The 72089-nt window shown below is 47.7% G+C and overlaps 1 protein-coding gene across 3 annotated transcripts; it reads left to right on the forward strand.

Annotated features, from left to right (window-relative positions):
- Nucleotides 1-6071: 6071 nt before the first annotated feature.
- Nucleotides 6072-30702, forward strand: LOC146009376 (C-type lectin domain family 2 member A-like). 3 transcript variants are annotated; one of them, XM_083149690.1, is made up of 7 exons: nt 6072-6306; nt 12043-12080; nt 22794-22877; nt 23007-23066; nt 24446-24618; nt 27177-27286; nt 30463-30702. In XM_083149690.1, the coding sequence occupies exons 2-7, from the start codon at nt 12062-12064 to the stop codon at nt 30659-30661; spliced, it is 645 nt and encodes a 214-aa protein (XP_083005816.1). In that variant the 5' UTR covers nt 6072-6306; nt 12043-12061; the 3' UTR covers nt 30662-30702. The 3 variants fall into 3 exon arrangements, with proteins under 3 accessions (XP_083005816.1, XP_083005814.1, XP_083005815.1); XM_083149688.1 differs by lacking the exon at nt 6072-6306 and adding an exon at nt 7178-7443; XM_083149689.1 differs by lacking the exons at nt 6072-6306; nt 22794-22877 and adding an exon at nt 7178-7443.
- The last annotated feature ends 41387 nt before the right edge of the window (nt 30703-72089 follow it).

The raw sequence follows: 72089 nt of genomic DNA on the forward strand, positions 1-72089 counted from the left end.
CTTCATCTGCCTCCTGCACAGGCCAGTCCACCTCAGAGAAATCCCCCTCTTGCAGCTCCTCCTCTGTGTGCCTGGCACTCTGTTCCTCCTGTGAGGACACCTGGCTTGTGCCTGCTTCCTCCTCATCCTCCATAGCCACCTGCTCAGCTTTCACCATGTGGCCTCTCCCTGGCGCAGCTCTTGCTGGGAGCATGCTGGCTCTCCCTGTCCTGCCTCTGGCAGTGCTGCCTCTCACTCCCCTACCTCTCCCAGTGGTTGGGGTATTTGGGCCCAAGCTGGCTGTCCCTCTGCCTCCTCTGCACCTAACAAATCCTCCTCCTCTCCTCTCCATCTCAAACGCCTTACTCCCTTTCAAAGGGTAAAATGGCGTCTGCGCCCCTTTATATAGGGGGTGTGATGCGTATTGCAAGGGACTAAGGTGGGCCAATAGGTTAGCATGTTGTATGGGCTGTTCAGGTGTATTGGTGTAAATCGCATTCCGGTTGGCCGCAAATACGCACATGACCTAACCCGGAAATCGCACTTTTATGGCGTATTACATCGACTCAATTCGCACCTTATCACCGTCTATCGCCATCTATCGCACTTTTCTGGCGGCTTTGCGCCAGTCATTCAATACGCGATTTCTGGGAAAAAATGCGATATAAAAAAATGGCGATGCACGGCGATTTGAGTTAAAATTGCATTTTCACAAAAACGGTCAACACAATAAATCTCGCCCTGTGTGTCCCCTGCGGGTCAGTTAATAAGAATTTATGGATCAAGTTAACAGTCAAGCATCAGTACCAATAAAATGATGACTCAACAAGGATTATCCTGTGGCTTCAGATGTTCTGCTTGTGACCTACAAGCTCCCATTCAGAAAAATTGATGAAGAATTGATCCCCAAAAAGAATAAGGACTGGAAGAGAATGTCTTATACGGAAGAATTGTATATGTATAATTTTTTAAAAATTACTGACTTTGGACATATCTTCCTTCCATATCATACATTGGAGGACTTTGACTTTGGTTGCAGATGTATTCTTGTGAACTATTCAAGGACTTTACTGCACGAGTTAGAAGGACACTTCCCTATATAATTTAGTGTAAGTTATCTGAAAGCGCTAGGGGGAAATTGAACATTTTTGTTGCTAGGCAGAGGAAGGATGGAGCTCCCGGCCTCCCGCTGCCGCAGACGGACACTTGGGGGACAGGACTGAGCTCTTTATGCTGGGAGCTCACTGCCGCATCACTATACATAAAAAAACGGAAACAGCTGCATGTGTGCGAGCGGCAGCGGGCCCCATTGCTCCTCGGGCCCCGGTGCACTGCACCGGCAGCAGTTCCGCCACTGATTGGTGGAAATTGGGTCAAAATGGGATTTCTTGCACAGTTTTTTGTGGGTAACATAACAGCTTGAGAAGTTTGAATCTGTGGCGATTTGCTAAAATGTTCTTTTAATTTTAAGCTTCTATTGAGCTTGAAGGTGTCTATCTTCTAATTATCAACCCCATGTGCGGGGATAAAGGAAAGACCGTGACTTAAGACTTTGTGTTCTGTCGGTGTTAGTGGTGTGGAAGATAAATTGTAGATCAGTTCTTCTTGTAACGAGACGATTTGGGACCATTTTTGTCTCCTCGACTGTCCCCCCCCTGCCTTGTATGCTTACGGATTAATGCTAAAGGAGCCCAGGGCATCTGATTGCTGGTACCACTAGCCGGCCAGGGAGGAGGCATTGTTGACAGATTTTTTTTGGGGGGGGGCTCTGCAAGTTTGTGCTGTTGAGGCAGAGCTGGCCCTATACAGGCTTGAATGCCCCTATGGATTGCAGATGCCCTAGACATTTGCTTTGTTTGCCTAGGCTGGCTCTGCTCAGCGACCATCTTTGCCCACATACTTTCCTGCTGGTATACGCTCATCTCTATCTATGGCCGCCAGCCCCTAGTAGTGCTCTGAGTACTCCCTCGCTACTCTACATACGCCTAAGCTGTAGTGTGTCACTTGTACTCTACTGAAATTTTAGGTTCTGTCTCCCTGTACTGTTCTATTGTATGCCCTCTGTACGGCGCTGCAAAACACCTGTGGCGCCTTATGACTAAAATGTAATATAGGATACTTATATTGCAAGTGACTGTATACAGGTCAGAAATTGGCAGACATCTGTGACTTCTGACTTCTCCCCTTGGTTCCTTGTAGCCGACCTGCCACTATCTGGCTACTAGGGGGAGTGCCTCAGCCACACAATGCTGAAGGCGCAGCCGCTAGAGATTGGCAAATGGGTCAATAAATAGAGCTGGGATCAAGTGATCAATCCGTGAAAAGATCCGGTTCTTTTAGACGGATCGGCTCACTTTGTAAAACAAATTATGTTTAGTTATTATCAAATTACCCCTTTTTTCAATCATTTATTGCAATAAACAGTAAAATCAACATTTTTTTTAAACAGTGAGCTGAACAAATAAGAACATACATGACCGAGTAAAACACTGATCGATGGCTGGGTGCAGAATCTCCATCGATGGCGTCTGCACCGATGGCCGTCCCTAGCAGCAGCAGCAGCAGCCTTGTTATTCTTTCTGTCACTTGCAGTCGCAGCACTGTACTCAGTCTCCATAGTAGGTGGCAGTGCTGCATACCTCCCAACTGTCACGATTCCGTCGGGACAGTCCCGATTTTCGGGTCCTGTCCCGACGTCCCACCCGCGGCAGGCATTGTCCCGCTGCGGGGGGTGGCAGTTGGGAGACCCCCCAATCTAGTAGAATAGACGCTGTGCGCATGCGCACAGCGTCTATTCTCGTATGAAAATGAGGTCGCGGCTAATTAGCATAAGCCGCGCCCTCATTTGCATACGCCCCGCCCCCTTTTCGGGCGCTCGCGCGGCTTCGCCGCGCGAGTGTCCCTATTTCATCCGGACACAAGTTGGGAGGTATGGTGCTGAGCTCAGGCAAATGCATTGTAATGAAAAACGAAACTGAAAGAATGACGGGTCACCTTCTTGGGATCGGCGGCTCACTCACTTTTTATGGGATCCGACCAAAAGATCCGCTTAGTTCGCGAACGACCCATCTCTCAGCATTGGCAGGCAGATACTAGGGATGGACATCGGAAGCCAACCATCAAATGATGGCAGGGCTTCCACCATTGAAACTTTCGATGCGATGGTAACTAACCATCGCATCAAAAGTATTGCCATTTGTAACGTGATAATTGTGTTTGGTGGCAGGGCCCAGGCTCTGAGCAACATATTACTTTATTACTGGACATTGTGTGTATAATATACATATATAATATTCACACAATGCCCAGTGATGAAGTAGTATATTAATTTTGTACATGTTATTAAAACGTTAACAGCAAGTAATAAAAATGTAATAACATTAGATAAATTGTAAACTAACTCGCTTTAGGTTTCACTATTTTTTCAGACAGGAAAATGTCTATTTATTAAGGCAAGTGTAACTACACACAAATAAGGGAGATGATGGTACAGTGGTCATCACATAATTTTTATGGTGGAGGTAAATATTGCAATGAGCAGGGCTGGCTCTACCATTAGGCAGCTGCCTAGGGTGCCAGGATCTGTGGGGGCACCACTAATAATGCTACACACTAGGCGATTCTAGCTTCAATCCCCGGCTATATGGTCACTCAGTGACCATATTGCCGGTGATACCTAGCGACCTGCGCTGTGTGTGTGCTCCCACCGCAGCCCAGCGGCGGTCGCTGGTCACAGGAACTTACTAGAATCGCTGGTCACCAGTAAAATACTGGTAACCAGCAATTTGGTCGCTGAGCGACCAATCGCTACCGTCCAGGTCACGTAATGTGTATGGGGCTTAAGTCTGCCTATCACAAAATGAAGGATGTCTATGAGGAAGACATTGTTGTATTTAATATGTAGGTGACGGCTGTGGAACTTGGAAGACACCACTTCTACACTTTCACTTGAGGGTCTGGAAACTGAAGTGGCTATTAGTGGCAGTGTGGGGTTAGGGGGCAGTAGGTGCAAGTTTTGCTTAGGGTGCCCAGAAGTCTGGCCACCCTGGCAATGAGAATAATCCTTTTTTTAATTAATCACACACACTATTTACTAAAAATATCTACAGGGACACTGCTTTCTATAAAGCAGTATTTTTATCAAAATACTTCCAAAGGTTACTTTTTGGAGGAGCCATTATAAACATTGAGGTGATTTGGTCCGATTTTGGCCAATTGCGACCAATCGACCCGTTAAATCGGACCAAATTGCCTCTCCCTGACATGCCGTCGGGTCCAATGCGCGGTACATTGTGCATCGGACCTGACCAGGTGGTTGGACCGGCAGGCAGTATGGTCCGACCACCCATTCCTCCAGACGGCGAGGCGGGACGAAAGCAGGGACGCATGCAATCCATCACAACGGATCGCATGTGTCCCTGCTGCCAGGAAGGTCTCAGCAGCTTGCAGGCTGTCAGGTGTCCGTACACTGCTGCGAGGCATCGCAGCAGTGTATGGGCACCTTTAGCTTGGTTGATTCCACTGGTACCCCAGGACTGTGTATATTGTTCATCACTAGAGACCAGATTATATGCGGAGCGTTCACCCTCACTTCCTGACTTTTTTTTTCTTTATGTGAGGAAACGCCGCTGATAGGCTGACAGAATCGCCCATCAGAGGAATGGATTGAGCGGCCTGTCAGCGCGGCGGGGGGTGGGATGTGGGTGGAAGAGCTGATACGCCGCAGTGTGTACTGTAGGCTCTTCCAGCTACATCCCACACCCGCCGCGCTGACAGGCTGTCCACCTCTGCTGACACGCGGGGAATCACTGCGCGCCACACGGGTGCTGGAGGCCCCGAACAGTGGTGCTTCTGGACAGAACACTGACCTCAACCAACGGTGAGTGTAACTTACAGCACAGTTTCTGCTGGGGCATTACAGTATGTGCGGTTTTGCTGGGGGCATTATGTGCACTTCTGCTGGGGGCATTATGTGCACTTCTGCTGGGGGCATTATCTGTGTTATACTGCTGGGGGCATTATCTGTGTTATACTGCTGGGGGCATTATCTGTGTTATACTGCTGGGGGCATTATGTGTGTTATACTGCTGGGGGCATTATGTGTGTTATACTGCTGGGGGCACTATGTGTGTTATACTGCTGGGGGCATTATGTGTGTTATACTGCTGGGGGCATTATGTGTGTTATACTGCTAAGGGCATTATGTGTGTTATACTGCTGGGGGCATTATGTGGGGTATACTGCTGGGGGCATTATGTGGGGTATACTGCTGGGGGCATTATGTGGGGTATACTGCTGGGGGCATTATGTGGGGTATACTGCTGGGGGTCATTTACTACTTACTAATTGTATGCTGATTTAAATAAAAAACTATAAAATTTCACTTTATTTTGTATTTTTTATTTAGCATATTTTGACGCTTTTCATGCATATTTTAAGTATTTTTCATGCATATTTGCATGCATATTTCGAGCTTTTTATGTTGCATATAATCCTGTCTCTATTCATCACTACCTGCAGCAGGTAGGATCTCAATAACGACCGACCGACCCGCGGGACCGCGCATCGGATCGGTATCGGTCCACAGCAGGTCAGAAAAGGGCCCAATCAGCACACAATCTACATCCAATTGATCGGAATTGGATCGAGATTGTGGGGATCGGGCCCTAGTCGTCCTGGTGTGTACCCAGCATAAGTGTGTGTCTGTCTGTGACATTTGCTGCTGTTTGTGTGACTGGTGCTGCAGGGTGAGGTTTGTGCTCTGGTTGGCTCTCTGAGTCAGTGAGAGCCAATCAGAGCTAGCAGTGGGCCCTGTTGCCTAGCAGCAACCATAGAGAGGGAGCAGAGAGAAATTCAGACAGCCTCCTACGAACCTACCGTAGGAATTCAGACACAGCAGCCAGGGGAGGCATAGCTTTTGGGAACTACAAAAAATAAGCCACCATCGGTACACCATCGAATGATTAGCATTCGATGGTGGCAAACATCGGAAGGTCACCATTAAATGGCAAAACCACTAACATCAAAAGAAAATATCGATGTTTCGTAAACATCGACCATCGATGTCCATCCCTAGCCAGATACTAGATACAGCCGCAGGGTCATGTGTGGTGCGACGTCGTTGCTCGTCTTGCCGTCAGACTCCGCCCACATCCAGCTTGTGCATTCACCTCCTCCACCCTCTCCCTGGATTCCTTGTTGACTTGTACCGGGCAGTGCCATACACGTGATGATGGCTGTCCTGGATTCTGGCGCCCTGCTGCGGATACGGCGGATCCTGCTGCGGCTGCTGGGCTGCCCGGGGACGTGACAGCGCTGAGATGGGAGGTAAGAGGCCGGTTACTGCCGTGTCACCGTTGTGTAGTCGTGCTGCTGGCTGGGAGCAGAATACAGGAACGCGCGGCGCTCCCCCGCCAAATACCACCGCCGCCGCCCCACTCCACTACCACAAAGGGGGAAATGTTCGCAAACAACTTTGATCTCAATACATACATATACCAACTACCATATGCCAATTACCATATATACCAATTACCATATACCAATTATGCATCCATATGTATACGTATAGAGCGAGATACTGCTACAAGAGGGGTCACGGTGGATCTTTATTCACTTTAGCAGTGTTATGGGGCTTAGCTGCCCTCCTGCTGCTTCTGGGCTGACTGCCCGGAAAATGTCCAGGCCTAGTACGTAGTATCACTCACTCGGGGATGTTCGGGCAGACTCGGGAGCGCTCGGAAGTTCGGCCGCCAGAGCCTGCCCACTGTCCGCTCAGTGTGAATGGCGGCACGGGAACTCCGGCGTACGATCGCCGGGAGAGGGGGGAGTTGGAATGAATACATCATTGGAGCACTTAAAATTATTTTGGGAAATGAAACTAGGGATAGAATTGCAGTAGTCGGTTTGTAGGATTTATGTCTAGTGAGTAAATGAAAGCTTGAGATAGAAATAAAAGTGTTTTTGCGCATTTATCACTTATGAGTAAGTGGGGGGTTGGATATGTGACAGATAACTGCCCAATATCCTGTGTCTTCATTGCTTTTTATCTTAGTTATTATTCTGTATATAATATTATATATGTGTGTTATGTATTTCATGTGTACACAGCGGTAGTGACTCCGCCCACAGATCTAGGGGTTGCTCCCGATACAGTATAAATAGGAAGCACGAAGTAGTAACAGGCTGCATTCATTCAGTGATACGCACCGGGGAATAGAGCACTCCGGAAGCTAATGTAGCTGTCACTGTGCCGGGGCCCAGGCAATTGCCGCTGTCGCCATTGATAGCTCGTCTCGCTGTCCCGCACGCTCCCGTCACTAGCTGTGCGGGGGGCACGGGAAACATGCAGCACCCGCGTGTGGACCTCATCACGTCTCTGGTGTCCGGGACTCGGGAGGAGACTGCACAGTACCCGGCATACACTGTAAGGCTGGAGAGGACTGCCACCTACTTCTGGGATGTGTAGGTATATTTTATATAGATAAATTTAGGGGTCAGGCCCCACCTAGGCACAACATCTTTGGCTGCCCCCCCCCCCCCCCCCCATATGTATGTATGTGTGCACCCACATATATATATATATATATATATATATATATATATATATATATATATATATATATATATATATATATATATATATATTGTGTTCCCTCTAGAAATTAGGGCGGGCAGGGCGCTGCAGCGCAAGGGGGGCAGACCGGGCCAGCCGACGTCACAGTTGTGGGCGGTCACGAAAAGGGGCGTGCCCGGGCCGCGACATCGCGAAAAGGGGCGGGCCCGCCTGGCGCCGTCACTAAAGGAGGCGGGGCCGGCACCGCCAAAGTTACCGTGCTGCCGGGGAAGCGCTGGGAATCGCCGTCTAAGGCGGCGCTGCGCTACCCCGTGCACACAGCCAGAGCAGGCACCATGCTGTTTTAGTGGGGCGCTGCTAGCAGGGCAGAGCGCATTTTGCCCTGTAAAAATCGGGCAGGGCGCAGCGCCCCGCTAAAACAGCCATATATATATATATCTATCTATCCAAACAGATAAAGAGCGCACTCACCAGACTTAGTACCGGATAAAACTTCAAATTTTTATTTGATCCATTAAAATATGCAAGGCAGGGTCGACGTTTCGGGTCACCACATGACCCTTTTTCAAGACACACAGACGCCTGGATACCTGGAGCAGTATTGCTCCAGGTATCCAGGCGTCTGTGTGTCTTGAAAAAGGGTCATGTGGTGACCCGAAACGTCGACCCTGCCTTGCATATTTTAATGGATCAAATAAAAATTTGAAGTTTTATCCGGTACTAAGTCTGGTGAGTGCGCTCTTTATCTGTTTGGATATCTATGGCCTTTATGGAACATGGTCTGAGTTACATGGACACCCCAGCAGTTGCTTAAGAATATTGCGAGTGCTGTTTTTCTTCATTATTTATATATATATATATATATATATATATATATATATATATATACCATAATAAATAAAAACACCAGTACTCAGTCACCAGCAACATATGTACTAATTGAATGAAGAGCTCCTTTTCGTGCTGACATAATGACATGTGGGCTACAGTGCATCTTTTAAACTTTATTGTTATATATTGTGTGTATTACCACTTATATTAAAAATTTAAATTAGAAGCTAAGTTTTAAGTACCAATATTACATAAACTTTTTCCACATATCTCGGTAGTTCATGGTTTTTTTTGGTTACATATAAATATATGTAAACTACTTCTCAAGAGTGCCCCAAAAAAGAGTCTTTTTCTCCGTGTTATTTAACATATGTACTAAACCAGCATCTAATGCTAGTGTTGGAAACACACAATAATTGGCTAGGGGGAACACAGACACATACTTTTAGTTTAACATGACGATTTGTTTGCACTTACCATTTAATAGAAGGGTTGCAAACAGTTAAAGCACTACAGACACATTCTGATCCGTGGCCATGCAGCAGCAGCACTATGACTTTAGGCTCGTAACCTGAGTGCACTGCAGTGCAGGGAGAATAGTTCCTTGCTCTTGCATGGAACAGAAAGTAAACTTGTGTGGACGCTGGGTTCCGGAACTTCATGCTGTCAGTCAGTGAGTGAGCAGGGTATAGTGTTCCCGCTAGGCTGTTTTAGCGGGGCGCTGCGCCCTGCCCAATTTCTAAAGGGCAAAATGCGCCCTGCCCCTCCAGCAGCGCCCCGCTAAAAGAGCCTGCTGCCTGACTAATGTTGTGCCCGGGGAAGCTCCAGGCACCGCAATCTCGGCGGCGCTAGGCTTCCCCGGCAGCTCGCGGACTTCGGCGGGGCCAGATCCGCCCCCTTGTACGACGGAGGAAGCCCGGGCACGCCCGCTTTGGTGACGCTGCGGCCTGGGCACGCCCGCTTTGGTGACGCGGCGGCCCGGGCACGCCTACAACGATGCCGTCGGCGGGCCCGGTCCGCCCCCATCCCATACAGCGGCGCCCTGCCCCCAAAAATTCCTAGGGGGAACACTAAAGGCAGGCATACTGCCTGCATGCTCTGCTCGGAGGGAGGGAGGGACGGGCGGTCAGGGACTATAGCATTAGGCTGCAGTGCCGGTGCTGCTTGCCAGAGTGGGATAGGTACAGCGGCAGCCGACAGCAGCGCTGCCGTGCACACAGACACAGCTGTGGGGATGGAGAAGCTAGAGAGTTCCTCCCTGCACTGAGGAGCGACAGCGAGCTGCCGCTCTGTAAATTTTGTAAAAGAGTCAATGTCAGACTGACAAACTGGGTGACAGCAGGTGCCTTGCTGCTGCCGCCCATGGTAGGAGCCGCCCCTAGGCCCGTGCCAACAGAATATGCTGCCGCTATATAAATCACTGGAAATAAATGAATAAATTGTGAACGTCTCTGCCTGATTGACAGACTGAGGCGTTTGCATGGCAAGACGGAAGGTCGACGGTCCATTTCTAATGCTTGTGTTGATCTAATGATCCTGTCGACCTAACCCCATGTCGAGCTTGGATAGTGTAGTGGCGGATATGTAGAGGGGGTCAATAATGTAGTGAGGATTATAGAGGGGTCAGTGATGTAGTGAGGATTATAGAGGGGTCAGTGCTGTAGGTTATAGAGGGGTCAGTGATGTAGTGGCGGGTACAGAGGGGTCAGTGATGTAGTGGTGGGTACAGAGGGGTCAGTGATGTAGTGGGGGGTATAGAGGGGTCAGTGATGTAGTGGGGGGTATAGAGGGGTCAGTGACGTAGTGGGGGGTATAGAGGGGTCAGTGATGTAGTGGTGGGTATAGAGGGGTCAGTGATGTAGTGGTGGGTATAGAGGGGTCAGTGATGTAGTGGTGGGTATAGAGGGGTCAGTGATGTAGTGGGGGGTATAGAGGGGTCAGTGATGTAGTGGGGGGTATAGAGGGGTCAGTGATGTAGTGGCGGGTACAGAGGGGTCAGTGATGTATTGGCGGGTATAGAGGGGTCAGTGATGTAGTGGTGGGTATAGAGGGGTCAGTGATGTAGTGGTGGGTATAGAGGGGTCAGTGATGTAGTGGTGGGTACAGAGGGGTCAGTGATGTAGTGGTGGGTACAGAGGGGTCAGTGATGTAGTGGTGGGTACAGAGGGGTCAGTGATGTAGTGGTGGGTACAGAGGGGTCAGTGATGTAGTGGTGGGTACAGAGGGGTCAGTGATGTAGTGGTGGGTATAGAGGGGTCAGTGATGTAGTGGTGGGTATAGAGGGGTCAGTGATGTAGTGGTGGGTATAGAGGGGTCAGTGATGTAGTGGTGGGTATAGAGGGGTCAGTGATGTAGTGGTGGGTATAGAGGGGTCAGTGATGTAGTGGTGGGTATAGAGGGGTCAGTGATGTAGTGGTGGGTATAGAGGGGTCAGTGATGTAGTGGTGGGTATAGAGGGGTCAGTGGTGTAGTGGTGGGTATAGAGGGGTCAGTGGTGTAGTGAGGATTATAGAGGGGTCAGTGATGTAGTGAGGATTATAGAGGGGTCAGTGATGTAGTGGTGGGTACAGAGGGGTCAGTGATGTAGTGGTGGGTACAGAGGGGTCAGTGATGTAGTGGTGGGTACAGAGGGGTCAGTGATGTAGTGGTGGGTACAGAGGGGTCAGTGATGTAGTGGTGGGTACAGAGGGGTCAGTGATGTAGTGGTGGGTATAGAGGGGTCAGTGATGTAGTGGTGGGTATAGAGGGGTCAGTGGTGTAGTGAGGATTATAGAGGGATCAGTGATGTAGTGGTGGGTATAGAGGGGTCAGTGATGTAGTGGTGGGTACAGAGGGGTCAGTGATGTAGTGGTGGGTACAGAGGGGTCAGTGATGTAGTGGTGGGTACAGAGGGGTCGGTGATGTAGTTTGTTTAATCACTGTTTGCAATTGCAAAGCGCAACGGAATATGCTGCGCTATATAAGAAACTGTTCATAGTAATAATGTGTTTCGGAGGGGAGATCGAGTTGTTGGTGAATGCCCTGATTACTTATACTTCTACACGTGAACAAAGTCCCAGCACCAAAGGCATTAACGTTTATCCTTGCTGTACTGGCCTGCAGCCGTGGTCTGTCATGCTTACCAGTATGGTTGTTCAGTCGGGTTTGATACGAAATCCCGGCGTTCAAAATCCCGATGCCGGAATACCGACCGCCGAAATCCCGACCGGGGGGGGGCTTGGATCGCCCCCCCCCTTGCTGGCTCGGCACACTAATTTATTATCCCTCTATGGGTGTCGTGGACACCCATAGAGGGAGAAAGTGTCGGGATTCCGACCGCCGGGGTTATATCTGCATCCCGTTCAGTCAGTCCCTTGCTGCTGCAGAGAGCACTAGGAGTGGCAATCAATGGTTGTCATTGATGGCAATAGTGTAAGCAACCACCCTTTTATTTGTGACCAATCATATCCTGGGACATCAGTCATAAACCACTGATGATTTTATATCCTTGATTGTCATCTTTAGAGAGCACATACATTCTTTAGAAAGCACATACTTTCTTCTCACAGATCAGTGGTAGAACAGGTCACACGACATTCCTGGATAATGAGCTGTGAGCCTCTGATGCAGCAGGAAGAATCTGTATTTGCTTAGAAGTCCTCTTTCTTTCTTTACAGGTTATTCCGAATCCTTAACATGATGAAGCCACCACCAGGTAATAATAGGATGAAAATCTAATTACATAGTAGCCATATACAGTAAAATAATATAATGTATACTAATATAGTGTTCATTCTAGCACCCGCTATCTTTGAAAACCCATGCAGTTCCTGTTCCCTGCCTGGGGTGTCGCTGTCTGCTGTGGTGTTTCTAGCACAGGTCTGGTTTGCATATTAGTGATGATATACAGACCACACTGTGCTAGAAGCACTACAGCAGACAGCGACACCCCATGCAGGGAAGAGGAACTGCATGGGTTTTTGAAATATGGCAGGTGCCAGAATGAACATTTATATCTATCTATCTATATCATATATATCATTGGTAGTTGTTCCCCAGTGGGTGTGTGGTGCCATGCACCTGGTTTATTTAAGTAAGACTTTGTTTGTAGGCTGTGAGCCTGAAGACAATGCGGTTGCATTGAAACATTGCCGTTTGCCATTAAACACTTTGATACTAATGATTAAGTGCTACGTAACTTGGACTTTATCTACTTTATATAGCAAGCGGGCACCCTCATAAGTTTCATTAGCAAAGTGGCGTTGCTGGACCTACAACTTACATTTAATATATATTTGTTTTTTATCCAAACTGTTTCATGTCTTCCTTTGTGCCTTGTACTTGAATGAATCTTTTATGAACTTGACAGCTACTGTACATGATACTAATTACTGACAGTGACATTATTATTAATAACATCCACAGGTTTTACTGGTCTTTCCTTGGGTTTACAGGGTTCAGTGGAAGCGGGGTCTAAGTGTAATAATTTGCAAAAGATAGACTAAAGAAAGCAACTGTGGAAGATTTTTTGGTACTTATTTCCTAGCATGGCGCCCACGATCTAGATTGTATGTGTCGGGCTGATATCTCAAGCATTGCATGCATCTTATGTGTTTGTGCGGCATAAGATGCATGCGATGATGCAATCAACGAGATTTTTACATTGGAATCAATGTGAAATGGTCCGAGACCCAATGTTACATTTATTCCAATGTAAAAAGCCCCCAGAACCCCAATTTTAATTGCTACCCCCCCCCCCCCCCCCCCCTCATGGGTGAAATGGCCCCCCCATTGTTAACGCCACCCCACTATTGACGCCAACCCGAAGCGTGGCGAGCCCGCGAGGGGCGGCGGTACGCGTCCTCCAACCTTTTCATACCCCCACTATTCACGTCGGTGTGGCGTTCACTGCTATGGAGGAGGCAGCAGCATTGCATAACTGAAAGGGGTATAATAGGGGTGACCAAAACTATAAACAGCTACAATCAGACCGTAACCGTTAATGTCAAATAAATTATTAAAAGTTTTAACTTAAAAATAATTGATGTAAAGTAAAATGTGGCCAATCCAATGGGGGCACCAGCAACTCCTCATGGCCCAACAGATCATGGGCCTGATTCAGACCTGATCGCTAGGCTGCATATATTTCCAGTCTAGCGAACAGGACAGCGCCATCCGCCACCCCGACGAATGCCCAACTGCCACATCTCCTCACTGGCATGCAGCCAAAGGGTAGAGAATTCAGTCCATGGTCGAAGTGAACACCATGACCATTTGGTTGATGGTTACCAGCGGATACCAAAGCTGAGCGGTTTTCTTCTGTAGCTGCCTTTGATGAAATAGCGGGCTACTCGCTGTAGGTTCCTTGATAAAGCTGCATTGTGGGAAAGCAGCGAAACGCGTTGGTCTCTGCCTTGCTGGACATTGTCCCACTCTCTGGACTGACCCTCAACTCCTCGCGATCTGCTTGGAATTAGCAGGAATCCTCTCCCCCCCAGGGACCGTGGACCATATTCCAACTGTCCGATACGGCAACCCAAAGGCCAGTATTCAATGAGAAAAATTTGCCTTGTTTTATGGCGAGTTTGTGCTATTTTCGCGTTGGAAGGAGCATTTTGCTCTCCAAAAGTGAACCACCCTATTCAATGTGATATTTTCGCTGTCTTTTTAAGTGATTTTCTCCGTGTCTCTCCGTGTAGCAATTCTCCATCTTTTCATGGAGAACTGGAATGTGAACTTTTAAACTAAAAGGTTTTTTTTGTTTTTTTTTTTTTGTTTTTTTTTTTTTTGGTGTAAAAAAAAAATCAGGATTTTTTTTCTGTGAAGGGGCATGTTATTTTTATTCATGTGCTTATAGCACATGAATATATATTTAATTTAAAAAAATATATATATTTTTAATTTTTTTTTTTACACAGAGCAGCCAGCAGGGGGCCAGAGCTCTCGAGCCGCTCATTAGATATTCATATAGTCACTGCATCCGATCATTACATATGCACGATCGGGTGCAGTGAATACTGGGTCCCCCGCTGGCTATAGGGGGGGGGCAGCTTGTAATGCCTGGGTCCCGGGGAGCCCTCCTCCCCTCCACATATGTTCTGGGGCAGCCAGGGAGACTTTAATCTCCCTGGCTGCCACCGTCCCCCGGCTCCCTGCCAGCTCATCCGCTGCAGGGGTTAAGACTCGCCGCGAGTGGCGGCGAGTCTTAACCACATTGAATAGTGGGAGCAGGAGTGGCAGCGAGCCCTCCGGAACAGGGCGAGTGCATGGCGAGAGAAAAAAATCTCTCGCCATGCACGGAGAATTTTTTTCATTGAATACTGCCCATAGTGAGGACCCCCTTCTTTCCTCCAGCATTTGGGAGGCATCCATCTCCTCAGCCCAGCAGGGCTCTGCATTGGTCAATTGGGAGCAATTCTGCCCACCCCCATTGGGACATTTACACCCCACAGCCATCTATCCACCAGTGAGAAGCATCGTTTGGAAATACCTCCAGTGGCCACGGAACTCATACCATCTTTCCAGGCCACACACTAGAGAGGATCCACCACAAATTGGCTGAGTGCTCCCGGGGGGGGGGGGGGTAGGGTTATTGATGGGCTGTTGGAAAGAGTGGATGGAGCACTCAGCCAATTTGTGGTGGATCCTCTCTAGTGTGTGGCCTGGAAAGATGGTATGAGTTCCGTGGCCACTGGAGGTATTTCCAAACGATGCTTCCCACTGGTGGATAGATGGCTGTGGGGTGTAAATGTCCCAATGGGGGTGGGCAGAATTGCTCCCAATTGACCAATGCAGAGCCCTGCTGGGCTGAGGAGATGGATGCCTCCCAAATGCTGGAGGAAAGAAGGGGGTCCTCACTATGGGCAGTATTCAATGAAAAAAATTCTCCGTGCATGGCGAGAGATTTTTTTCTCTCGACATGCACTCGCCCTGTTCCGGAGGGCTCGCTGCCACTCCTGCTCCCACTATTCAATGTGGTTAAGACTCGCCGCCACTCGCGGCGAGTCTTAACCCCTGCAGCGGACGAGCTGGCAGGGAGCCGGGGGACGGTGGCAGCCAGGGAGATTAAAGTCTCCCTGGCTGCCCCAGAACATATGTGGAGGGGAGGAGGGCTCCCCGGGACCCAGGCATTACAAGCTGCCCCCCCCCCCCCTTATAGCCAGCGGGGGACCCAGTATTCACTGCACCCGATCGTGCATATGTAATGATCGGATGCAGTGACTATATGAATATCTAATGAGCGGCTCGAGAGCTCTGGCTGCTCTGTGTAAAAAAAAAATTAAAAATATATATATTTTTTTAAATTAAATATATATTCATGTGCTATAAGCACATGAATAAAAATAACATGCCCCTTCACAGAAAAAAAATCCTGATTTTTTTTTTTTTTTTTTTTTTTTTTTACACCAAAAAAAAAAACAAAAAAAACCTTTTAGTTTAAAAGTTCACATTCCAGTTCTCCATGAAAAGATGGAGAATTGCTACACGGAGAGACACGGAGAAAATCACTTAAAAAGACAGCGAAAATATCACATTGAATAGGGTGGTTCACTTTTGGAGAGCAAAATGCTCCTTCCAACGCGAAAATAGCACAAACTCTCCATAAAACAAGGCAAATTTTTCTCATTGAATACTGGCCTTTGGGTTGCCGTATCGGACAGTTGGAATATGGTCCACGGTCCCTGGGGAGGAGAGGATTCCTGCTAATTCCAAGCAGATCGCGAGGAGTTGAGGGTCAGTCCAGAGAGTGGGACAATGTCCAGCAAGGCAGAGACCAACGCGTTTCGCTGCTTTCCCACAATGCAGCTTTATCAAGGAACCTACAGCGAGTAGCCCGCTATTTCATCAAAGGCAGCTACAGAAGAAAACCGCTCAGCTTTTACCATCCGTTAACCGCTGGTAACCATCAACCAAATGGTCATGGTGTTCACTTCGACCATGGACTGAATTCTCTACCCTTTGGCTGCATGCCAGTGAGGAGATGTGGCAGTTGGGCATTCGTCGGGGTGGCGGATGGCGCTGTCCTGTTCGCTAGACTGGAAATATATGCAGCCTAGCGATCAGGTCTGAATCAGGCCCATGATCTGTTGGGCCATGAGGAGTTGCTGGTGCCCCCATTGGATTGGCCACATTTTACTTTACATCAATTATTTTTAAGTTAAAACTTTTAATAATTTATTTGACATTAACGGTTACGGTCTGATTGTAGCTGTTTATAGTTTTGGTCACCCCTATTATACCCCTTTCAGTTATGCAATGCTGCTGCCTCCTCCATAGCAGTGAACGGGATCTGTGTTACCAGTTCAGACTGCCCAGCAACCCGGCTCCGACTCCAGTAAATCCCTTCTTTTAACTCGGGTCGGAATGCCGGGTTGCTGGACATGGGTTTTTGAAAAGGAGAGTCCCCGGTTGGACCCGGGTTATTTGTGCAGTGTGAAAGGGGTTTTAGATGCGATGGGTGTGATGTGCCTTTATGTTGTCTTTTGTTTCTCCATGTTCAAATCAAGTTTCACCTTTAAACATTTTTTTCACCTACATGCAGCAGGAGCCACTGCAGTCATTACATGTGGGGATAGAGTAGGTGTACTGGAGGAGTGGCACTTTAAGAAAACTTTACTGCTGCAGGCTCCTCCCTCCTCTATCCCCACCCAGACCCCAGTCTTAGAAAAAGTGCCCGGAGGAGTAGGTTCTCTGGGCCTCTTCTCCTCAGGGAGTTAGGTCTTTTTACTTTTATTTTTATTTTTTTATTCTTTGGAAATTTTTATTTTTACTGCTGAACATCAGGCAGACCCCTCCGCAGGGTCTGCCTGCTCCGTGGGACCTGGAGGGGTGCTGGTCGCCACTGCCCGCAGTGCGCCTTCCACGCATCCGGCCACCGGTGCCACCGCATCGGGGACCCGCCGCAGCTGCACGCGGCTCGCGTTACGGGTCCAAGGCCTGGCCACTGCTCCAGGAATGAAGGCAGCATCGCTGCAGGTAAGCGGCGCTGTGCGCCGAAATGTGGCCTGAGACGGGCGGGCGCACCCGTTCTCTAATGTTACAGCAGCCGAAGTCCTGACGGCCGCCATTTTGGTGTGCGTCAGTGGGGACAGAATCAGAGCGGAGGCTGTACACAGCGCTCCGCTCTAGCAAAGCTACGCGCCGGAGGGAGAGGGAGGGCTTAGGTGACGTCACCGGGTGCCGCCCTTTCTCTTTCTCTCTCTCTCTCTCTCTGCCGGCGCCATTGCTGTCCCACCGCAAGGCTGATCTGAGGACATCGTGTACCGCGCTCCAGCGCACGCACTGCAGTCCAGCGCTCCCCCTTATCCACTACAGAGAAGGTCTGTAAGTTACTGGGGGATTATTTTTGTGCACAGTTTACAGAGATTGTGCATAATCTCTGATACAAGGGCGGAAGGCTCCCCCTCCCTATCCTAGCTCAGCTCCGCTGCTCTAGGCATAGAATATCTGTTGCTTACAGTGTGTGCACTTGGTATATTTGTGTCTGTGTGAGTGTGTGATTCTAGAACTAATCTCATACACTGACAATATGGCAGGAAAAGCTGCCTCCAAGGCTGCTCTTAAAGTTTTCACCTGTAAAACTTGTAAGGAGCAATTCACCCAGCATATAAAGGGTGTCTCTTTGTGTGAATCTTGTTATCAGGCAAAGCACACACAGGATGTGGAGCCTCAGACACAGACTTCTCAGTCAGATTCTTCTGAACCTTTGTTACAGGATGTGTTGGCTGGATTAGCTGCAGAATTAGCTGCTTCCAGGAAGGACAGGGAGCGTTTTCAGGCTCACCTCTCCATGATGGGTTCTACTGAACCAGCCTGGGTTAAGACCCTTATACAGTCTGTGGGCTCTTTGTCCAACCCAGTGGCTGGCCCTTCACGCCCTCCACAAAAGCGTCCTAGATCACCCATAGGTTCAATACAGGGAGCTGATATTGATACTGATGGGGATGAGGATGTGGATTTACTTCAGGTAGATGAACCTGAACACATTCAGGATGAGGCGCTACAGCGTGATGATCCTCAGGGGGTAGAGGGCCTGATTCAAGCAGTTCGCACCACACTTAATTTGGTTGAGGAGGATGCTCCTGTTCCTTTGTCCATATTTGGTCGGACACAAAAGCATCAGGTTACCTTCCCTGATTCGGATGAATTGGACAGACCACTTATTAATGTGTGGAAAACGCCAGACAGAAAATTCCAATTGTCTAGGCGCATGAAACTGCTCTACCCTTTTTCTCCTGAATCTAGGGAAAAATGGGAGACTCCGCCTCCAGCTGATGTCTCGCTGTCCAGGCTCTCCAAGCGAACCACGCTTCCAGTTCAGGCTGCTGTGGCTCTGAAGGAGGCTCCTGACCGTCGTCTTGAGACCACGGTAAAATCTATTTACACCACGGCAGGGGTTTTACTCAGACCAGCCTTAGCTTCAGCCTGGGTCAGTAAGGCCATGGAGAAATGGGCTGAGGAGCTTGCATTGGGTTTACAGAGCGGTAGGCCCCGTGAAGAGCTGCTACAGCTGGCTCTGTATGTCAAGGATGCAGCTGCCTATACAGGAGAAGCTGCTTCAGATGTAGCTGAGTTGGGGGCAAAAATCTCAGCTTCAGCTGTATTGGCCAGACGTACTATCTGGTTAAGGTCTTGGCAGGCGGAGGCCGACATTAAAAAGGCAGTAGAAGCTTTGCCTTATGCGGGAGATATGTTGTTTGGGCCTGAGCTTGACAAGCTCATTGCTCAAGCTACCGGAGGTAAGTCTACCTTCCTCCCTTCGGCCACTCCCCCACCGAAAAGACAATTTACGGGTCCGTCCTTTCGGGCTTTTAGAGGGGGCGCCTCATTTAGAGGACGTGCCAGGGGAGGCTTTTCGTCCTTTCGAGGGCGTAGAGGCAGAGGTGGCAGAGGTGCCGCAGCCGCAGTTACCTCTACCCGCCATGCAGAACCCAAGGTTGCAGACAAACCTGTGGCATGACGGGCTTCCCGCCCATTTGGGGGACCCCAAGGTGGGCGCAAGGTTATCCCTCTTCGAGAACGTCTGGAGGTCTCACTGTCGAGACAGTTGGGTGCTTCAGATTGTGGAACACGGGTACAAACTGGAGTTTGTTCAGGCTCCGCCGAACAGATTTTTTACAACAGGCCTACCTGCTTTAGCAACAACACAAGCAGCTTTGGTCAACTCCATTCAAAGTTTTTTACAAGCAGGGGTCGTTATACCTGTCCCCAAAGCTCAGGAAAAGCTGGGTTACTACTCAAGTCTTTTTCTAGTACCGAAGCCGGACGGTTCGGTAAGACCCATTCTCAATCTGAAGCACCTCAACGATTACATCGTGTACCACAGGTTCAAGATGGAATCCATAAGGTCAGTCATTGCAAGCCTGGAGCCAAGGGAGTTTCTCTTATCTCTGGACATAAAGGATGCCTATTTGCATATCCCGATCTGGGAACCACACCATCGGTTCCTCAGGTTTGCTATTCGCAATCAGCATTACCAGTTCAGAGCACTCCCTTTCGGTCTTTCATCAGCTCCAAGAACCTTCACAAAGGTTATGGCTTGCATGATATCAGCCCTTCGGATTCAGGGGATAACGATTGTGCCCTATCTGGACGATCTACTCCTAAAAGCATCCTCACCGCAGAAGCTACAACAGGATGCCCGGACTACCTGCGACTTCCTGGTTCAGAACGGATGGATCCTGAACTTCAAAAAGTCACAGCTGGAACCAACACAAGTGATTTTGTTTCTGGGTCTGTTGTTCGACACTGTCCAGGAAAGGGTTTTTCTGCCATTATCCAAAGTCACAGTTATCCAGCAGAGGGTTCGTCAGGTTCTGACGCCTCGCAGAGTATCGGTGCATTTGTGCACCAAGCTGTTAGGCCTGATGGTGGCAGCCTTCGAGGCCCTATCTTACGGAAGGTTTCATTCCAGGACCTTCCAAGGCAATCTTCTGGCTCAATGGTCGGGGTCCCATCTTCAAATCCACAAGACCATTGTTCTTTCCAAGGAAGCTCGACTCTCTCTTCAATGGTGGCTGGATACATCCAACCTTACCAAGGGTCGCTCCTTCCAGTCTCAAGTCTGGACCATGGTGACCACAGATGCCAGCCTTCGGGGTTGGGGTGCGGTCACGCTGGGTCGCACTTTCCAGGGTCTTTGGACCAGCCAGGAAGCCCGGTTACCCATAAACATCTTGGAGTTACGGGCTATCAGGTTGGCACTGGCTCAGGCCCACCCCCTACTTGTCGGCTTGCCGGTAAGGATACAGTCGGACAACATCACGGCAGTATCCTATATCAACCGACAAGGGGGCACCAGGAGCAGGACAGCCATGCGGGAAGTCCGCCCGATTCTGTCCTGGGCAGAGACATACACCACCGGTTTCTCCGCAGTCTTTATTCCAGGAGTGGAAAATTGGGAGGCGGATTACCTCAGCAGGCAGGATCTCCACCCGGGAGAGTGGGGCCTTCATCCGGAGGTTTTACAACAGCTGGTTCAGAGATGGGGGATGCCACAGATAGATCTCATGGCATCCAGACTGAATCACAAACTTCCGCAGTATTGTGCAAGGGCTCAGGATCCAGCGGCTGCGGCAGTGGATGCCCTCTCCATCCCCTGGAACTTCGACCTGGTATATCTCTTCCCTCCTATTCCGTTACTTCAAAAGGTACTCAAACGGATAAAGAGGGGAGCAGTAGAAGTCATCTTGATCGCTCCAGATTGGCCCAGGCGTCCGTGGTACTCCGACCTCAGGGACCTGTTGGTGGAGGAACCTTGGCGCCTGCCGCTGCGAGAAGACCTGCTGCAGCAAGGTCCATTCGTCTACCAAAACTTGCCTCGTCTACGTTTGACGGCATGGCGGTTGAGGCCGAACTTTTGAAGAGAAGAGGTATACCAGGAACGGTCATTCCTACAATGCTTAAGGCAAGGAAGGATGTAACAGCGTCTCACTACCATAGAATATGGAAGTCATACATCCGCTGGTGCGAGGCCAGGAAGGTGCCAAAGGCAATCTTTTCTCTGGCTAGACTTCTTGAATTCCTGCAGGCGGGACTTGCATCAGGTTTGAAGCTTGCTTCTCTCAAGGTTCAGGTTTCAGCCCTCTCAGTATTCTTCCATCGCAGGATAGCGCTGATTCCTGAAGTACAAACCTTTTTGAAAGGAGTACTTCGACTTCAACCACCGTTCACTGCTCCTACGGAACCATGGAATCTAGTGGTGGTTCTAGAGTTTTTGAAGTCAGATGTTTTTGAGCCATTGGACACCTCGGATCTCAAATTTCTGACTTGGAAGACGGTGATGCTGCTGGCTTTGGCCTCAGCACGTAGGGTTTCTGAATTAGGAGCCCTATCGTGTAAGTCTCCTTTCCTTACCTTTTACAGGGACCGTGCTGAACTACGTACTAGCAGGAATTTCCTTCCTAAGGTGGTTTCTGCATTTCATGTAAACCAGCCTATAGTGATACCGGTTCTTCAGGGTGAAGATGCTTCTCTGGATGTAGTCAGAGCCTTACAGGTCTATGTTAGGCGAACCCAACATCTAAGGAAATCTGACAGCCTTTTTGTGCTCTACGATGCACTTAAGAGGGGTTGGCCTGCGACAAAAAGGACTTTGGCAAGATGGATTTGCTGTACAATTAGGGAAGCCTACTTGTATGCACAAAAGAAAGTACCATCGGGAGTGTCAGCGCACTCCACGAGGTCAGTAAGTACTTCTTGGGCCATGGCGAGAGGTGTCTCCTTGACACAAGTGTGCAAAGCGGCTACCTGGTCGGGATCTAGCACGTTTGCAAAGTTTTATCGGTTTGATACCTTCGCCAGCTCGGCTACGGCTTTTAGTAGGGCAGTGTTACAGGAGCCCCAGAGCTCTCCCGCCCGGACTTAAAAGCTTGGGTATGTATCCCCACATGTAATGACTGCAGTGGCTCCTGCTGCATGTAGGTGAAATAAGGAATTTGGTACTTACCGATAATTCCCTTTCACCGAATCAGCAGGAGACACTGCACGCCCACCCAGCACTGGTTCTCCTGCCATGATGTTAGTGTGGTTTGTGTGTGTGTGAAAGATATACTCTTTCTATTGTTGCAATGTCTGTTGCATAGTTATTGTTACATAGGGAACTTTTCAAAAATCCTATGTGTTCTGTTTTGTTAGTATGTTCACGTTATGTGCATTGTCTACTAACTCTGTTTATGTTTTAGCTCCGTTCCCTACCGGGCTGGCCCTGGTCTCTCTTCTCCTCTCGGACACAGTTTTTCTAAGACTGGGGTCTGGGTGGGGATAGAGGAGGGAGGAGCCTGCAGCAGTAAAGTTTTCTTAAAGTGCCACTCCTCCAGTACACCTACTCTATCCCCACATGTAATGACTGCAGTGTCTCCTGCTGATTCGGTGAAAGGGAATTATCGGTAAGTACCAAATTCCTTATTTTATATCCAATCCATTTTAGAATCATGGAAACGTGTGCGTCTGATCCTCGCTATTGTGGGGGCCGTTGTACTGATCGCTACAGCAGTTGTTCTCTCAAGGACAGGTAAGCACCAACATCTTAGGAACTATCTGTAAATCAAATGAGAGCATAATCTGTAATACATAGACAGACCGCACTGACCAGCGGTGCCCAGAGGATGCTCATTTACCTGTATTCTTTCTTGGGTTCCAGGTGAGCAGTCACGCCATCATGGAGAAGATGAGGTGACATCCACGCCAGATACTACTTTATGTAAGATAAATGTACACATGGTTGGATTTTACTCTTTTATCTTGTGCTTCACTTAATAGAATTGTACCTGAAATGCTGCCCACTAAGGTGACGGGACTAACCGGGCTATATCTACGTTAGTTATTCCTTTTCCCCAGACACCCCTGTTGTTTCTTGTTCCTGGGACTTTGACCCAAAGTCACGGATGCATACTGCACCTCCCAACATTGGGCAACTTGGATTCAAAACGTGCCGCGCCAAAGGCGCATCCGTTCCAAAAAGAGGGTGGGCATGGCCTCAGGTGGAGGGGCGTGGCCTAGCACCACAACCCCTGCTCTCATCATTTTCTGGGCTTTGCCCAATGCTCCCCTTGCAGCTGTGCATCCCCTGGCTCCCTCCCTGCATCTTTTCAGCGATCACTAGATCTTCTGCAGAGCAGCAGTGATCTCCGGCTCCTCCCCACCCACAGGACGCTGCCACCTGCGTGAGGGACAGCAAAACAGTCTCCAAATAGCGGCACTGTCCCACTGTATTCGGGACAGTTGGCGGGTTTGGGGATAGCAGCCTCTCTAGACAAGTGGTCACAGCAGGCAGGGCTGGTGTAGGAGGGTATCCAGACTGATCATATACTGACTCATGATAGACAATCATATGGTTGACAGTCAAAAGGTCGACAGGGTCAAAGGTAGACATGGTGAATTTTTTTTACTAAATTTTTAGCCGACGTGCCGAAAGACGGTATCTCATGCCCTATCATCCACTAGGGCGTGGAGGGAGAATAAAATAGTGGGCGAGGGGACGCGGTACACTTAGACAGTGTCCATGTCAACCTATGTCGACATTGACACCCTAAAAACATTTTTAAAAAAACTATCGACCTTTAGATTCACGTGTCGGATTAATACACATTATAGAGATCACATTGGTAGAATTATTGGTACTTGTTTCCCAGAACTGCGCCCTTAGTGGGCTATTCTGCGAAAGAAAATCGCATTGCATCGCTCGCCACACTGTATAAAATCAACTCCACGCCGACGTAGATAGTGGGGTCATGAAAAAGTCGTTAGGATGAATTCTGCCGCACCTCGCGGGGCTCGCCACGCTTCGGGGTGGCGTGGATAGTGTGTGTGTGTGTGGTGGGGTGGGACTGGGCGCGTAAATTACATTGTATGATGTATGTAATTTATTCACTGCCAGAGAGCAGTGAATAAATTACAAAGGAAAATCACATCACATGCCACGCAAAAACCCCATGTGATGCGATTTCACTACGGTACCGCACGTAGTGAAATCGGGCGCCATTCTAAGAAACAAGTAGTAAATTATTTTCTGAGACCCTTTAATGTACCTTTGCAAAACAGGCAATAAAGTATGTTTTCCCCAATATTATCTGGTTACAGCTCAGTTACCAGACACCTGCATACAGAAGTCTGCGCCATGTGAGGATGACTGGATCTGGTACCGGGGCAAATGTTACTATTTCTCTGAGACACGTGAGACATGGACATCTGCCCAGAGCTTCTGCCAGTCACATAATGCATCCCTGGTGACTATTGATACTGCAGAGGAGCTGGTGAGTGTGACATGTGTCTGCTTTGACTGCATTAGTAGCACTGAAAATTAGGGATCTAGCGATGGTTCCAGTAATCTGGCAGAATCTAGACCTGTGTGCTAGGCTGCTCACCTCCCAACATTAGAGGAACGGGGAAGTGTGACATTTTCAGAATTTTGGGAATGAGTGGAAATAGAGTGAATTTGTGAATTGGTGCGCTTATATTAACACCGTGAAGCAGCTAGATATACAATTCTTAAGGTGCCATTCAATAACACCCAACAACAACAGTACAAAAGAAAAAAAGAAATGTTCTCCAGCGCTCAGGTGGTTCTCATCAAATCAATCACCATTGAAAGTGATTAAATAAATGTCTCAAAGTTATATCACCATGTACTCCTTTCCATAGGCGATAGGTGATTAATGTCCAAATGAATACTCATCCTCCACAAACGGTACCATGCAATATAAAGAAAAAACCAGATAGTGCAGACTGATAATCACTTATCTATTTTAATAAAGATGTACACTTACAATTGCGGGGGGGGGGGTATAAAAACACATCAGTATCAACAACCCAGGGCAATGCAGGAGACGGGGCAGTCACAGCGGCAGGGCAATCCAGTCTAGATCTGGTCAATGACCTTCCTACTGAATGTCCGAAATCCACAAAGGTCCCAGGTCCAGATAGTAGGCAAAAAGGTGGTGGTTAAGAAGCGCTAAACGCGTTTCAGATCCGATAGATCCTTCGCGGAAGCAGCATCTCCAGTGAGGGCAGATGCAGTAGAAGCCCATTGGAGAACAAATACCATGTGACAGCCAGAAGATAATTGATTGGCCAACATGTATCAATAAATATGACTCACAGGGGACACTCGGCTTGCGGCTCTGAGGAAGCTAACTTGTGAAACACGTGTAAGCCTTGCAGCCGGCTACATTGTTTCTAATCATATTGAAATGTATTAACAATTTAAACAATGATACTGTGAAAGCGTTTGTAGATAGATACAAAACCCTACATAGGGAGATACAGTGAAATGTGTGTGTAGATTGATATAAAGCCCTACATAGGGATACCAGCCACCATCTTAAGTCTGTTAATATCAGGAATCTGCTAAAATTGGATAGCATATCACCATTATTTAACCCTGTCTTAGCCGAACACACGCAAAATTATAAATGTTTATTTAAAGGGTAATAAGCTATTAAATATTATATCAAATATAACGTTACAGTAAGATCTGTTGAATAATAGAGTACTAACTCATTCAACAAATTTTTATAATAACTATACCCGGTATTAAAATAAACCAACCCAAGATAAACCAACTTAACCTGCCAGAAAGGCAGAACATAAAAAATACCATCATAAAATGATGAAGAGGCGATTGCTAAACCAATACTAATAGCATTTAATAGCTCAGTGAAAAGAGAGCGGAATTATAACACAAGAAGCAGAACCTTGTGATATTTGGAAAACAGGCACACTTACGTCCACCAATATAAAACACCCACTAGATGGCAATAACCTCCAAGATATACAATAGATAAAGGAGGCTAGGAAACCAGTATAAACATACTGCCTGGCATAATCACTCCCAGAATCTAATAAAAGGTGGCCCACGGGTGGTATTTTCTGGACAAGAACATTTACTGTACAGATCCAACTTGGGGTAAAAACTGCTAAAAATATATACCTCTAGCTACTAGGAGGTCTGTGAGAGAGAGCCACAAAACCCCAATAAAATCTACTTGAGAAAAAAGGCAAAGGGAGTGATCATATAAGATACAGGCAGAGACCTATATATCAACCCTATGCAATACAAAAATACGCACGTAAACCAATATCCATCTAATATAAATGATGATTTAAAGTGCTGACATATTAACACACAGAAAAGGGACATCACATAAAACTATCTCGATTGGAGACCTAACCCATGAGAAGTACTACCAAACAGATTCACAGTATCACTTGTAGCCGGCCTAAAGGGAAACTCGTTTTAATCCCTATAAACACCATTCTTTCTTTCATGCATCTGCACGCCACAAATATATGTTGTATGTATGTCAAAGTCTTTTTAACTCTTGAAATTGTTCACAAGCCAAAGAAGGAGATCACTCTGTGAGATTCTATGTATTAAAAAAATCTACACAGGATAATTTTCTCTCCTTTTTAGTTCCAAATATCAATAAAAGTTAAATTTTAAATATTTTGGAGATTATTCCCTCTCTTCATATATTTTCTTCCTTAGTGTGCATCCAATCGTGCAATTCTTTCTCTTTCTAGTTTTTGGGTTTAAAAAGGGACAGTCAGGAGCTGATTGGCCGGTGATAAAGTACCAGGCACTTTATCACTTCTCCTCCCTTATCCCTGCTTCATACATCTACCCCTGAATTAACACATTTCTCCCTGCAGTGTAATGTGGTTTTGCCAGTGTGAAAAGCTACAATTTCCAGCTGCATTTCCTGCTTGTACATAAATACATGTTATACATCTGTGAGCAGCTGATATATTAATGTTATACGTCTGAGCGGCTGATATTCATCTAATATATTCTGTCTTCTATTCCTGACAGAGATTTCTGTACAGATTTAAGGGCATAGACAATCAGTGGATTGGTGTAAATTGGAGCAGTGATAGCAATGGCTGGACCTGGACTAACGGAACATTATACAATGAGCAGCTGTAAGTGTTCTCTCATTGTAATATTTAACATTGTTAATAATAGTCATTTATCCAGATCGCTCAGAACGCTTCAGGAAGATCGCTCAGCACACAGCGACGTATCAGCGCTGTGTGCTGAGCGATCTGTCAGTAAGAACTCTGATTTATAGATTTATCCAGCATGCTAGATATTAATCGCTAGGCGGTAGCGAGACGTGGGACCATGGCCGCGCATCACTATGGCTCACACACACACACATACACACACAGCGATGTAGGAGCAATTTCTAAGCGATCCAGTGAGTTTGCTTGAAAAATACCCACAAATTGCCCCGTGTGTGTGGGTGCCATTAGATTTGGGTGGGTTATATATATTTTTCCTGTGCAGGGTAAACACTGGTTACTTTATTTTCACACTGCAATTCAGCTCTCAGTTTGAATCTACAATATCTTGAATTTTAGTCTCAACTGTCTCTAACCTATTTTTGACCTGTGTAAAAAAAAAAATTCCAGATTTGCAATGTGAGGGTATTATACTAGTGCCGCTCTAAATATTAGTAGAAGCATCCTCACAAAAAAAGTAGTGTCTCCGCAGCAGCCCTGCGTAGTCAACATAGTGTTCCTGCAGCAGCCCTAGTCACCGAACTGTCCCCGCGAGCTGCTGCTCTGTCCCTGGCAAGCCTAGAGAGCACCTTTCACACAGTGCCGGTAACCGCCAGATCTCCTGCACTGGCAGATGCCTGCGGAGAAGCGCTCCATCTGCCTGAGACGCACAAGCATCTCAGAAGCTTGTGCGTCTCAGTTATTCTTGTGGCAGGATATGGCAACCCTGCCCGTGTCCGCTACAGGGTTAGGGGTTCGGTAGAACGTGCGTCTCGTGCATAAAGGGGAGTGCAGATGCAGGTGCATCTTATGCACAATAAAGGACGCATTTGCCAGTGCTCCATGTTACATACTGGCAAATGCCTCCATTTGAAACCCCCACTATCCACGCGGATTTCTTGACATGTAGTCCGTGGGGCTCGGTGGCTCGCTGCGCTCACCATACTTTATAAAGTCAACTAAACACCGGTGTGGATAGTGGGGGTATGAACAGGTCGGGTGGACGCGTAACTCATCCCCTGGCTGGGCTGGCGTGGATAGTGGAGACAAGGGGGTGAGACGTGGGGGGGTGGCCCACAACTCTGTGGTGGGTTTTGCTGCGACAGGACAAACCTGCCCCAGCAAAACCCACCACTCAAAGGGTTAAAGAAAACATTCACACCTGGCATATCATACATCTGAAACAGTAATGACGACATGTGTTAACTGGTAACTGGATTTTAGTGAACAATAAAGAAGAAAAAAAAACAATGAATAATGTCAAATAACAAGTCCAAGAAACTATAAAAACAGTCATTCTTCGCTTTCTGCATTCCCTACAAATGCAGCTGATGTTGACGCAGCTGCATCTGCATTTTTGTCTGGTGATTTGTCAGCCGTTGGACCAGAGTTAGTGCATGTAATATGCGCAGGAAAGCGTTCTCTGCACCAAGTGTTTTGCGCCAAATAAACAACGCAGTTAGGAGTCAAGATATTGGCGCGCAGTGCTCCTCGGTCTCTTGTTCCTCCACTTGCATGACCCCCAGAGCCTTTCAATGTTTTGGGTATGAACCCCGGTGTCTGGGTCCACGAAATTGTGGCGGTGGTTAACGAGCGCATGATGTTACCCCGCCTGCTCAAGTTGTTGAGTGCTGTACGCGCGCCAACAGTCAGAGTATATGGAGGTACCGGTTCAATATGCATCTGGATGGGGGACATCAGGGTGCTGGCGTCATGGCTGGCCACATCCGCTCCTTCATATTAAGCCTCTCATAGGATGCCCGTTGGCACAGGTCTGTGTCTCTGGCAGCAAGGGGTGGTGTTGTAAAAACTGCACCGACTCCTCTTCCGTCTGCGGCAGGTTATAGATGGTTAATGCTTCAGCATCCATAACTTACACAATGTAATAAATGGTGACAGAATGCTGACTGACTACGCTAACTACGTAAGCTCCAGCTAGCTGCACTACGGTACGCCGATTCTGACAGGGACGCTAACTACGCTGGTCACGAGAACACTACGCCGATTCTGACAGGGACGCTAACTACGCTGGTCACGAGAACACTACGCCGATTCTGACAGGGACGCTAACTACGCTGGTTACGAGAACACTACGCCGATTCTGACAGGGACGCTAACTACGCTGGTTACGAGAACACTACGCCGATTTTGACAGGGACGCTAAATACGCTGGTTACGAGAACACTACGCCGATTCTGACAGGGAGGCTAAATACGCTGGTTACGAGAACACTACGCCGATTCTGACAGGGACGCTAACTACGCTGGTCACGAGAACACTACGCCGATTCTGACAGGGACGCTAACTACGCTGGTCACGAGAACACTACGCCGATTCTGACAGGGACGCGAACTACGCTGGTCACGAGAACACTACGCCGATTCTGACAGGGATGCTTGATTGACTGACTACGCTAACTACTTAAGCTGTCACTGGAACACACTCTACTGACTACGCTAACTACTTTGACAGGGCCGCTGACTACGCTGGCCGCAGGAACACTATGCTGATTCTGACAGGGACGCTATGCTGACTACGTAACTGCCGCCGTGAAAGTACACAAGTACTTAACAAAAAAAAACTCTCTGCAGGGACAAATACAGGATTTTTCTAATGGAATCTTGTCATATTCGTTCCACCCCTCTCCTTGCTTGCATTCTGTCAAGGGGGTCCTGGGTACTCAGAAACACCCCCCCTCCTTCCTCTGTGTGCACTACTGCTCTGTTCACAATATTATAACAATGGGCCTTATTCTAGTTCACTCTTTCTGAAAAAATCCTTCTTTGCTGGACAAAACCATGTGCACTGCAGGTGGGGCAGATGTAACATGTGCAGAGAGCATTAGATTTGGGTGAGGTTTTACTTCAAAGTGAGATCTATATTGCAGTGTAAAATAAAGCAGCCATTATTTGCCCTGCACAGAAACAAAGTAACTCACCCAAATCTAATTCTCTCTGCACATTTTACATCTGCCCCACCTGCAGTGCACATGGTTTTGTCCATCTAAGAAGGATTTTTTCAGAAAGAGTGAACTAGAATAAGGCCCAATGTGATCTTTTCCCACACAACTCACTGCTGCCATTTTGTTTTTCCAGATTTTCTATCCAGAGCTTGTCCGCACATGCTGATGAATCCGAAGGTGTTTTCCTCAATCAAAACCAGGTCAAGAGTGAGAGCGGGAATTATCACAAAAAATGGATTTGTTCCACAGCGAGTTCTTTTTGTGAGCAGAGCAACGATCATGTTATTCACACAGGCAGTGCCACATTAAGCTCTAAATGGGCCTGGAGCTGAAAATGATCAAGGGCCTATTATGTGTAATATTAGGGGTTGTGGCCAGCACTATATATATATATATATATATATATATATATATATATATATATATATATATATATATATATATATATATATATATATATATATATATATATATATATATATATATATATATATATATATATATATATATAGTGATTCATCGCGCCCTACGGGCGCTCTTCACACCGTCGTAAGGGGCTGCGCCCCCTTAATTTGTGAACATTTGTATATGAGAAAGATGGTTAGAATTGTATGAAAGATGCCTGTATTGCAACTTCAGTTATAGGTGGAATGTGTTTAAATAGAGAGCATATGATGTGGAAGGGGGTGTGTATTGTTTTGTTTAATTAAAAAGCGGTTACAGAGTAAGATGTACATTGATAGTGTGGAGGGTACAGTGACATTTGTGGGTGTGTGTGTGTGCAATAGTATAGTAGGGTGTTTGAGTCAGCGGCTCCCCACTGGCGGAGGTCACGACACAGGAAAACAGGAGACTGGGTAGTGATAGGGGGGTGTGGGCATAAGGGGGACTAAAGAGGAGGGTGGGAGATACTGTGCAGCTTCTGCCAGTGGGTGAGGGTCCAGCGTGGCAGTACAGGATGGTGGCCCCTAGTCAGTGTCTCCTCCTACTGGGTGGGAGTTCGGGTGCATGAGAGCAGGAGGCTGGGCTATGAGGCATGATAGGGGCATGTGGGCAAAACAGCGTCAGCGACTCCCCAGTGGTGGAAGTTACGGTTCAGGAGAGCAGGAAACTGAGTAGTGATAGGGGTGTGTGAGTATACGGGGGACTAAAGAGGGGCTTAGGGGTGCCGTGAATTGCGGGAGGGGCGCGGGGGGTGCCGTGAATCAAGGGAGGGAGGGGGCGCAGGTGTCAGCGAATCGTGGGAGGGGGCGTGAATAAGAAAAGGCAAAAAAAAGGGTAGATAACCAAGTTATCTGGTGGAGGCGCAGAAGCTAGAGTGGTTCTGTCAAGCTGCAGTACAGTATTGTGGGGGTGTCACTCCCCAAAAGGTAAACAGAAAAAGAAAAGGGTGACTGCGCTAAGTAGGTGAATGAAATTGAATAAGATTAAACTATGTTGCCAATCAATATGTGAAAAATATTTATTAATGACAGGTAAAACAAGGATTAAAACACAATTAAATAGGACAATAAGAATAGGTTATCTTGTAATGAACCCAGTAAAATGGCTAAAAAAATATATAGCAAGAAAAAAATCAGAAAAACCAGGGGGTGTCATTGACTGATATAATAGTCCAAACGGTACCGTATTAAATGAACCGGCCGGTTAGTGATGTAGTCCTGTTTCGATTGTATCTCTCCTCATTGACATATAGCTGGATCGGTATCTTTCCTCATAAATATATGGGTGTGTGGATGGGTATGGGTAACCCCACGGGCAATCTTGATGGAGGATGCAGAACCCCCTGTAGTTTTTTTGGCCCAGTAGATGTTGTGGGGTGCCTCTAAATGGGCGGTGATCCCAGTAATGATGGTCCAGCAGAAAAGAGGTTTTGCAGAGATTTTAAACAGGCACTCAGCAGAAAGTTAGTAGGTCCAGTTGAATTGGTCAGTCAGCCCCAAATGGTTTCACCAACGCGTTTCGCTCCTCTTGGGAGCTTTTTCAAGGTGTGACTGTAGTTGAGCCATGCTGGGGTTTTTATACCCTCACTAGTATGGTTAGTGGGAGGGTTCATTGGCAACTGATTAAACAATTAAATAAATCACTTATTAAAAACACATATATAATAAAGTGGATGCATGAGCAGAAGACAGGAGTAAATATAATGGTTATTTACAATTAAAAACGAGTGTTCTAAATAGATAAAAATAGGGAATATAAGACAAACGGTTTTTGATGCGCTTCCGGATGTCCGGAAGTGACGTGTTTCCGTCTAATGGAACGCACGGCACCTCCGGTTACCATAGAGATGAGACGCAAGCGCCTCCTTCAGCCGGAGCTAGGTGCAACGTCCGCAGCATCGCTCTTGTCCCTCCTTTTGTTATATATAATATTGTATGGAGGTAGGCATGCTGCGGTAGTTGGAGAATTGTTTTTTTCCTTTAGAGACAGACTGCTGTTAAGCATATTTATGCATATATGGATATCGGGGAACTGGTGGCCATTTTGGAAGAGGGCAGGCATAGGTTTATCTATATATGAGACTTTAAATAATGTTTATGGTTCGGTTTTCTTAGCAGATAGTAGCATTGTTTCACAAATCGGAACATCTGAAAATCTGAACAGTGTATTTACATTGACAAAAACCTTATAGTTGGAGGGGATTTTAATCTCATCTCCTCAGCCCTACTAGATAGATCAAAACCTTCCACCGGTGCTCTATCTCTGCCCGAGGTGGGCATCCCTCTTTACTAAGATGCCTGGTTTGGTGGATGTGTGGCGTGATGCTCACCCCACAGACAGGGACAGACCTGCTTCTCCACTGCGCATGGCTCTCCCTTATTGACTACCTGTTCTTCTCTCACACTCTCTTCCCCTTGATGACTGCTTCTACCATATCACCTATCTTTCTCTCTGACCATGCTGTGGTTGCCTCCACAATCTCTTTCCCTGAAGACCCCGGCTCATCTAAATTATGGAGATAACCATCCAGATTCAGCAAATCTGCTAAATTTCAAAATATGTTGGAGTCCGCCTGGGAGGACTTCTCCTCTAACAATGCTGATTCCGGACTGTCCAATCCACCTCTTTTTTGGATGTGGCCTCCAACAGGAAATACTCTAAAAAATATGTATTACTACAAAATACATTGACTAAAGCCTTCCAACAATTCAAGACACCCCCATCCCCCCCATAAACAGCAGTATGGATTGGCCAAAACGCACTTTGACAAATACTTAACCGAGATGGGAGATAATTACCTATTTAATATTAACTATAGGTTTCACAAGTTTGGGAACAAAACAGGCCGGCTCCTCACCAATCTGCTGAAGGGCTACCAGAAACCTGCCATTATACACCCCCTAAGCACGGTTGAAGGGCAACTAGCCTCTTCTAACAAGCAAATAGCCCTAAATCATGCAGCTTTTTTGTAAGGACCTATATGCCACAACTTTGTGTTCTTTACTCATTCCCGTGCACTCAGATCTCATGTAACGGCTTCCTATCAGACCCATTTATTATTGAGAGGGGAACGAGACAGGGCTGCATTCTCTCTCCCCTTTTATTTGCAATCGCACTGGAACCATTGGCTATGGCACTAAGATCTTCCACGGTTTATAAGGGCATCATAATTGGTGGAGATGAGCTGAAAATAGCGCTTTTTGCAGACGATATGCTCCTTTTCGTGGCGAAACCTCTGGTCTCCGTTCCTCCGTTCCTGAAATCTTAAGAATTATAAATGAATTTGGAAAGGTGGCCAGATAAAAAATTAATATCACAAAATCTGAACTATTACCCTTAAATTGTCCAACTTCCACCATTTCCACTCTTATGGCTTCCTCACCCTTTAAGCTGATGCAGTCTCACTTTAAATATTTAGGGGTAATGATCCCTGGGGACATTTCGGACCTTTATAGCCTGAACTTTACTTCTACAATAGTTAGTTATTGCTAAGCTGGTCGGGTGGGCTGCTCTCCCTTTATCAACACTAGCGAGGATTGCAGTGCTGATCTTCCCAAAAATTTTCTATGTGATGCCAACTTCTCCCATTCCTTATAATTGGCTCAGATTTACGCCGTTTACAAAGAGCCATGATACGTTTTGTTTGGAATGGGAAGAAAACTAAAATTATACTCAACCATCCTCTTTTCGATGATACTTATCTGGGCTGGATAAAATTGCCAAAAAACTGAAAGCTGACTATGGGGCCTCACCTTATGTTACATATGGGGAAATCCCTTCTTCCTTCCTTCTTTACACAACTCACACTTCTTGCAGGGGAGGGCTATGCGCGGCAAATCAGATGTTTGACCAAAGCGGCCATTTTCTATCTTTCTGTAGTCTAAAAGAGCAGTTCCAGATTCCAAACTCCCAATTCTACATGTACTTGCAAACACGTCCCTACATACAGTCACTCCTGCTAGACCCATATCTACCCTCACCGACATCAGAATTAAAGCCTTCAAGCACTGGGAATCACACCCTTACAAAACCAAACGCATATACTCCCTCCTGATAAATCCCCCCCTCCTCATCCCCCTTTGCAGCCTTAATGGAAAGGGGACATACCCGAGGTGACCTCTGTAGACTCCTTATTTCACCACTATGCCTCCATTATGATAGTCCTGGGATCTGCTTATCTGCAGGATGTTCATTGTAGGTCTATACATAGAGCATATCTGCCTCCCTCGATCGGAGCTTATTTTACCCCACCCGCTGATGACCGATTGCCCCAAGTGCAGTAAGGTGCGAGCGTCCTTCTTTCACTGTTTCTGGGACTGTTACAAGGTACGTAGGTTTTGGAATAAACTGTTCTCCTTTATTAAAAATGCTTTCTCGCTCTCTTTACTACCATCTTCCATGGCATGTTAATGCATAAATTTCAGTGCTTGGGACTCCACACCGATTGATATTAAACATCTATATCCCTTATTCACTGTTCTGTTTACAGTTGCTAAAAAGCTCATTTTAGAACACTGGGTGTCTAAGTCCTCACCTACCGTATCTACATGGCATAAAATGCTCCTCCAACAATTATACTGTGACCGTAAGGCCACTTCTCTCACTACATACCAAGGTAGCAAATGTTTTCACTGTAAATGGGATAACTACATTTTCACGTTGGATCTAAGATCATCTACTACAGGGGTCTTCAACCCATGGCCCGCGGGCCACAAGTGGCCCACTGAGTTGTTTTGAGTGGCCCTCCACCTGCCGCCTCTCATTGCTGTGTAAAAAAAAAAAAAACCTTCCGCGCTAGTCCCCTTTGCATGTGGGACGCGGCAGAGGTGGATGTGCAGTGGCTGGGGTGGTCGGGACTGTGCGCGGACATGCGCATTGTGTATTTCCTGATACCGCGCACCTGTCGTCCCCCCTGCGCCCTTTCAGGGCGCAGTGACAGCCGCCGCCAGTCCTCTGATGAAGCTGTTGTTTCCTGAGACCTCTGCCAGGGACATGGAGCATCTTGTGACATTGCAGAAGATTCAGGCAGGTTTCTTAGGGAAGGGGGAAGCTGGCTAAATGCAGTGCTAACTTCGGGGGGCTGGCTGCAACGCGGTGCTGAGTATGGGGGGTGGGCTGGCTGCAATGCTTTGCTGACTATGGGGGGGGGGCGTGAGCTGGCTGCAATGTTGTGCTGAACATGGGGGGGTGAATGGGCTGCAATGCGGTGCTGACTATGAGGGGGCTACCTGGCTGTGTGGTGCTGACTATGGGAGGGCTGGCAGGCTGTGCAATGTGGTGCTGACTATGGGGGGCAATACTGGGGCACTTTGTGAGGGACACTACTGGTGGCATTTTGTGAGGGACACTACTTGTGGCATTTTGTGAGGGACACTACTGGTGGCATTTTATAAGAGGCACTGCTGGGGGCATAATATGTATAAGCAGGAGTATTGGGGGCATTATAGTGCAAGGTGCAATGGGCATCATGGTGTGTGGCATAATGTGTAATGGGCATTATGGTGTGTGGCACAATGTGTAATGGACATTACAGATAAACCGTGTATATTAATTTAAGTAGCCTGTCATGGTTTGGGCTTGATTTGTGAGGCGAGCTAGGTCACTGTGTGGACCTTAATGTTTATATGTCACTGTGTGGCCTTTAGCCAGCCAACTTAAGCGTGGAAGGACAACAACTATTCCTGCTGTAACCAATGTCTGGTCATGCAGGTTGCAAAAGTGAGATGTCAGGTAATGGTTTTCCTGCTAGTTCACACTCTTATAATTAGACCACGCCCCTTAGAATTAGGCTACACCCATTTTTGGGAGCGCGTCTACACCGTGTGCAATTTCATCAATATAATATTATGTATGGGGAGCTGCATTTTTTTCTGTTCGCACTGGGACCCTAATTGTCTAGAAATAGTCCTGGTGCTGACTATATATTGGGGATGGGGTTTATGTGTATGGGCAGCTGTGCCAACTATGCATGCAGGGGCTTTGCTATCTATAAAGGGCTGTGCTTTATGGGGGCTGCGATGTCTATCTATGAAGGACTGTGCTAATTACCACAGTAGAGATTAGTGGCCCTCAGGCTTCATTGAATTTTTTAATGTGGCCCACACTGTCGTAAAGGTTGAAGACCCCTGATCTACTCCATGCCTTCAGCAATGTTCCTCCTCCCATTAGGTGTCATGACCTGATAGTTATTTTTAGTCTGGATTACATCTCTCATAGCCTAACATTCAATATTTGAGATTGCTGGAGATGTAATCATTGCTACTATTATACCCCCCCCCCCCCCCTTCTTTTTTTTTTTTTACCAATGATGCTTCCCATAACAGGCATATCTGTTTGTTGTTTATTATTCATAGTGTGTGTGTGTGTGTGTGTGTGTGTGTATATATATATGTCTTATATCTGAATAATATTTTGTAAAAAAAAAAAGTTAAATCTGTTTACTATTGGATGTGTGAAATAAACTGTGGGCGCCATATAACACTATTGTGTGGTGTTTTTAAATATATATATATATTACACAAAGAAACCTTTTGCGCAAATGTCAGCCACTTATTTCATCCAGTATTACCAATACACCCTTGTATACCAACAAGGGGTTAAATTGCACCAAAGTCCAGGATAGAGACTGCAGCTACTTTCCTCTAGACTCGAGTATTGCCTCTGGGATTCAGAGGAGGGGATCTAGAAAGGAGCAGAGGAGAGGCGCTTCATGGTGCACTACCCAACATATACAATTTATTAAAAGACAAATGTCTCCACGATACATGAAAACGGAGACTCGTACCACTTTGGAAAACCCAGCCTTGGTCTGCTGTATATCTATCTATCTACCGAAGTTTAATATTAGCAAAAAGAGGTATAAGTGCAATTCAGACAGATAAAAATCAAGGGAAAAATACTCAGCATCTTATAGCAGCGACAGTAGGCATTCTAGTGCTTTAAAAAGTATCATCCCTTCAGGAAGCACATTGCGCCGACAGCTGTTTCAGTGCGTGTTACCGCACCTTAGTCATGGGCAATGCTACCTCTGCACACTCACCTTTAAAATACCCGCCGGACACCATTAACTATATGCCAAACACCTGTAAAATGCTCCGGTGGGAGCCGCTGGTCACGCGGATCAATAGGAAGCGGAAGCGGCGCCTGGTTGTCATGACAACGCCAGGACGCCGTACATGGCCTGGATGTGCGTGTCATTATTCAGGTAACCTAGTAACCAGCCCAAACAATATGGCCAGCCACCCAGCCGCAGATACGTAGCAATCTGCACTAGATACCTACATCAAATATAAGTAAAAAAGGGGCACAGCACAAGGGCTGTAACTGACCCTAAGATATCAGTACCTACGATTTAAAAAAGAGGTGTGGGCAATTCGAGAAAGTCCGTGGGTATTTCTACAGGTGTGCGGCTGAAAATGAGAAAAAGTACATTAAATAACCACAAAATGGAACATCACAATAACACAGTGTAACATGTAAGGAGAAAATAGTATAGATGCTTATACATAAAAAATTTATATATGCACAAAAATACAAGAAAGGCAGAGGAAAAAATTAGAAAATTTTGAAAAAATATACACAAAAAAAAATAGGTACTTGTGTATTATCACGGCGCCCATCGCATTGCATACCACTAATTAAGGTATGCGATGGCATGTGATGGGACCCGATTTCAGCCTTTCCCCGGGCTGAGCATACAATTTTGATATTGTGACGCATCGCATGCCATTACGCATCGCATGCCATTATAATGGCATGCGATGCGATCATGCCCGATTTGGGCTTATTCCCATGTTAAATGCCCCCGTACACCCGATTTTTGATTGTACACCCACCCTGATGGGTAATGACTATGTTAAATGCCCCCCCATTGTTAATGCCACCCCACTATCAACGCCAACCCGAAGCGTGGCGAGGTACGCGTCCTCCGACCTTCTCATACCCCCACTATCCACGTCGGTGTGGAGTTGATTTTATATAGTGAGGCGAGCCCGAAGCGGGGCGAGTGGACGCAAAATATATGTGAAGTCATCCGCGTACCCTCGCGGGGCTCGCTTCGGGCTCGGTGGCTTGCTGCGCTCACCACACTATATAAAATGAACTCCATACCGACGTGGATAGTGGGGGTATGAAAAGGTCGGAGGATGCGTACCTCCGCCGCTCGCCACACTTTGGGTTGGCGTTGATAGTGGGGTGGCGTTAACAATGGGGGGGCATTTAACATAGTCATTACCCATCAGGTACAATCAAAAATCGGGTCTGGGGGGGCATTTAACATAGGAATCAGGCATCTTGGTGCCTGTACAATTAGAAATCGGGTCCCATCGCATCGCATGCGATCATATCGGTTATACAATGCGATGTTTGGTTGTACAATGCCCTACGATGGAAATCATGGGCGCCGTGATAATACACAAGCACCAAAAAAAAAAATATATATATATATATATATCTCCCTTGTATGTCCGTCACTCCCTGCTTCACCGTTTTAACGTACCCGGTTGCCTTCCCCTGTGGATGGATGTCCACCAATATGTAACAGCAACTAACGGGCGTCACTCCGGGGCTTGTGATTCAAGATTAAATTTATTGTGTCACACGGGCTACGCCGTTTCGGGCAAGAGCCCTTCGTCAGGACCAAAAACACAGCAAAGTGTACCAACAGTGTAAAATGCAAAAACAGACCTACATATAGGGGACCCGCCATGTAGCATCCTCCTCCGGCCGGGACCGCCGTTGATGACTTCTGGGTTCACCCGGAAGTGACCTGCCTGTCCTGGCAGCGGAGGAAGCCACACTATGGAAACATGTAACAAATGCCAACAGTTAATAAAACATCTTAAAGTGCTGATGTGCGTATACAATATATATAGCTGCCAATAATTATCGAAGTGTATAATAGACGTGATTAAGTGAAACTTTTTTTTTTCATGAAATCTCTCAATATGAGAGAAGCATATTTCCCTGGACTTATCCCAAGACCGGCCACATGATGGCAGTGTGGCCTGTCAGTATCTCAATAGTGTGTCATCAAGTGCATACTGTGCTCGTGCATTACATAGTAAACATTCAAACATTTGTATCTCTTGTTATTAATGTTGTACCTGTGATTTTATATTTTATTTCACATAAATTTCTTGATTCTAACCATTCCATCATAGGGTTCTGTCCCATCAAATCTCCATTTTGATATGCATTGGGTTGTCTTACTCTTATAAAACTACCCAAATTCAATGTTTCGTTGAGTCCCCCCCCGGTTTCAATGTACCCAATGTGTGGATCCACCTACTCTCTATCTGTAAAAGACGCTTGTTTCTGTCCCCCCTTGTAATGAGTCCGGGGCTTGATCAATTAATTGAAAGCGCAAGTTCGCAACCCCATGTCTTGCTTCCAAAAAGTGTCTCGCCACTGTCTGCTGGCTGTGGCCCTTTTCTAATGCTGCCCGAATGGCTGTCCTGTGATTGGCCATTCGTTACTTAATTGTGCACACTGTCTTCCCGACATAGTTGGGCCCACATGGGCATGTCAGCAAATATACCACGATACATAAGTGAGCGCAGTGTATCACCCCCCAAGTATTGCTAAGAACAATGTGTGTGCAGGCAAACTGCGTACATTAACCCGGGCAGCAGGAGTCCATCATCAACGTTGTGATAGAAGCACCATACAGGTAGCAGGACATCGCGGCCGGGACCAGGAGGATCAGATGACGTCAGCAGTGTCAGAGAGGTAGCGTCAGAGTCAACCAAGAAACGTTCCCAATCCAACATGATGTTGCAGTTCAGTAGCTTTCACCCAAAAGCTAAAACAGCAAGTTTACCATACTCACAGTTTATACGAGTCTGTAGGGTGAATAGCGACACAGGTACCAGAGATGCCCAACTAGAGACCATGGTAGATAAGTTTTTGGAGAAGGGGTACCCCTATGACCTGCTGAAAAAAGCTAGACAAAAAGCTATATCCATCTCTAGATAGGAGCTGTTGAAAAGTAAAACTAAGAATACCAGCAATTCCGAAGGCATCTTTAATTGGGTAAAACACTTCTCTGACCAGAGTCCAGGGTTAGTTAAAAAGGCAAAAAGTATGTGGCTAGTAGTAGCTACCGATCCCCATATACCAAGCCTGCGTACCACCAGACTCCAAACAGGCTTTATTCGTGGAAGAAGCATTGGGGATAGAGTTTTTAAGGGTTTCTAAGTCCCGTATGGATTAGAGATACTTGTTTGGTTGTGCTTTGGCGCTGCCTATTCGTGTTTGTTTTGTGGTGTGAAATGAGGAGATAGAAAAATAGGGTTTGTATAAATAGATTTATTTGTTATTTATTATGCTATATGCTGTGAGGTGAGGGTAAAATTGTTAATCGGTATGGGGGGTAAGTTTACTTGTAGGTCCCTTTTGTTGGGGATCTATGGTCCTCCTGGGTGATGTGCAGAGAAAATGGTGGGTAAGGTTTCTGTGTCTGAGAAAGGAGCCTGTGTGGGCTTAAGGCAGTTTCCAGGGAAACTCCATTACAATCCCATAGGCTTCAGCCTATGTCCTTTCTTTCTTCACTAGAAACGTAAGTGCATTTATCCATTGACATTGCACTGAACTCAGACGCACAGCACCATTTCGTAACAGGAGCAGGGGAGAACATAGGTATTAACCTATGGGATTGTAAAGGGGTCTTGAGATCGCCTGAAGCCTTAAAGGCTCTCTCCTACTCCAAGTGACAAACTAGAACCACAGTAACCACTTCTAATTGGAAACTTTTACAGACATCCAATACCCTCCACCAAGGAGAGAAAGAAAGGACATACCACATTTCACACCACAAAACAAACACGAATAGGCAGCACCAAAGCACAACCAAACAAGTACACATTCTTCTTAACTTACATGTACGTGAGCTTTTTTATTATAGAAAAGTATTACTTTTTCATTGCTCATTGGTGCGCTTTTCTGTTTTTTTCCTACATGTCTGCTCTCGTGGGTTATGGTGATTCCCACAACTGAGTACAGCCGCACTACATGTGGATCAAATTATATGGACGGATCAACCTAAACTGGAAACTTGTTGCGCAATAAGTGGAACTTTTGTGTGTATATATATATATATATATATATATATATATATATATATATATATATATATATATATATATATATATATATATATATATATATATATATATATATATATATATATACAAATTATGTATAGATACAGCGTTGTATAGAAGGTACTCACTGGGGAAGTGGATTCGGTCAACAAAACATAGACATTAAAGGATTTGTTTTTCACGTTTGTTCACCTGAAATAATAATAAGTCTCCTGAATGCCTTCTATACAACGCTGTGGGGTGAGGTATGTCCCAAACAGTGGGAGCAGAGTGCCGGGGATTCTTTTGGATATATAGATCTGTGTCCTGGTACTCCTGCAGCCCCCGAGGGGATACGTGGCTTCGGTGCCCTCCCTAGCACCCCAATAATAATCCAGAAGAATGAGGCGGCACTCGAAGACTTGTGGCAAAGAAAATGTGTATTTTAAATCAACATCTACGTTTCGGGGAAACTATTCCCCTTCATCAGGATACAAGAACGTGAAACACAGTGAAATAAATAGTATCTTACCCACCCAGAGTCCCCGTGGCGTCTGTCCCCATAGTCCCAGCACGTCACCAGCCGGCTCTGCCTCCCCACTTCCGGAGGATGTGACTTCGGGGCGCCCGGACTCCGTCACTATGGCAAAGCTGCATAAACATTAATAAAGAAGCAAGCATAAAAGCAGTGAATAAGAACCCAGCAACAATTTGGGTATGAAGATTGCTCAATTAATCAAAGAATGTTCAATAATGTGCAATAATAACTTATTAAGAAAATATAAACATTAAAAATTACACTATATTAAAAATATTAATAAGTAATAAACAATATGAAATATCTAGAAAAAAAACCTTTGTGTGATTTCTGTGTGTGAGTGATAATAGTCAATAAGCTGAAAACGGCACTCTGGCTGCATATCCACATACATACTATGCGATACCCCTAGTATAAAAATCATTAAGAAAAACAAATGTGCTGATACCGAGCGAGACACATTGTTGATGTCAGATGCAGTGTGGGAATACTCTGCTATTGCACATGAATTTAGGGCAGACCACCTCTGCGTCCCAATTATGTATGTGCAGAGTTGTAGGTGAAATTTCAGATGAAAGAAAGTGTACTGAGAATGTAGTAAGCATTCCTGGGCTCTGGTAAGAAGGTGTGTGGCGACACACACAGAGACGGTGCTCCTGCCATAAGGATCACATAGATCACACTAAGGGCAGTATTCAATGCTCCCGATTCACAGTTTTTTTTTTTTTCCGGTGAATCGGGCTGTTTTCACTATCTATGGTGAGTCTTTTTCACTGAAAATGTGATTTTGCCTGTCACCACATCACCCGGCACACTTAGAGGCACCGGTGGCCGCATCACCCCCCCACACACACACACACACACCCTTGGAGCACCACGGAGGCCTGCCACCGCAATTGCTGGCAAGCCCCCCCCCCCCCTCCTGCCTGGGGCGCTACGGTGCACACCTGCTCATCGGCACTGCATACCCCCTGCCCTCACCTGGCAGTGTGTGGAGCCTCTTACATAAGCTCCGGTTCTCCCTCCTCATGCTGCCTAAGCTCCGCTGTCCCGGCTGCCCACTAGTCCCCTAACCACCAATGTAAAGATGAGCCGCCCCTAGGCATTGCAAGCGCCCTAGGCAATTGCCTAGTTTGCCAATGCCCCCCCCCCCCCCCCTCTGTGAGGGAGGGACATGATGTATTATTTTATGTTTCAGTGTGGCCATGCCAAGCTTTGCCGTGGCAAAGTGGCGGGCCACTGGCTTATCTCCAGAACCAGATTCTAGCGCAGAGCGGATGGCTGAACGATGCTGCGCCATTGTAATCTTGAAGGGGCATAAAGTTTTGCCTATGTAGTACAGCCCACACGGGCAAATGATGACACAAACAACTAATTTAGTACTTTGGCCTTTTTGGAAGTAAAGGTGCTATTAGGGTATTTCTTTTTGGGGGGGACTTTTAAAAATGTCTTCCCGACTGCGTGACAAAGCCCGTAGTTTGGCCTGCATAAGACTTATAATTGGGTACCCTCTCTCTTGAAATTTGTTGATCATAAGGTTTAACTGACGACCTCTGTCTGCTTCTACACATGGCCCTGCACACCCTTAAAAATTGGGAATAAGGGAGTCCCCGGGTGGTGGGTCTAGAATGGAAGCTATTATATCTCGGGAGTGTGTTCCTATCTGTTGGTTTGGAATACAGACAGGTAACAATTTGGTTCTGGATTATCTGAATTTTTAGGTCAAGGAAGCAGATCTCCGTGGTGCTGTGATTCAACGTCAATTTAATGGGACAATCCGGTCAGTGGCAAACGCAGGATTTTCAGAAGGGGGTTTCCAGAGGGGCGGAGCAAAGCATGGAGATGGACACTTAGGTGACCCCCTAATAGCCGGGTCAGTTAAAGTATTATAGATAGACCAAATGTATATAAATAATAATAATATATATATATATATACACACACACATATATGTATATATATACACACACATATATATATACATATACTTGCAGGGGTTGGAGCGGCACTCTCAGCTGAATGAAGAAACAGGTACACGTAGTTATAAGTGCGACGTTTCAACGTCCTTTATTTGGACATTTTCTTCAGGCAAATGTTCATTTGAAACAACATGGCTTTATACCCCACCGTGCTAAACAGCGTCACCCGCCGCCACGCAGGGCGGCGCAATGCGCATGACATCATAAGAAAGTGGTACCATCACCATGGATACGTACAACAACATACACCCCATTCACAGAAGTACTCCGCAAATGGGACAAAAAGACATGAATAACGGTAAATGCAAAATACTTAATAGGGCAATAAATATACAATATAGAGCGCATACATAAGGGCTGCTTTAGAAACAATTATTAGTGACATTAATTCATTACGCTAAAATCAAATGTAATTAGAATACTCGCAAAGCGAGTTTGTGTTACGTATGGCATGTTAAAGAGCCCGAAAACTCTTAAGTACGAGGAGGAAAACAATGCATACATAGGGGTATATCCAACAGAATACAAATACTGTAAAACTCAATAGGTGTGTACAGAAGAAGTTAAGTCAGATGTTCAATAAATAGGTCTAGGAACATAGGAGACAGGAGGCAGATGATAAATGCCTATGCACATATAGGGCCAACTAAATTGAACAGCAGAGTAAGCAATCAATGGACATACAAATACTATTTACGTGTCAAACAGCTAATGCCTGCCAGCTCGTTTAAGCCGCGGGGTGCCAATGTGTCCAAATGGTGTATCCACCGTGACTCACACTTCAATAGTTGCAAACTGCGGTTACCTCCCCTCAAATTTAGCGGTATGTGATCGATCATACGATACCGTAAGGAAGGTAAGGTATGTTGTCACGAAACAAAATGTTTGGGCACAGGCAAATCACATTTACCTCCTGCTAATGCTGCTCTGATAGTCGAGCGATGTGTGGTTATGCGTTCCTTAAAACTTCTCTTAGTTTTACCTATGTAAGATAAACCACACGGGCAGATTAACTGATAAACGACGAATTTGCTTTGACATGACAAGGTATGCCTAATAGTATACTTAGTACCCTGGAGTGGATGGTAAAATGTATTACCTGGTATCATACAGGTACACACAGTGCATGTGCACCGGATACAACCTCTGGGGGGGGGGGTTGGGTGCATTAAAGCTCGTGATGTCAGTTTTTACTAATATGTCACGCATATTAGGGCCCCTCTGGTAACAAGCCATGAGCCTAGTATTAGGGATGTTAATCTGTTTATCAGTTTAAACTATAGGCCACAGTTTTTTAGAAATTTTATTAATGACCGTACTAGCCTTTGTATATGTTGTTACCCAAGGGATCATGGGTGTCGGAGGTACGACAGCTTTAGGGGCTAAAAGTTGTTCTCTGGGAATAGCTGCTACACGATCCCTGGCGGCCAGGAGGTTCTGAAGTTTGTATCCCCGTATGAGAAATGTCTGTATCAATTTGTCTATCTGTGTGTCAGACTCTCTTGGGTCAGACACAATGCGCTTCACACGCACCATTTGGGAGAATGGTAACCCCTTGATGAGGCTAGTAGGATGACAACTGGTCCCATGTAATAAATTGTTCCTATCTGTCTCCTTCTGGTACAAAGAGGTGGATATAACGCCATTAGCAACTTTCAGTGTGACGTCCAGGAAGTTAATGGTACTTTGACTATATGTCATAGTTAATTTCACCGCGCTAGGATCAGCATTGTGTGCCTCAATGTAAGTAACCAAGTCAAGAATACAACCGGACCAAATCAACAACAGGTCGTCAATAAATCTGCGGTAAAGGAGAATTCTAGCTGCTATTGCTGATACTTGAAAAAATAGTAATTGCTCAACATAAAACATATATATGTTGGCATATGCCGGTGCGGCATTAGAGCCCATCGAGCAGCCATTGAGCTGCAGCCAGAATTTTCCATCGTGCAGAAAATAATTGCGACACAATACAAATCTCAATAATGCAATCAGAAAATCAATATCGGGTCCCATATAATCAGGCAGTTGAGCCATAAATACCCGAAAGGCCTCGACACCATCACCATGGGGGATGATGGTGTAGAGGCTCTTAACATCAAGTGTAACGAGCTAAACTTCACCAGTCAGGATAGGAAGTTCTTTAAGCGCCACCAAAAGCGCGGTGGTATCCAATAGATAGTATGGCTGGCGTACAATAAATGGCTGCAAAATGGCATCTATAAACACTGAAATGCACTGTGACAAGGACCGGCGGGCTGCAATAATAGGGCGCCCTGGGGGCGCAATAAGGGACTTATGGATTTTAGGTATACTATAAATTACCGGTACCACAGGGTGTTCTGGAATCAGCGCCGACATCAGATCCCGGTCGATAATATGACCATCCACAGCCTGCTGGAGTAATGCACATAGTTCTTTGCGGTACTCAGCTGTCGGGTCGAATGGCAATTTCTTGTAGGTGGCTGTATCTGCGAGCTGTTGATCCAATTCATCTTTATAGTATTTATAATCCATTATTACAAGGGCGCCGCCCTTATCTGCGGGTCGAAAAATAAGTTCCGTGTTATTGGATAAATTCCTCAAAGTCTTTCTTTCAAATGACGACATGTTAGAATGCTGAGAAGGTGTCCGGGACAAGGTTTCTTCCACTTGAACATCAAGGAGACGCATATAGGTCTTAATCGACGGATTGGTCGACTGTGGATTGAATGTCGACTTTGGCTGCAATTTGGCCAACTGTGGGGGAATAGGAACTAGCGGTGTCTCACAGGTGCTGGTACAAGGAGATGACGCAAAATGTTCTTTTAATTTTAATAGTCGACACAGGGAGTACTTCTCTACCTGCCAATCAAGCGAATCCATGTTAATTGACGGAACATTTGATAGTCCTTTTGAGAGAATGGCATTCTCTTCGTCAGATAAAGGATAGGAAGATAAATTGACCACTAGATTTTGGTCGGCATCGGGGGTTTTTTGCCACTTGGCTTGTCTCTGCCACTGGCGGCCCCTCCTAGTGAATTTCCTGCGCCGTCGTTGATGTGTCTCTGGCGCGTCGTCACAGCTAAAGGGCCAGTTGGCTGGCGTCGTCCACGACCCCTGCCTCTTCTAGGAGCCATATCTACATCACTGTTGGAGGAGTGATTGTCAGATGTAACATAGCCACGGTAGCGATTTTGTCTGAAAAAGGGACGGCGGTCACTACGGGTAGATGATGTCCAATTGTAGACTGTATTACCATCGTAGTCTGCGTCAACCTTTTCTCTCTTTTCTTTTTTAAACCGGGTTAGTTCACGTTTATATGCAGTGATCTGACCCGCCAACTTATCATACCACTTTGTATCCGGATCGGCAATGAGTGTTGGTTTATGAATGGTTTTTATGAAAACCCCGATGCCGACCAAAATCTAGTGGTCAATTTATCTTCCTATCCTTTATCTGACGAAGAGAATGCCATTCTCTCAAAAGGACTATCATATGTTCCGTCAATTAACATGGATTCGCTTGATTGGCAGGTAAAGAAGTACTCCCTGTGTCGACTATTAAAATTGAAAGAACATTTTGCGTCATCTCCTTGTACCAGCACCTGTGAGACACCGCTAGTTCCTATTCCCCCACAGTTGGCCAAATTGCAGCCAAAGTCGACATTCAATCCACAGTCGACCAATCCGTCGATTAAGACCTATATGCGTCTCCTTGATGTTCAAGTGGAAGAAACCTTGTCCCGGACACCTTCTCAGCATTCTAACATGTCGTCATTTGAAAGAAAGACCTTGAGGAATTTATCCAATAACACGGAACTTATTTTTCGACCCGCAGATAAGGGCGGCGCCCTTGTAATAATGGATTATAAATACTATAAAGATAAATTGGATCAACAGCTCGCAGATACAGCCACCTACAAGAAATTGCCATACGACCCGACAGCTGAGTACCGCAAAGAACTATGTGCATTACTCCAGCAGGCTGTGGATGGTCATATTATCAACCGGGATCTGATGTCGGCGCTGATTCCAGAACACCCTGTGGTACCGGTAATTTATAGTATACCTAAAATCCATAAGTCCCTTATTGCGCCCCCAGGGCGCCCTATTATTGCAGCCCGCCGGTCCTTGTCACAGTGCATTTCAGTGTTTATAGATGCCATTTTGCAGCCATTTATTGTACGCCAGCCATACTATCTATTGGATACCACCGCGCTTTTGGTGGCGCTTAAAGAACTTCCTATCCTGACTGGTGAAGTTTGGCTCGTTACACTTGATGTTAAGAGCCTCTACACCATCATCCCCCATGGTGATAGTGTCGAGGCTTTTCGGGTATTTATGGCTCAACTGCCTGATTATATGGGACCCGATATTGATTTTCTGATTGCATTATTGAGATTTGTATTGTGTCGCAATTATTTTCTGCACGATGGAAAATTCTGGCTGCAGCTCAATGGCTGCTCGATGGGCTCTAATGCCGCACCGGCATATGCCAACATATATATGTTTTATGTTGAGCAATTACTATTTTTTCAAGTATCAGCAATAGCAGCTAGAATTCTCCTTTACCGCAGATTTATTGACGACCTGTTGTTGATTTGGTCCGGTTGTATTCTTGACTTGGTTACTTACATTGAGGCACACAATGCTGGTCCTAGCGCGGTGAAATTAACTATGACATATAGTCAAAGTACCATTAACTTCCTGGACGTCACACTGAAAGTTGCTAATGGCGTTATATCCACCTCTTTGTACCAGAAGGAGACAGATAGGAACAATTTATTACATGGGACCAGTTGTCATCCTACTAGCCTCATCAAGGGGTTACCATTCTCCCAAATGGTGCGTGTGAAGCGCATTGTGTCTGACCCAAGAGAGTCTGACACACAGATAGACAAATTGATACAGAAATTTCTCATACGGGGATACAAACTTCAGAACCTCCTGGCCGCCAGGGATCGTGTAGCAGCTATTCCCAGAGAACAACTTTTAGCCCCTAAAGCTGTCGTACCTCCGACACCCATGATCCCTTGGGTAACAACATATACCAGGGCTAGTACGGTCATTAATAAAATTTCTAAAAAACTGTGGCCTATAGTTAAAACTGATAAACAGATTAACATCCCTAATACTAGGCTCATGGCTTGTTACCAGAGGGGCCCGAATATGCGTGACATATTAGTAAAAACTGACATCACAGGCTTTAATGCACCCAACCCCCCCCCCCCCTAGAGGTTGTATCCGGTGCACATGCACGGTGTGTACCTGTATGATACCAAGTAATACATATTACCATCCACTCCAGGGTACTAAGTATACTATTAGGCATACCTTGTCATGTCAAAGCAAATTCGTCGTTTATCAGTTAATCTGCCCGTGTGGTTTATCTTACATAGGTAAAACTGAGAGAAGTTTTAAGGAACGCATAACCACACATCGCTCGACTATCAGAGCAGCATTAGCAGGAGGTAAATGTGATTTGCCTGTGCCCAAACATTTTGTTTCGTGACAACATACCTTACCTTTCTTACGGTATCGTATGATCGATCACATACCGCTAAATTTGAGGGGAGGTAACCGCAGTTTGCAACTATTGAAGTGTGAGTCACGGTGGATACACCGTTTGGACACATTGGCACCCCGCGGCTTAAACGAGCTGGCAGGCATTAGCTGTTTGACACGTAAATAGTATTTGTATGTCCATTGATTGCTTACTCTGCTGTTCAATTTAGTTGGCCCTATATGTGCATAGGCATTTATCATCTGCCTCCTGTCTCCTATGTTCCTAGACCTATTTATTGAACATCTGACCTAACTTCTTCTGTACACACCTGTACACACCTATTGAGTTTTACAGTATTTGTATTCTGTTGGATATACCCCTATGTATGCATTGTTTACCTCCTCGTACTTAAGAGTTTTCGGGCTCTTTAACATGCCATACGTAACACAAACTCGCTTTGCGAGTATTCTAATTACATTTGATTTTAGCGTAATGAATTAATGTCACTAATAATTGTTTCTAAAGCAGCCCTTATGTATGCGCTCTATATTGTATATTTATTGCCCTATTAAGTATTTTGCATTTACCGTTATTCATGTATTTTTGTCCCATTTGCGGAGTACTTCTGTGAATGGGGTGTATGTTGTTGTACGTATCCATGGTGATGGTAGCACATTCTTATGATGTCATGCGCATTGCGCCGCCCTGCGTGGCGGCGGGTGACGCTGTTTAGCACGGTGGGGTATAAAGCCATGTTTTTTCAAATGAACATTTGCCTGAAGAAATTGTCCAAATAAAGGACGTTGAAACGTCGCCCTTATAACTACGTGTACCTGTTTCTTCATTCAGCTGAGAGTGCCGCTCCAACCCCTGCAAGTATACTATTCATTCGTGCAGGCACCCAGCCAGCATCACCTGCATAGTTGCTGTGGATTGTGCCGGTCTCCTGGATACATATATATATATATATATATATATATATATATATATATATATATATATATATATATATATATATATATAGTACTTGTTTCCTATCTGGGCGCCCAGGTTTTCTACGTACGGCACCGTAATGAAATTGGATCGCATCGCATCGTACACATACACGATATTGAACGATGCAATGCGATCCGATTCGATTTCCCATAGGAAACAATGTGAAATGGCTCAATTTAGCCAAATTATCATAGGAACAATAGTAAATGGGCCAAAAACACCCCTGAACATTGAAATGTCCCCCCAAAAGTAGTTGACGCCACCCCGCCATCAACGTGAACCCGAAGCGTGGCGAGCGCAGCGAGCCCGCGAGGGGCGGCGGTACGCGTCCTCCGACCTTTTCATGCACTACTATCCACTAGGGCGTGGAGTGAGAATAGAATAGTGTGGCGAGCCACCGAGACCGAAGCGTGGCGAGCGCAGCGAGCCCCGCGAGGGGACGCGGATACCTTCACAGTTATACGCGTCCCCTCGCGGGCTTCCCAGGTGTCCATGGCGACGCGGACACCTGGGAAGCCCGCGAAGGGACGCGTTTACCTGTGAAGATATCCGCGTCCCCTCGCGGGGCTCGCTGCGCTCGCCACGCTTCGGGCGCGGTGGCTCGCTGCGCTCGCCACACTATTCTATTCTCACTCCACGCTCTAGTGGATAGTAGGGCATGAAAAGGTCGGAGGACGCGTACCGCCGCCCCTCGCGGGCTCGCTGCGCTCGCCACGCTTCGGGTTCACGTTGATGGCGGGGTGGCGTCAACTACTTTTGGGGGGACATTCCACTGCTCTGTGGTTTTTTTGGGGGTTTCTGGTCCATTTACCATTCTTCCCTATGCTGATTTGGGTAAATTGATCCATTTAACATTGTTTCCTATGGGAAATCGAATCGGATCGCATCGCATCGCATCGTTCAATATCGTGTATGTGTACGATGCGATGCGATCAGATTTCTCTACGGAGAATAGCATGGTGCGCAATTAACTTAGCGGGCGCCCAGATAGGAAACAAGTACCATATATATATATATATATCTCCTATATATTTGGCTACATCTGTCACTCAAAGTGGGTGTCTGTGTCTATAACGCTCTGTTCCTGGACTTTCCTCTTAATGTGTGATTGCCTTCATCTGTGCTGAACACCTTTCTGAGAAATTAACCTGTTTAAAACAGGTGATGGCAATCATACATTAAGGGGAAGTCTAGAAACAGAGCATTGTGTCCCTCCTGGAGAGGGTCATGTTGGGAGGTATGTGACAGAGAACCAGCCCAGTGAGCCCACAGACAGTGCCAGACACCCACTGCCTTCCCATGTTGCCCAGCACTGTTACTCCACAGCCACCAGGTGAGCGCCCCCCCTACCGCGATTCGCAGCAAAAACACCCCCGCGACCCCCCCTCCCGCGATTCGCTGCAAAAAGAACCCCCCCACGACACCTCCCGCATTTCGTGGCATAACCACCACCCCGCGATCCCCCCCCTCCCGCGAATCGCGGCAAACCCTCCCCCGTGACACCCCCCCCCCCCCGATCGCTAAAAAAACACCCACCCCCCGCGACCTCCCTCCCGCGATTCGTGGCAAAAAGAACCCCCCCGCGACCCCCCCTTGCACGATTGGCGGCACCCCCCCTGCGACCCCCCTCCCGCGATTCACGGCACCCCCCCCCCCCCCCCCCGCAATTCGCAGCAGCCCCAGGATTAAATGGCACATGCAAAACACTGACATGGCTATGGTCGACAATGAAAAAGGCTGACATGAGTTTTTGAAGATTTTTTTTTTTTAATTTTTTCATATTCATTGTCATGTGTCGACATGGACACCAATGAAGTGGCACACTTATGTCAACATTTACATGTGTTGACCTTTCTGTGTTGATTTTTTTCTTGTGGCGATTCGCGTCACACCCCCCCGCAACCCCCCCTCCCGCGATTCGCGGCACCCCCCGCGACCCCCCCCTCCCGCAATTCGCGGCAACCCCCCACCGGAACCCCCATGAACTCCGCTCTCCCGCGATTCGCGGCACCCACCCCCCGCAACCCCCCCCCCCTCCCGCAAATCGCGGCACCCCCCGCGATTCGCGGCAGCCCCAGGATTAAATGGCACATGCAAAACACTGGCACGGCTATGGTCGACAATGAAAAAGGTTGACATGAGTTTTTGAAGATTTATTTCATTTTTTGAATGTTTTCATATTCATTGTCATGTGTCAACATGGACACCAATGAAGTGGCACACTTATGTCAACATTTACATGTGTTGACCTTTCTGTGTTGATTTTTTCTTGTGGCGATTCGCGTCACACCCCCCCGCAACCCCCCCTCCCGCGATTCGCGGCACCCCCTGTGACCCCCCCACCTCCCGCAATTCGCGGCAACCCCTCACCGGAACCCCTGTGAACCACGCCCTACCGCGATTCGCGGCACCCAACCCCGCGACCCCCCCCCTCCCGCAATTCGTGGCACCCCCCGTGATTCGCGGCAGCTCCAGAATTAAATTGCACATGGAAAACACTGACATGGCTATGGTCGACAATGAAAAAGGTTGACATGAGTTTTTGAAGTTTTTTTTTAATTTTTTGAATATTTTCATATTCATTCTCATGTGTCGACATAGACACCAATGAAGTGCCACACTTATGTCAACATTTACATGTGTTGACCTTTCTGTGTTGATTTTTTCTTGTGGCGATTTGCGTCACACCCCCCTACCCCCCCCCCCCACACCCGCGATTCACGGCACACACACACACACCTCCCCCGCGATTCTCGGCACCCCACCCCGTGACCCCCCCCTCCCGTGATTCACGGCACACCCCCGCGACCCCCCCTCCCGTGATTCACGGCACACCCCCGCGACCCCCCCTCCCATGATTCGCCGCAACCCCCGCCCCGTAACCCCCCCTCCCGTGATTTGCGGCACCCACCCCCGCAATTCGCGGCACCCCCCCCGCGATTCGCGGCAGCTCCAGAATTAAATTGCACATGGAAAACACTGACATGGCTATGGTCGACAATGAAAAAGGTTGACATGAGTTTTTGAAGGTTTTTTTTTTTCATTTTTTGAATGTTTTCATATTCATTCTCATGTGTCGACATGGACACCAATGAAGTGCCACACTTATGTCAACATTTACATGTGTTGACCTTTCTGTGTTGATTTTTTCTTGTGGCGATTCGCGTCACACACCCCCCCCGCAACCCCCACTCCCGCGATTCACGGCACACACACACACCCCCCCGCGATTCTCGGCACCCCACCCCGTGACCCCCCCTCCCGTGATTCACGGCACACCCCCCGCGACCCCCCCTACCGTGATACGCCGCAACCCCCGCCCCCGTAACCCCCCTGCCGCGATTTGCGGCAACCCACCCCGCGACCCCCCTCCCGCGATTCTCTGCAATCCCTCCCCTCCCGCGATTCGCAGCATCCACCCCCCCACAACCCCCCCTCCTGCAATTCGCGGCACCCCACGCGACCCCCCCTCCTGCAATTTGCGGCACCCTCCGCGACCCCCCCTCCCGCGATTCGCGGACACCTAAGTTGCAATACAGGGCATCTTTCATACAATTCTAACCATATTTCTCATATACAAACGTTCACAAATGAAGGGGGCGCAGCCCCTTACGACGGTGTGAAGAGCGCCCGTAGGGCGCGATGAATCACCTAGTATATATATATATATATATATATATATATATATATATATATATATATATATATATATATATATGGAAACTTGGGGGATAGGCACTCATTACTAGTATCCACAGAGGTGGGTGCAGGAGCCTATGGTTAATGATATAGAGACTTCCTATCCAGAGGATAAGTGAGGCAGCACTCCTTGTTTTAGATGCAAAAAGAGTCACATTTATTCCATTGATTAGAGGTTATATGCTGCACTGGGGTGCAACTGATGGCAATAACAGCATATGAACATGGGTTCAGAGTCTAATACAATTTCATAGTCACCAAGTGAATGATATGGCATATTGTATTAGACTCTGAACCCATGTTCATATGCTGTTATTGCCATCAGTTGCACCCCAGTGCAGCATATAACCTCTAATCAATGGAATAAATGTGACTCTTTTTGCATCTAAAACAAGGAGTGCTGCCTCACTTATCCTCTGGATAGGAAGTTTCTATATATATATATATATATATATATATATATATAGTCGACACAGGTAGCGGCGGCACTCACGGGGAGTAATGATCACAAACAGCCAAGTTTCGAGCTTAACGTTTCAATTCTATTGAATTTTCATCAGAAGCAATAGGAATACACAAACAACATACCTTAAATACACCCGATAATCCCCACCACGTGAAAGCGGCAGCCTCCTGCTTCCGTCCCCGCTTGGCGCGTACACGGGCGCTGTGACGCGTCATCCGTGACGTCACTAGCGTCTCCCGGTTGCTAGGTGACCAGCCGCTGTAAGAAACAAATGTACTGAGTTACATAGTGGCATGATATAATAACACATACATACAGTAGATAGCAAGAGAATTACAAAAAGCAATTAAGATTTAATTGTTCATTTAAACCGTTCGGGCTATAAGTATTAAGAAGGTAAATCCATTTAGCCTCTTTTTGCAAGAGGCACTTAGCACGGTCACCACCTCGTATGGACCAGGGTACACCATCGATGATTTTGTAGCGAATTGATGAGGGTCCATGTTTAAATTGTAGGAAATGCCTGGCTACAGGCTGATCTATGTTTTTACCTTCATAAATCTGGTGGATAGCGCTCCGATGAAGCGCCATACGCTCTTTAAATTTACGTACAGTCTTGCCTACGTAGGCAAGACCGCAGGGACATTTAATAAGATAAACCACGAAGGTGAAGTTACAGGTGAAAACTTGATTGATTTTAAAAATCTTGCCCGAATAGGGATGTGAGAATGTGTTGCCAACCTCTAGAAAATTGCAGGTTGTGCAACCTAAACACCTGTAATTTCCTGGTTTTTTGCTGAGGAAGTGACTGGCAGGTTCCTTCTTTATAATAGGGTTGGTTTTGACCACCCAATCCCTGATGTTTCTTCCTCTTCTGTAACAAGGGACTAATTTGGAATCCTGTAGAAGGGGTAGCTCTGGGTTGGAATTGATGATTGGCCATAATCTTTTTGCTGTGCTGTTAATGACTTTACTAGCCGGAGAAAAGTCTGTAATGAAAACTGTTTTTTTGTCCATCATATTCGGTATTTTCTTAGCTAAGAAATGTTCTTTGGGTAATGCTGTCACTCGATCCATTGCATCCTTGATGATGTGGGTAGAGTCAGTGACGTGCGGTGGTGGCTGTGAACGGAGAGGCTCTGTCACAGCCACCACCGCACCGCGACCCCCCCCCCCCTGGCTGCCGCCGACACCCGCTGCCCCCCTCCTCCAGCAGCAGGCAGCATCCATCCCCTGCCGCAAACCTCTGTCCCCGCCCGCTGTAACACCCCCCCCACGCACCTGACACCGGCGCACGCAGCAGCCGTCCTCTGCTGCCACCTCCATCCCCGCCAGTTTGACTCTCCAGCATAGCACAGGTCACAGCATGGGGACTCGGGGAGCAGGGGAGAAGGGAGCAAACGCGGCACTTTCGGAATCTTACATGACAGGGGCTGCTGTGATTGGCCAGCAGCTGGATCTGCTGTCCAATCACAGCAGCCCCTGTCAATTAGGCACTTCTAGAAGTGCCGCTTTTAGTGTTATTTTTAATGGGCTTTTTAGCCCACTGCTTAGCCCTGCCCCAAGCCCCGCCCCCTGCTTCGTCCCCTTGCAGTTCTGTTTGGGAGGCACGCTTATCGGTGCCTCCCAAACTAGGTTAATTCATTCAAACCAGTAAAATAATATAAAGAAAATACTTATGACACAGAATATGTGTCATAGGTATATTCTTTGTATTATTTTAAAACAAATTGACAGGGGAAGCACTGCCTCCCCTGACTGCACGTCCCTGGGTAGAGTAGCCCCTCTCTAAGAATTTATTAGCCATCACTTTGAGTTGTAGATTTTCTTCCTCAATAGTGTTGCAGATTCTGCGCACTCTGCAGAATTGTGAAAAGGGTAAACCTTTTTTTAGGGGATCAGGATGGAAACTAGATGCTAGTAAGAGCGAGTTACCGTCCGTAGGTTTACTGAAGAGAGTTGTGGAAATTTTTCCCTCTTGTAGAGATATTTTAACATCCAGGAAAGTTATTTCGCTGTTGCTGCAATTGTAAGTAAATTTAATATGTTCATCCTGGGTATTGGCTAGTAACATCATCTCATTAAATTCCTCGGCAGTACCCCGCCATACTACAAATACGTCATCTATGTAGCCTTTAAAGTATTGTATTTTAGAAGCATATGTTGGTTTAGACAGAAATAGATCTCTTTCAATATCGAACATGAAACAGTTGGCGTACGTCGGCGCGACGCAAGCGCCCATAGCACAGCCTTTCACTTGGATATAAAAGCTGTTGCCAAAAATGAAATAATTCCTAGTGAGTACTAGGTCTAATAACTTCAAAAATAGTTCCAAGTCAGGGCCTTCATATACAGGATTATCAGTTAGAAGTTTTCTGGTGGCTAGTATACCGCGGTCATGTGGTATGCTGGTATATAAACTGACAATGTCAATGGTGCACAATAAACAATTGTCTCCCTCGAAATTCAGTCCAGCTATGTCATTAAGAAACTTTGTTGTATCTTGTAAAAATGTTTCTTGTATTTGTACTACTGGCTGTAAATAAGCATCAAGGTATTTAGAGACATCATATAATAATGAACCTCTGCCCGATATGATGGGTCTACCGGGTCTACCGGGTGGCTTTTGAAGATTCTTATGAATTTTAGGCATTAAATATAATACCGGAATGAGGTATAATGAGGAAGAAAATCTACAACTCAAAGTGATGGCTAATAAATTCTTAGAGAGGGGCTACTCTACCCACATCATCAAGGATGCAATGGATCGAGTGACAGCATTACCCAAAGAACATTTCTTAGCTAAGAAAATACCGAATATGATGGACAAAAAAACAGTTTTCATTACAGACTTTTCTCCGGCTAGTAAAGTCATTAACAGCACAGCAAAAAGATTATGGCCAATCATCAATTCCAACCCAGAGCTACCCCTTCTACAGGATTCCAAATTAGTCCCTTGTTACAGAAGAGGAAGAAACATCAGGGATTGGGTGGTCAAAACCAACCCTATTATAAAGAAGGAACCTGCCAGTCACTTCCTCAGCAAAAAACCAGGAAATTACAGGTGTTTAGGTTGCACAACCTGCAATTTTCTAGAGGTTGGCAACACATTCTCACATCCCTATTCGGGCAAGATTTTTAAAATCAATCAAGTTTTCACCTGTAACTTCACCTTCGTGGTTTATCTTATTAAATGTCCCTGCGGTCTTGCCTACGTAGGCAAGACCGTACGTAAATTTAAAGAGCGTATGGCGCTTCATCGGAGCGCTTTCCACCAGATTTATGAAGGTAAAAACATAGATCAGCCTGTAGCCAGGCATTTCCTACAATTTAAACATGGACCCTCATCAATTCGCTACAAAATCATCGATGGTGTACCCTGGTCCATACGAGGTGGTGACCGTGCTAAGTGCCTCTTGCAAAAAGAGGCTAAATGGATTTACCTTCTTAATACTTATAGCCCGAACGGTTTAAATGAACAATTAAATCTTAATTGCTTTTTGTAATTCTCTTGCTATCTACTGTATGTATGTGTTATTATATCATGCCACTATGTAACTCAGTACATTTGTTTCTTACAGCGGCTGGTCACCTAGCAACCGGGAGACGCTAGTGACGTCACGGATGACGCGTCACAGCGCCCGTGTACGCGCCAAGCGGGGATGGAAGCAGGAGGCTGCCGCTTTCACGTGGTGGGGATTATCGGGTGTATTTAAGGTATGTTGTTTGTGTATTCCTATTGCTTCTGATGAAAATTCAATAGAATTGAAACGTTAAGCTCCAAACTTGGCTGTTTGTGATCATTACTCCCCGTGAGTGCCGCCGCTACCTGTGTTGACTATCTACTTTATCATTGGAGGGCACCGGGACTTTTTGTCTTATGCAGCAGTGAGTGCCGAACCCTGCACCTGTATATATATATATATATATATATATATATATATATACATACAGGGGCGTCAACAGCAGTGTAAACCCCTGGGCATAGCAATGTATTGGGGCACCTACCGATCCTCCAGCGGTAGGGGTGGGGGAAGCTTTGATGTCCCGCGGGTGTTAGGGGGTATTATATAAACCGCTCAGCATGTAGGGCCTGGATCAGTAATTTCCACTAATTAACCCTTTACTGCACAGATAGTGGGAGATGGGGTGGGAGAAGGGGGCATTGGGCTGAATGAAGGGGCCCTGATACATAACTTCCAGGGTGGTAGAGGATGTGTAATACGCAGAGGAGGGGTGTATAGTGGAGTGGGCTCATTATTCATAATTTTCTGGTGGGAGGACAGCTTGCTTGACTGCAGATATCTCCAGTTCCCGGAAATAGATTTCTTAGATTTTAATGTAAAAAAACTAGAGAATCCCACCTACCAAATGGTATTGGGGACTAGGGGATCAGAGTTCAGGAGGCAGAGCCATCCGCCAATGAGTTTATAAAACTACATACCAGGTGTGTGGAGCTGGAGCAGTAATCAGAAGCTGGAAGGCTGATATCTCTGGTTCTATGAACACTAGAGACAAGCTACCAGTGTCCATCAAATGGGGAGAGTCCCAGCTTTTGGAATATATGCTCAGAAAAACTCTAAGTCATACAGAACCTGAAATATCTGACTGGGAAGAGTAATTAACAGGCTTGGATGGGGACCACTGCTTTGAAGTCAGATATCTCCGGTTCTCAAGGTCCGATTTTTAAAATTCTTGTACCCATGGAAAGAGGGGACCCTCAGCTTTCAGCCTAGGTCCCTTGGGGGGGTTTCTGTGTACTCAGAAACCCCCCCCTGCGTGTGCTACTGTAGCAGGAGGAGGGTATGTATGCAGGGGTGGTATACAGGCAGGAGGTGGTATGCAGGCAGGGGGTGGTATGCAGGTAGGGGGTAGTATGCAGCCAGGAGGTGGTATGCAGGCAGGGGGTGGTATGCAGGCAGGAGGTGGTATGCAGGCAGGAGGAGGGTATGTATGCAGGGGGTGGTATGCAGGCAGGAGATGGTAAGCAGGCAGGGGGTGGTATGTATGCAGGGGTGGTATACAGGCAGGAGGTGGTATACAGGCAGGAGGTGGTATGCAGGCAGGAGGTGGTATGCAGGCAGGGGGTGGTATACAAGCAGGAGGTGGTATGCAGGCAGGAGGTGGTATGCAGGCAGGAGGTGGTATGCAGGTAGGGGGTGGTATGTAGGAAAGGGTGGTATGCAGGCAGGAGGTGGTATGCAGGTAGGGGGTGGTATGCAGCCAGGAGGTGGTATGCAGGCAGGGGGTGGTATGCAGGTAGGGGGTGGTATGCAGGCAGGAGGTGGTATGCAGGCAGGAGGAGGGTATGTATGAAGGGGGTGGTATACAGGCAGGAGGTGGTAAGCAGGCAGGGGGTGGTATGTATGCAGGGGTGGTATACAGGCAGGAGGTGGTATGCAGGCCAGGGGTGGTATGTATGCAGGAGCAGGGTATGTATGCAGGGGGTGGTATGCAGGCAGGAGGTGGTATGCAGGCAGGAGGTGGTATGCAGCCAGCAGGTGGTATGCAGGTAGGGGGTGGTATGTAGGAAAGGGTGGTATGCAGGCAGGAGGTGGTATGCAGGCAGGAGGTGGTATGTAGGAAGGGGAGGTATGTAGGCAGGGGTGGTATGCAGGCAGGAGGTGGTATGCAGGCCAGGGGTGGTATGTATGCAGGAGCAGGGTATGTATGCAGGGGGTGGTATACAGGCAGGAGGTGGTATGCAGGCAGGAGGTGGTATACAGGCAGGAGGTGGTATACAGGCAGGAGGTGGTATGCAGGCAGGAGGTGGTATACAGGCAGGAGGTGGTATGCAGGCAGGGGGTGGTATGTATGCAGGGGTGGTATATAGGCAGGAGGTGGTATGCAGGCAGGAGGTGGTATGCAGGCTGGAGCTGGGTATGTATGCAGGGGGTGGTATACAGGCAGGAGGTGGTATGCAGGCAGGAGGTGGTATACACGCAGGAGGTGGTATGCAGGCAGGAGGTGGTATGCAGGCAGGGGGTGGTATACAGGCAGGAGGTGGTATGCAGGCAGGAGGTGGTATGCAGGCAGGGGGTGGTATGTATGCAGGGGTGGTATATAGGCAGGAGGTGGTATGCAGGCAGGAGGTGGTATGTATGCAGGAGCAGGGTATGTATGAAGGGGGTGGTATGCAGGCAGGAGGTGGTATACAGGCAGGCAGAGCCAGATTAAGGTCTAAATGGGCCTGGAGCTGAAAATGATCAAGGGCCTATTATGCACAATAATAGGGGTTGTGGCCAGCACCTAATAATGTGGGTGGCGTGACGAGTGTTCTGGTTGGTTGGTCTGCTCATGGGTGTGTCTGTATTTGTGTAAATACTTTCAACTAATTATATATGCCTGGAAAAGGCAGGGGGCTGGCATAAGAAAAATGCAGGGAGATATATTGGCGGGTGCCCTCCAAAGGTGCACATGCAGGATGCCAATGTCCTAAGATACTTGCAGGGTGAGGAAGCACTCAAGTCATAAAAAAAATACAAAAAGCCGAAACTTGGTAGACAACATTTCAGCACCTTTTATGTGGCCACCTAAATTTACCACACCATATACCCCTTATACAAATCATGCAACACTATAGTAAGCCCCTTATACTGTACTTGCCTCTTACACATTGTGCCACATGGAATGAGCCAAAATTCACACTGACTGAGCCAAAATTCACACTATGGCACACAGATTGAGTCAAAATTCACGTTATGCCACACAGATTAAGGCAAAATTCACATTTTGCCACATGGATTGAGCCAAAACACCCATTATTATACCAAACAGATTGAGCAATAATGCACAATATGCCTTATATATAGGGGCATTGCGCGCCTAAGGCGCGCATTAAAAATTGACACCATAATGCCCATTACATGTTAAGCCACACACCATATTCTCCATTACGTATTATGCCAAACACCATAATGCCTATTAAAAATGATGCTACATAAGTGTTGCTTAGCAACATGTTCATTGCCAGGGGTTCCATGCTCATTGCCAGGGGTTCCATGCTCATTGCCATGTGGAATTACATGCTCATTGCCAAGGGGGAATACATGCTTGCGGTAACTGGGGGACAGCCGCCACCGGGCAGAAATGACAGCCATTGACAGCTGGGCAGAGAGCAGGGGGCTGCCCGGCTGTATTCAGAGCACTGCATGTCCCGGCTATTTGAAATAATACCCCTTTCACACCAGAAAATGCAGGGACTTACGTGGGAATATGGTCCCAGGTTCATGCAGGGAAATTCCCGGACTGGCCCGTTTTACACCAGCCTAGTCCCTGCATTTTCTGGTGTGAGGGTGAAAGAAAAAAAACACGCCCCCCTTAACAACCAGCTACATCTTCGGAACCAACTGACCGATTTACATGTAGGCTTCAAATGATTTTGGTCCCGTGAAACTGGGCCATTTGGTTCCAGAGAAATCTGTCAAACAACATGAACAGCCATGAAATTTGAAAAAAAAAGGGGAATATGGAGCAGCGCTGTGCTGAATAATTAGAAAATATTTTTATTTAAAATATAAAATATAACAATATTGTGGCCAACAATAGACAAACAAGACTCACAACATATAGTTGGTTAGTCCATTCCCATCCCTCAGAACTGGTTAGTACTTGTTAGCATGCATATTTAAGACTTTTGTGGCTTTTTAGCAGATATATTCAAGTAATCAGTCCTCTCACTTGCTGTGCACATACAAGATTTTAGAATATACTTATGGTTCTTTAAAGCTCAGGAGCAGTGATGGGGTGTATGGGGTGTATGGGGCAGTAGATACCGCAATGCTTCTCCGACCGGTGGTTCTATCCAATTACACGGTCATATCCGAGATTTGATCGTTGATGGTGTCTAGTAGTAGCCAGAAAACGTCCCCTCTGTTCCTCAACGTGTTTCTCCGCCTGAAAAGTATTTTTAGGCGGAGAAACGCGTTGAGGAACAGAGGGGACGTTTTCTAGCTACTACTAGACACCATCAACGATCAAATCTCGGATATGACCGTGTAATTGGATAGAACCACCGGTCGGAGAAGCATCGCAGTATCTACTGCCCCATACACCCCATACACCCCATCACTGCTCCTGAGCTTTAAAGAACCATAAGTATATTCTAAAATCTTGTATGTGCACAGCAAGTGAGAGGACTGATTACTTGAATATATCTGCTAAAAAGCCACAAAAGTCTTAAATATGCATGCTAACAAGTACTAACCAGTTCTGAGGGATGGGAATGGACTAACCAACTATATGTTGTGAGTCTTGTTTGTCTATTGTTGGCCACAATATTGTTATATTTAATATTTTAAATAAAAATATTTTCTAATTATTCAGCACAGCGCTGCTCCATATTCCCCTTTTTTTTCTGCTTGGTCCTACTATAAGGGGTTTAGGTAATCCCCCTTTTTTGGTGCAGCTGCAGTGCAGAATAATCTAATCAGCGCTCAATATCACCTTGTTTGCCAGCCATGAAATTACATTTCAGAAATGAAAAAAAATTGGTTTACCCGCAATATCTCTAGAACCAATGAACCTATATGGACCAGGTATCAGATTGAAGGCCCAGCAATTTGGGTTCAACTGAGATCAACCTCAAGCTTCTGTTGGAATCGTGTAGAGGTCGGAATTAGCGGGTCCCATGTAATCCTATGGGGAAAACGTTCCAGGTTTGCCTGTCGTTATCTCCGGTTCCCGGGGGGCTACCGACACGGGGCTGGGCTCGTTGGAAAGCTCTGGCCCTCAGCTACAAAATGGGCCTATTTGGAGAATGGGCCTGGAGCTGTAGCTCCATCAGGCCCATTGTTAATCCGGCCCTGCAGGCAGGAGGAGGGTATGTATGCAGGGGTGGTATACAGGCAGGAGGTGGTATGCAGGCAGGAGGTGGTATGTATGCAGGGGTGGTATGTAGGCAGGAGGTGGTATCTATGCAGGGGTGGTATGCAGGCAGGAGGTGGTATGTATGCAGGGGTGGTATACAGGCAGGAGGTGGTATGCAGGCAGGGGGTGGTATGCAGGTAGGGGGTGGTATGCAGCCAGGAGGTGGTATGCAGGTAGGGGGTGGTATGCAGGCAGGAGGTGGTATGCAGGCAGGAGGAGGGTATGTATGCAGGGGGTGGTATACAGGCAGGAGGTGGTAAGCAGGCAGGGGGTGGTATGTATGCAGGGGTGGTATGCAGGCAGGAGGTGGTATGCAGGCAGGAGGAGGGTATGTATGAAGGGGGTGGTATACAGGCAGGAGGTGGTAAGCAGGCAGGGGGTGGTATGTATGCAGGGGTGGTATGCAGGCAGGAGGTGGTATGCAGGCAGGAGGTGGTATGTATGCAGGGGTGGTAAGCAGGCAGGAGGTGGTATGTATGCAGGGGTGGTATACAGGCAGGAGGTGGTATGCAGGCAGGAGGTTGTATACAGGCAGGAGGAGGGTATGTATGCAGGGGTGGTATACAGGCAGGAGGTGGTATGCAGGCAGGAGGTGGTATACACGCAGGAGGTGGTATGCAGGCTGGAGGTGGTATGCAGGCAGGAGGTGGTATGCAGGCAGGGGTTGGTATACAGGCAGGAGGTGGTATACAGGCAGGAGGTGGTATGCAGGCAGGGGGTGGTATGTATGCAGGGGTGGTATATAGGCAGGAGGTGGTATGCAGGCAGGAGGTGGTATGTATGCAGGAGCAGGGTATGTATGAAGGGGGTGGTATACAGGCAGGAGGAGGGTATGTATGCAGGGGTGGTATGCAGGCAGGAGGTGGTATGTATGCAGGGGTGGTATGCAGGCAGGAGGTGGTATGCAGGCAGGAGGTGGTATGTATGCAGGGGTGGTATACAGGCAGGAGGTGGTATGCAGGCAGGGGGTGGTATGCAGCCAGGAGGTGGTATGCAGGCAGGGGGTGGTATGCAGGTAGGGGGTGGTATGCAGGCAGGAGGTGGTATGCAGGCAGGAGGAGGGTATGTATGCAGGGGGTGGTATACAGGCAGGGGGTGGTAAGCAGGCAGGGGGTGGTATGTATGCAGGGGTGGTATGCAGGCAGGAGGTGGTATGCAGGCAGGAGGTGGTATGTATGCAGGGGTGGTATGCAGGCAGGCGGTGGTATGTATGCAGGGGTGGTATACAGGCAGGAGGTGGTATGCAGGCAGGAGGTGGTATACAGGCAGGAGGAGGGTATGTATGCAGGGGTGGTATACAGGCAGGAGGTGGTATGCAGGTAGGGGGTGGTATGCAGGTAGGGGGTGGTATGCAGCCAGGAGGTGGTATGCAGGCAGGGGGTGGTATGCAGGTAGGGGGTGGTATGCAGGCAGGAGGTGGTATGCAGGCAGGAGGAGGGTATGTATGCATGGGGTGGTATACAGGCAGGAGGTGGTAAGCAGGCAGGGGGTGGTATGTATGCAGGGGTGGTATACAGGCAGGAGGTGGTATGCAGGCAGGAGGTGGTATGCAGGCAGGGGGTGGTATGCAGGCAGGAGGTGGTATGCAGGCAGGAGGTGGTATGCAGCCAGCAGGTGGTATGCAGGTACGGGGTGGTATGTAGGAAAGGGTGGTATGCAGGCAGGAGGTGGTATGTATGCAGGGGTGGTATACAGGCAGGAGGTGGTATGCAGGCAGGAGGTGGTATACAGGCAGGAGGAGGGTATGTATGCAGGGGTGGTATACAGGCAGGAGGTGGTATGCAGGCAGGGGGTGGTATGCAGGTAGGGGGTGGTATGCAGCCAGGAGGTGGTATGCAGGCAGGGGGTGGTATGCAGGTAGGGGATGGTATGCAGGCAGGAGGTGGTATGCAGGCAGGAGGAGGGTAGGTATGCAGGGGGTGGTATACAGGCAGGAGGTGGTAAGCAGGCAGGGGGTGGTATGTATGCAGGGGTGGTATACAGACAGGAGGTGGTATGCAGGCAGGGGGTGGTATGCAGGCAGGAGGTGGTATGCAGGCAGGAGGTGGTATGCAGGCAGGAGGTGGTATGCAGGTAGGGGGTCGTATGTAGGAAAGGGTGGTATGCAGGCAGGAGGTGGTATGCAGCCAGGAGGTGGTATGCAGGCAGGAGGTGGTATGTAGGAAGGGGTGGTATGTAGGCAGGGGTGGTATGCAGGCAGGAGGTGGTATGCAGGAAGGAGGTGGTATGCAGGCAGGAGGTGGTATGCAGGCAGGAGGTGGTATGCAGGCAGGAGGTGGTATGCAGGCAGGAGGTGGTATGCAGCCAGGAGGTGGTATGCAGGTAGGGGGTGGTTTGCAGGCAGGAGGTGGTATGCAGGCTGGGGGTGGTATGCAGGCAGGAGGTGGTATGCAGGCAGGAGGTGGTATGCAGGCAGGAGGTGGTATGCAGCCAGGAGGTGGTATGCAGGTAGGGGGTGGTATGCAGGCAGGAGGTGGTATGCAGGCAGGAGGTGGTATGGAGGCAGGAGGTGGTATGCAGGCAGGAGCAGGGTATGTATGCAGGGGGTGGTATACAGGCAGGAGGTGGTTAGCAGGCAGGGGGTGGTATGTATGCAGGGGTGGTATACAGGCATGAGGTGGTCTGCAGGCAGGGGGTGGTATGCAGGCAGGAGGTGGTATGTATGCAGGGGTGCTATACAGGCAGGAGGTGGTATGCAGGCAGGAGGTGGTATACAGGCAGGAGGAGGGTATGTATGCATGGGTGGTATACAGGCAGGAGGTGGTATGTATGCAGGGGTGGTATGCAGGCAGGAGGTGGTATGCAGGCAGGAGGTGGTATGTATGCAGGGGTGGTATGCAGGCAGGAGTTGGTATGTATGCAGGGGTGGTATACAGGCAGGAGGTGGTATGCAGGCAGGAGGTGGTATACAGGCAGGAGGAGGGTATGTATGCAGGGGTGGTATACAGGCAGGAGGTGGTATGCAGGCAGGTTGTGGTATGCAGGTAGGGGGTGGTATGCAGGTAGGGGGTGGTATGCAGGCAGGAGGTGGTATGCAGGCAGGAGGAGGGTATGTATGCAGGGGGTGGTATACAGGCAGGAGGTGGTATGCAGGCAAGAGGTGGTATGCAGGCAGGAGGAGGGTATGTATGCAGGGGCTGGTATACAGGCAGGAGGTGGTATGCAGGCAAGGGGTGGTATGTATGTAGGGGTGGTATACAGGCAGGAGGTGGTATGCAGGCAGGGGGTGGTATACAGGCAGGAGGTGGTATGCAGGCAGGAGGTGGAATGTATGCTGGGGTGGTATACAGGCAGGAAGTGGTATGCAGGCAGGATGTGGTATGCAGGCAGGAGGAGGTATGTATGCAGGGGTGGTATGCAGGCAGGAGGTGGTATACAGGCAGGAGGTGGTATGTATGCAGGGGTGGAATGCAGGCAGGAGGTGGTATGTATGCAGGGGTGGTATGCAGGCAGGAGGTGGTTTGTATGCAGGGGTGGTATACAGGCAGGAGGTGGTATGCAGGCAGGAGGTGGTATACAGGCAGGAGGAGGGTATGTATGCAGGGGTGGTATACAGGCAGGAGGTGGTATGCAGGCAGGAGGTGGTATACAGGATGGAGGAGGGTATGTATGCAGGGGTGGTAAACAGGCAGGAGGTGGTATGCAGGCAGGGGTGGTATACAGGCAGGAGGTGGTATGTATGCAGGGGTGGTATACAGGCAGGAGGTGGTATGCAGGCAGGGGTGGTATACAGTCAGGAGGTGGTATGCAGGCAGGGGGGGTTGACAGGCAGGAGGAGGGTATGTATGCAGGGGTGTTACACAGGCAGGAGGTGGTATGCAGGCAGGGGGTGGTATGCAGGCAGGGGGTGGTATGCAGGCAGGAGGTGGTATGCAGGTAGGGGCGGTATGCAGGCAGGAGGTGGTATGCAGGCAGGAGGAGGGTATGTATGCAGGGGGTGGTATACAGGCAGGAGGTGGTATGCAGGCAAGAGGTGGTATGCAGGCAGGAGGAGGGTATGTATGCAGGGGGTGGTATACAGGCAGGAGGTGGTATGCAGGCAGGGGGTGGTATGTATGCAGGGGTGGTATACAGGCAGGAGGTGGTATGCAGGCAAGAGGTGGTATGCAGGCAGGAGGAGGGTATGTATGCAGGGGGTGGTATACAGGCAGGAGGTGGTATGCAGGCAGGGGGTGGTATGTATGCAGGGGTGGTATACAGGCAGGAGGTGGTATGCAGGCAGGGGGTGGTATACAGGCAGGAAATGGTATGCAGGCAGGAGGTGGAATGTATGCAGGGGTGGTATACAGGCAGGAGGTGGTATGCAGGCAGGATGTGGTATGCAGGCAGGAGGTGGTATGTATGCAGGGGTGGTATGCAGGCAGGAGGTGGTATACAGGCAGGAGGTGGTATGTATGCAGGGGTGGAATGCAGGCAGGAGGTGGTTTGTATGCAGGGGTGGTATACAGGCAGGAGGTGGTATGCAGGCAGGAGATGGTATACAGGCAGGAGGAGGGTATGTATGCAGGGGTGGTATACAGGCAGGAGGTGGTATGCAGGCAGGAGGTGGTATACAGGCAGGAGGAGGGTATGTATGCAGGGGTGGTATACAGGCAGGAGGTGGTATGCAGGCAGGGGTGGTATACAGGCAGGAGGTGGTATGTATGCAGCGGTTGTATACAGGCAGGAGGTGGTATGCAGGCAGGGGTGGTATACAGGCAGGAGGTGGTATGCAGGCAGGGGGGGTTGACAGGCAGGAGGAGGGTATGTATGCAGGGGTGTTACACAGGCAGGAGGTGGTATGCAGGCAGGGGGTGGTATGCAGACAGGGGGTGGTATGCAGGCAGGGGGTGGTATGCAGGCAGGAGGTGGTATGCAGGTAGGGGCGGTATGCAGGCAGGAGGTGGTATGCAGGCAGGGGGTGGTATGCAGGCAGGAGGTGGTATGCAGGCAGGGGGTGGTATGCAGGCAGGAGGTGGTATGCAGGTAGGGGCGGTATGCAGGCAGGAGGTGGTATGCAGGCAGGGGGTGGTATGCAGGCAGGAGGTGGTATGCAGGCAGGAGGTGGTATGCAGGCAGGAGGTGGTATGCAGGCAGGGGGTAGTATACAAGCAGGAGGTGGTATACAGGCAGGAGGTGGTATGCAGGCAGGAGGTGGTATATAGGCAGGAGGTGGTATGCAGGCAGGAGGTGGTATGCAGGCAGGGGGTGGTATGCAGGCAGGGGGTGGTATGCAGGCAGGAGGTGGTATGCAGGCAGGGGGTGGTATGTAGGCAGGGGGTGGTATGTAGGCAGGGGGTGGTATGCAGGCAGGAGGTGGTATGCAGGCAGGGGGTGGTATGTAGGCAGGGGGTGGTATGTAGGCAGGGGGTGGTATGCAGGCAGGAGGTGGTATGCAGGCAGGGGGTGGTATGCAGGCAGGAGGTGGTATGCAGGCAGGGGGTGGTATGCAGGCAGGAGGTGGTATGCAGGTAGGGGCGGTATGCAGGCAGGAGGTGGTATGCAGGCAGGGGGTGGTATGCAGGCAGGAGGTGGTATGCAGGCAGGAGGTGGTATGCAGGCAGGGGGTAGTATACAAGCAGGAGGTGGTATACAGGCAGGAGGTGGTATGCAGGCAGGAGGTGGTATATAGGCAGGAGGTGGTATGCAGGCAGGAGGTGGTATGCAGGCAGGGGGTGGTATGCAGGCAGGTGGTGGTATGCAGGCAGGGGGTGGTATGCAGGCAGGTGGTGGTATACAGGCAGGGGGTGGTAGTAAGTCACCTCCTCCTGCATTTGCATTGCTAAGGATGGAATATGCTAAGCTCGTGCGAGCATCTTAGCATATACAGTATGATCATTACTGAATTAGGCCCTTAGTTTGTACAGTTTGTACATTACCCTGTAATATGGTTTTGAATTGCTAACTCTAAATTAGGGTTTCTCAAACTCGGTCCTCAGGACCCCACACAGTTCACGTTTTCCAGGTCACTCTGCAAGTGCACAGGTGCACTCATTACTCATTGACACATTTATTTTTATTTTTTAAAAGATCCACAGTTGGAGCTAATTATTTCACTGTGAATCTGTGAGGAGACCTGCAAAACATGCACTGTGTGGAGTCCTGAGGACCGAGTTTGAGAACCTGTGCTCTAAATCAATGTCTGTGTGCGTTCCTTCATAAACCTGAAAGCCTCTCATCCCATATTGTGTTACGTTACAATACTTTATGTTATGTTTATGGAAGCAGTTTTTCAACTAAAATTGTATTTGTTTTTTTCCTGACAGAAATTTTTGTACAGATTTAAGGGCATAGACAATAAGTGGATTGGTCTAAGGTGGAGCAGGGACAGGAATTCCTGGACCTGGACCAATGGGACATTATACAATGAGCAGCTGTAAGTGTTCTCTGATTGTAATATCTCACACTAGTCTTAAGTCCCATCCTACGGACGGGCAGAAGTTTATGCTTATGCAATTCATGTTTGCGATTATAGCGTCACTAATGCTGTGCAAAAAAAAAGCATAATATCAGGCGAGAAGTCGACAATACAAAAATCACTGTTGGATTAGTACATTTGAATTTTTATTAAACTGCAGTACAGATCCTATGAACATTTAATGTACCACAGTAGGGCAGAAGCTGCTACAGCAGGCACAGCAAGTCTCCCATTATTTACCTTCCCTTCCCAACTACAGCAGGACAGAAGCTACTGCTGCAGCCAGATAAGGGTCTCCAACTATCCTTGTATCCTAGCCAACCACAGCAGGGCAGGAGCTGCTGCAGCAGCCAGAGCAAGTCTCCAACTATCCACCTTCCCTTCCCAACCACAGCAGGCAGAAGCTGCTGCAGCTGCCAGACCAGGTCTCCAACTATCCACGTATCCTTCCCAGCCACAGCAGGGCAGAAGCTGCTGCAGCAGCCAAAGCAGGTCTCCAACTATCCTTCCCAACTACAGCAGGGCAGAAGCTGCTGCAGCAGCCAAAGCAGGTCTCCAACTATCCTTCCCAACTACAGCAGGGCAGAAGCTGCTGCAGCAGCCAGAGCAGGTCTCCAACTATCCTTCCCAACCACAGCAGGGCAGGAGCTGCTGCAGCAGCCAGAGCAGGTCTCCAACTATCCACCGTCCCAACCACAGCAGGGCAGAAGCTGCTGCAGCAAGCACAGCAAGTCTCTAAATATCCACATCTCCTTCCCAACAACAGCAGGGCAGGAGCTTAGTGCATCTAGCCCAATATAGTTTATATCATGCATCAAACATTTGATCCCATTTGGTGGTAGAGGCAAATACATTAGTACAATTTAAACATGCTTGGGATAGGCATATTGATATCCTTACAAAAAAATAAGGATCAAATATGGTTTGAGGTAACGGGTGACATTCTATGGGATGCGATTTCCGTTTTTTTGCGGTAATTAGACCACAAAATGGCGATATCGCATTTTCCCATTAAATCGTTAATTTAACGGGATGCGCTAAGGGACTGAAATCGCATATTATGTGCGTTAAGGTATGCTGATAAAAATTGCGAGATTAATTCGCATTTTTATCGCATCCAGATGTTTTCGTATAGAAAAGTATACAAGTCGCTTATTTAATGCAATGCGCATTTGCACATCGCATTTTTTAGGTGCCTAATTATCGCACTTATTTCAGACCAGGGTCTGTTTGGCGAATTAGCCAGAACCCTGCACAGATCGCAATGTTCTGTGCAGGGTTCTGCTGTAAAAAATAAAATAAAGGGTTAAAATAAAAAAAAAACGAGCGCGGGGTCCCCCGCCCGAGTATAACCAGCCCCGGGCTCACTGAGCCGGTGCTGGTGACATAAAATCAGGGTCCCCGACAAATAGGGGTCCCCTTGATTTCATGAAACCAGCACCAGGCTCAAGGTCCGGCGCTGGTTCCCAAAATACGGGGGACAAAGTGACTAGGGGTCCCCCGTATTTTAAGAACCAGCACCGGACACAACCAGCCAGCAGGGTAATGCCACAGCCGGGGGAAACTTATTATATAAGCTCCCGCGGCCAAAGCATTAACCCCCTGGCTGGTCAGCATGGGCAGGGGTCCTGGGGAAGTGGGGACCCCCCCAATGAAGGGGTCCCCCCCCTCCAGGACTTACCAGACCATGCTGATAGTCCGGGGCTGTCCCCGATGCCCCTGGGCGGTGGGCATCGGGCTGATGGCTTGTGTAAAAAAAGAAGTAAAACTATTGTTTTATACTGGCGAACTATGAGTCCCAGCAA

Source organism: Crinia signifera, chromosome 6 (genome assembly GCF_055691185.1).
Source record: "Crinia signifera chromosome 6, ASM5569118v1, whole genome shotgun sequence".
Classification (NCBI taxonomy): Eukaryota; Metazoa; Chordata; class Amphibia; order Anura; family Myobatrachidae; genus Crinia; species Crinia signifera.

Coding starts and splice junctions, on each gene's coding strand:
- LOC146009376 (XM_083149688.1), top strand. CDS start 7,325: ATGCAGCACCCGCGTGTGGACCTCATCACGTCTCTGGTGTCCGGGACT. Junction 7,444..12,042: donor GCCACCTACTTCTGGGATGT/GTAGGTATATTT, acceptor CTTTCTTTACAG/GTTATTCCGAATCCTTAACA. Junction 27,287..30,462: donor ACATTATACAATGAGCAGCT/GTAAGTGTTCTC, acceptor TTGTTTTTCCAG/ATTTTCTATCCAGAGCTTGT.